The 60,948-nt window shown below is 35.5% G+C and overlaps 4 protein-coding genes and 1 non-coding gene across 5 annotated transcripts in view; 2 read left to right on the forward strand and 3 right to left on the reverse strand.

The window, feature by feature from the left end:
• Positions 1 to 13, forward strand: part of LOC137711777 (small nucleolar RNA R71) — a 107-nt gene extending 94 nt beyond the window's left edge. The window contains exon 1 of the small nucleolar RNA XR_011065123.2: positions 1 to 13. This exon is cut by the window's left edge and continues 94 nt beyond it. This is a non-coding gene — a small nucleolar RNA (small nucleolar RNA R71).
• Positions 14 to 34,842: 34,829 nt separating this feature from the next.
• Positions 34,843 to 35,169, reverse strand: LOC148694259 (auxin-responsive protein SAUR71-like). The gene has a single exon (XM_088699976.1). It carries the CDS (start codon positions 35,167 to 35,169, stop codon positions 34,843 to 34,845), a length of 327 nt encoding a protein of 108 aa, XP_088556102.1.
• Positions 35,170 to 41,655: 6,486 nt separating this feature from the next.
• On the reverse strand, positions 41,656 to 42,214 carry LOC137740552 (auxin-responsive protein SAUR21-like). The gene has a single exon (XM_068480395.2). It carries the CDS (start codon positions 42,195 to 42,197, stop codon positions 41,841 to 41,843), a length of 357 nt encoding a protein of 118 aa, XP_068336496.2. The 5' UTR covers positions 42,198 to 42,214; the 3' UTR covers positions 41,656 to 41,840.
• Positions 42,215 to 44,013: 1,799 nt separating this feature from the next.
• Positions 44,014 to 44,370, reverse strand: LOC137740553 (auxin-responsive protein SAUR71-like). Its single transcript, XM_068480396.2, has one exon. It carries the CDS (start codon positions 44,368 to 44,370, stop codon positions 44,014 to 44,016), a length of 357 nt encoding a protein of 118 aa, XP_068336497.2.
• Positions 44,371 to 56,041: 11,671 nt separating this feature from the next.
• On the forward strand, positions 56,042 to 56,743 carry LOC137740554 (agamous-like MADS-box protein AGL62). Its single transcript, XM_068480397.2, has one exon. The coding sequence runs from the start codon at positions 56,042 to 56,044 to the stop codon at positions 56,741 to 56,743; it is 702 nt and encodes a 233-aa protein (XP_068336498.2).
• The last annotated feature ends 4,205 nt before the right edge of the window (positions 56,744 to 60,948 follow it).

Raw genomic sequence — 60,948 nt, forward strand, 5'->3', positions numbered from 1 at the left:
GATCCCTCAACCTCTGAGTTCTAGATTGAGTGTAAAATTTTTGAATGAACTTACTAGAAAGTTGAGTCCAAGAGGTAATTGATCTCGCTGGCAGAGTCTTGAACCAGGTGCTAGCATCACCCGTGAGAGAGAAAGGGAAAAGCTTTAGGTGAATGAACTCATCAGAGACGCCTTTAATGTTCTGTGTCCCACAAATATCCAGAAAGTTATCTACATGTTCACTAGCATCTTGATTCTCATCACCAGAAAACTTGGGCAACAAGTTAATAACATAATCTTTGATCTCATAAGAAGAAGTAGCGTCAAGTTTAGGATAAATTATGCATGATTGTCGAGAAGAAAATTGCGGCATAGAGAAATCTTGAATGGTTCGAGGTGCACCATCGTTATTGCCGTTCGCAGCCATCTCTTCCTGTTTGCTCTTCTCCTTAGCCTTCTCTTCTCTTTGTTCCCTTTGTTCTTTGTGAATTTGCTTGAGCTTTTGTTCAATTTCTGGTTCGAATTCCACATGCTGACTTTCTGAGGAACGAGTATCAATCATTCACCTGCAAGGAACCAAAGAATAATTTCAGTAATATGCTTGCGAATGCGCTGCAGTAGAACTGATGATGATTAATACAAACAGCGATTAATTTGAATGAACACAAAGAAAAAGCGAACGAGAGAAGTCCAATTCCTAATAACCCACGGATTACACCACAAACAAACTGACTCCAACTAGCTAAAGGAGAATGAAAAGACTTGGCCAAGCTAGTAAGAAACCGATGTTGGTTAATGGTAGAAACAAAATTCCAATTGGAAGACTAGAAGACTCGGAGTGGTATAGGAAAACTAAAAGCCAAAAGAAGAAGGTAGCTACGAAACAATGATAACCGAACACTAATAGTCAAACAAGGAAAAGTCTAATTGACAATTAAAGATTTATGCGATCAGCGAATAATTTTTTTTTAATACGAAAATAAAAACAAGATAAAGAACAGAAACAAAGGTAAAAATAAAATAAAATAAAATCAATTAAGTAAAGTGTAATCAACAAGCTGAGTTGGGATTAAGGGGCAATCCCTGGTAACGGCACCAAAAACATGATGTGTATTTAAACTAATATAAATAATAGATTAATTTAAACCAAATTAAACTCGCAAGCGCATGAATCAATTGTAGAAATATTTGCAAATACGAGGTCGATCCCACATGGATTTCTTTTAACACCAATTCAACCAGTTGATTACGTGAAACTTGACTACGAAATAAATGATTGATTAATTGATTATGAAAAATAATTCAAACTCCAGCTTAAAATTAAACCAAGAATATGAATAACCAAAAACACACAACGAATGTAGTTTAAAAGAAATTAATGTGATGGAAGCCTAAGGTCATCAATCCACCAATAACAATCCTATTCCCTTTTCTTCAAGCTGATTACTATCCAATTACCATGCCAATATTTAAGGTTGTTCTTTCTAATATATGAATTAATCCTTGGTCAGGCATCAACTTGTGTGTCTATATGTGATAACTATACCTATTGGTTAGGCATACAGTTAAACACATAAAAACCCATTAAGCACTGAAGAATAATGTCAACCAAGTAGGACTAGTTTGATATTGGTCATCCTCACTAGTTTGTCCACCCTTCTTATTCTTAGTTCCAATAAACCTAATTGATATTGGTTATCCTCTCAGATTTATCTAAATATCTAGAAACAAGTTCACAATGATGGCCAGTCACAAGAACATTCGAAACTAGAATAGACTAAGCACAAAAATTAAGAACTAAACATGGCATGTAATCGAACAATAATCAACAAAATACTTCGGGAATAATCATGTCATGGCTTCATCATAAACCTTAGAAAAGTAATTTAGTTACACATAGTCATAATAAAAATCACAAAAGAAGTCATAGAAGAAATAAACCCGGAAAAAAATGGTAAGAGCACGCTAAGCTTTTCTCCTTCACTTTCGAATAATCCTCTCTTTTGTGTATTTCCTCCCTTTAGATAGCCTAAGGCCCTCTATTTATTCTAGTGAAACCCTCAAAAGTCTGATAAAAACTATCCTAAAAGAAAACAAACTCCTAAAGAACTAATGACACAAACTAGGAAAGAATCCTTCTTGACTTGGGAAACATGGCATCTGATTTACACGCCAGATTTGGAGTCGATTTCCCTGCTGGAAAATTCTGTAAAAATATAGGAAACGTAGCTTGATCTCTCATCTTTCCAAGCATATATTGCAGAGCACTAGTAAAAATCGCGAAAGCCTCCAAATCTTCATTCTCCCACAGCTGCGCAGTTCTGACGGGAAAGTTACTTCTGCGAGATTGATTTGCAAAACTGGAATGTTTGGCTCCATGAAAAATTATGAAATTTGGACACAAGGATTTTTCTCCTCTTAGCTTCTTCTCCAATTGGCCTCGCATCAAAACTCCTCCGACAAATCAAATTATCACCAAAAACGTCATGTATGCGCAGATTGGCTGAAACAGAGAAAAAGAAAGTAATAAGCCTCTTTTAAGACCAATTTCTTAACACAACTTAGGGGAAGTTAACATGAAAATGTGATAAGTAATGCACGAGGTAACGTTGCATGGTGGAGGGACCCACATCTTTCTCTCTTCTTCTGGTTCTTTCTCTCCCTCACTCGGTCTCACTCCTCTCTTTTCTTGTTTCTCTTTCTCTCCCTTTCTCCCGTGAAAACGTAACACAACCATCACCTCGAACTTTGGCGAGTTAAGCAGCAAACCACCATTACATTCATTTACTCACTACTACTAACTTATTTGTGAGCTTCGTTTCGTCGAAAACGAACCCATAACGTGGAAATAAGATGATCCGACGAGGGCCGAGTTTTTCGTCCAATTTCAGGTCATCTCCGGCCATTTCTTGGACTCCAAACAGGTAGAAGATTGTTCTCCTCTTCTCTAGCTCCATTATGACATAAGGATTGTCGAATTTGGTTGAGATTTGAGCAAGCTATGGCTCATTGAAGTTTACCCAGAAATCCCACAAGTTAGCAGACTATCTTATAAAATATGTTTTCTGCTAAACAGTGCTTTTAAATCATTCCATCGATCTATTTTATGAAATATGATTTGAAATGCGTATTATTTCTTCCTACCATTTCTCAATTTGTTCCTTGTGCACCTGTAAGTGTAGTTGTACCAAAAATTTCAATCGTCCAAAATCCCAAACATATATTACAAATTCAACAGAAAATAAAGTTAGTTTTTGCAACTCACAGAATCATGCGCTCTTCAAACTCATTGCTAATATTCTAAAAAGTCGTCTTCCCTGATTCCAGAAACTCAGATACCTATGTATAGTTCCAATTTATTACATAAAAAAGGACCAAAATTTTTGCAAGTACGTACAATTATTCAATGATTTATTTCATTCATACTGAAATTAAGTAGTAAATATAAATTACCCGCAGTATGAAGCGTTCGATCTTTTCAAGAACGTGTACGATTGCAAGCTCCACCTCCTCAGATCCAGCAACTACTGTCCCAAAATCTTTCTAAATACAATCAAGTTCAGCTTCCTTCTTTTATTATCCGCATCACTGACTGGTACACGAATCTGGCAAATATTGAATTCAATACAATGCGTGTAGCGAAAAACTATTAAGTTTCGTTGTTTCTAACTCTAGGCTAAGAACTAGTTGATTCTTATTAACCAAGTTTATATGTCAATTCGATCTCATATTCAGGTAACTAGGTCGCCAAAGCCCAAAGAGAGATAACTCTAGACAAGAACTAGATGATTGTTGGTAACCAGGTAATGCCATATTTGACCATGTATACGAGTAATTGGGTCATCTTGTTCGTTTTGAGCAATTTGAACGATTTGCAAATCAAATGTTATTATTTTTCATATTGGCGTGTGCACCAAAGAGCTAGCAGGTTGTTAGGATTTTCATTTCATTTATCATTTCTTAATCCAATGATGTATTCAATATCTTCGAATCCTGTTTGATAATCCCCATTGTCCTCTAGTTATCTTAACTGTTCCAAAGTTCAAATGGCCATGTCCAACACATTTACCCTTTGCGTCGTTGCTCAATTGTTGTGCTCAGTTTGCATTGAAACGACGAATACAAAAATTCTCAAAATATCTGCCCATGGATCACGACCAGGCTTTTCGTTGCAAGGGGTGACGATGCATGCTTCATCATCGAACTCATATACAATGATTGTGAGGGGGAGAACAGGTACGTAGCTGGTCTTAAATTAGAATAAGTCTTCCGAAACACAAGAGATAATGATCTTCAAGACATTAACATTATGTACATTTTCACTATATAGTTCTTCATCTAACTATTTTGTAAATATGATGTGATTATAATGCACAATCTTATTTCTTCATTCATCAAATGATGATAGTTCTTGGAAGACTAATTCTTCGTTGACCAAGTGGTCAGCGATTTTGTAAAGAAATGCGTTAAACACATCACTCTAATTTGTAAAAAATGATCATGGACACATACTCTTATCAGAAATTCATGGGACAGATTGATCTTTGTAACCAGTAGATATGTGAAAGCTACAAATGTACGCTAAAATAGCTACTGTCAGAGCATGTCTATTACAATAACAGGATAACTGGTTTATACATGAGCACATAAATATGTTGCAAACAATTCAAAATAGAAAATCTTAACATTGCCTTTTTAACATGTAACTTTGCTACATCAGTGGAGACAGATTTCTACAAATGAAACTAGCAGAATGGAAATAGGTGGTCATCTACTACAATCTTGGAAGGCCAACAAATTTGTGTCCTCGTTAGTTTGTCACCATTTAAGGTTTTAACAGTGCTGAAATGATCAACTGGATATCGGGCAACAATATATATGCTACGTGCAGCTTCACCTTAACCAGTTTAGCTGCTTATCCAAACAAATTTGTGACACTAGTAGAACTTTGAGGGAAAAAACATACAAACTGTAAGGTTTAGTTCAATGTTCTTGTTTCAGAACAATCATACTTCTAAGTTGAAAGTCAAATTTTAACTAGTTCCTATACATGAGATTTTCAAATTTTATGAGTAACTGTTGATTGAGTTCAATACTTTTAAATTGTGCGACAAATATACCCATATATACCACATTGTCTGAATGAGGATCCATGACATTCCTTAAAACATGTTACCAATTTGCGGGTTCCTTGTTTCATCCACCTAATGGTGTGTGTTTTGGATGTGTGTATTTTTCTTATCAGAAATGGAAGGACATTGGCAACGGAGGAGGCATTGAACATAGTGGATTTTCCTAACCCTTAATTGTGCTTCACTAATACTTGCTTAAATATTTTGTATGATCAAGCTACGAAGCATTGAAATTATGTGGTAGAAGATAAACATCATAAGATATGTTCTGGTCTACTATGACCTTAAGTTTGCAACTGCAAGTATATGAAAAGTTGGTAATCAATGTAGTGACATGGAAACTTTGTTTCTTCAATATATTCTTGCTATCCCTTAATTTAACTTTGGACACCCATTTGTTCATTTTTGTTTTAAATTTCTTAAATAAATAAAAAGCATTCGACAACTGTATCTTTTTTACAAAACGAAGAACCCGGTTCAAAGGCGAAACAAATTTCTAGCTTCACCCTTCAATCTGGAGCTGTTGTGTTGTTGAAAACCATATATAGAAATTTTGAGTTATAAAACAAGTTGTCACAAAGACATTAAACCAACAATGAATAAACAAAATTACAACAAATATTGCCTAAAATTGCCAAATGCCATCACAATAAATAGGGAATTTCTCAAATCCATGACATCATCACCTCTTCCAAATCATATCTGATCTCCCACAGTCTTCATTATCTAACTAATCTCTATAGAGACCAAGTTGAACCATTTAAAATTTGTTCTGAAGAAATGGCCATGTCCAAGACGTTTACACTTTGCATCGTTGCTGTCTTGGTGTGCTCAGTTTGCATCGAAACAGTGAGTACAAAGTCCATTGGTTATCCAGCCGTAAGGCAGGATAAGCCTATTCATTGTAGGGAGTCACATTGCCTGCCGCCACCATCTAGTCCTTATAGCAGAGGTTGTGAGACAGAGGAGAAGTGCCGACATGTTCGTAAATTGAAATAAATCTTCACAACAACAAGAGATTGATGAAGCTTCAAGTGAGTACCAAAAATCTACCCTTTTCAGCTGAAGATGCCGGGTGTCCTTTATTTTATATATATATATATATATATATATATATATATACACACACACTATATATATATATATATATATATATATATATATATATATATATATATATATTGTTCTTTATCTAATCTCATTGTGAGATTAGTATGATGTAATCGCGAAAAAGCCTCTTATTCATAACTATTCAATTCATAATTGTTTCTAAATACAATGAAGTTCAGCTTTCTTTCTTTATTATCCACATCAATGACTATTACACGAAATTGGCAAATATTGAATTCAATACAGCGCATGTAGCAAAAAAGTATTGAGTTTCGTTGTTTCTGAACTGGCGACATATTTGGAAAAGCAATGACTCTAGACAAAGAACTAGTTGATTCTTATTAACCAAGTTTATATGTCAACTCGATCTAGTATTCAGGTAACTAGGTCGCCAAAAGAGAGATAACTCTAGACCAAAACGTGGTTATTGTTGGTAACCAAGTAATGCCACATTTGACCATGTATACGACTAATTGGGTCATCTTGTTCGTTTTGAGCAATTTGAACAATTTGCGAATCAAATGTTATTATTTTTCAGATTGGTGTGTGTACCAAAGAGCTGGCAGGTTGCTAGGATTTTCATTTCTTTTATCATTTCTTAATTCGATGATATGTATTCCATCTCATCGAATCCTGTTTGGTAATCCCCATTGTCCTCTAGTTATCTTATTTGTTCCAAAGATCAAATGGCCACGTCCAACACATTAACCCGTGCGTCGTTGCTCAATTGTTGCGCTCTGTTTGCGTTGAAACAACGAATACAAAAAGTCTCAAAATATTTGCCCATGGATCACGACCAGGCTTTTCGCTGCAAAGGGTGACGATGAATGCTTCATCACCGAACTCATATACAATAATTGTGAAGGGGAGAACAAGTGCGTAGCTAGTCATAAATTAGAATAAGTCTTCTGAAACACAAGAGATAATGATCTTTAAGACATTACCATTATGTACATATTTACTATATAGTTCTTCATCTAACTATTTTGTAAATATGATGTGATTATAACGCACAATCTTATTTCTTCATTCATCAAATGACGATAGTTCTTTGAAGACAAATTCTTTGTTGACCAAGTAGTCAGCGATTTTGTAAAGAAATGCGGTAAACACATCACTCTAATTTGTAAAAACTGATCATGGACACATACTCTTATCAGAAATTCATGGGACGGATTGATCTTTGTATCCAGTAGATATGTGAAAGCTACAAATGTACGCTAAAATAGCTACCATCAGAACTTGTCTATTACAATAACAAGCTTACTGGTTTATACATGAGCACAAAAATAGCTTGCAAACAGTTCAAAACAGAAAATCTTAACATTGCTTTTTTAACATGTAACTTTGCTACATCATGTTGTGCGGAAGCTTCAAATATGAAACCAAAGCTAATACGGCAAAATATGACAAGACAAATAATCCACAAAAAAACACAAGGATTTATACTGGTTCGGCGTAAGCCTACATCCAGTTCCGAGACGGCGAGGAAATTCCACTAATGTCAAAAGGAGATTACAAATAGAGTTTTAACTCTCAAACCCAATAGCCCACATACACCCAATAGCTCTCACTCTCACAAAGAACAAATGGAGAAGATGGAAACATATACCAAATTCCTTCTCTCCCAAAAGCCACAAAATGTAGCACAAATATCTTGGATTGAGTGATCACTAACAAAAGGGGATTACAAACAAATGGGAAGGAGCAGCACTGTTTCAAATGGGAGAGCCGAATGCTCTCCCTGGTTTCTCTCATCTGCCGCTCCCCCTTGCTCTCTGTATTCCACTCAAAACATAAAATGAGCTCCCTTTATTCTGCTCTCTCTCTCCTTTCTTTCGGCCGAACACATCAACACAAGGCCACTCACCTTTTCTTCCCCAACATCATAATTGCTGCCATAATCATAAAAGCAACCACCAAAACATAAAGGACCAAAACCCACGGGTGTAGAAGAGAAAGAAAACCTTTTCCCTTTTTTTCTCCCCAAAACAAGGAAAGGTGTTTCCACCTTTGGTTTGTTTAATCACCTAAAGTTATATTGTCTTGTTGTCCACTTGGTCACAAATCCAACACATCAGTGGAGAGAGATCTCTCCATATGAAACTAGCAAAATGGAAATATGTGGTCATCTGCACGATCTTGGAAAAACAGCAAATTTGTGTCCTCATTAGTTTGTCGCCATTTAAGGTTTTAACAGTGCTGAAATGATCAATCGGACATCGGGCAACAATATATATGCTACATACAGCTTAACCTTAACCGGTTTAGCTGCTTATCCAAACAACTTTGTGACGCTAGTAGAACTTTGAGGGAAAAAAACACACAAACTTGTAAGGTTTAGTTCAATGTTCTTCTTTCAGAACAATCACACTTCTAAACTGAAAGTCAAAATTTAACTGGTTCCCCTACTTGAGATTTTCAAATTTTACGAGTAACTGTTGATAAAGTTCACTACTTCTAAACAGTGCGAAAAATATACCTATACATACCACATTGTCCGAATGAGGATCCATGACATTTCTTAAAACATGTTATCCATTTGCGTGTTCCTTGTTTCATCCACCTAATGGTGTGTATTTTGATGTGTGTATTTTTCTTATCAGAATGCAAGGACAGTGGCAACGGCGGAACCATTGAATATAGTGGATTTTCCTAACCCTTAATTGTGCTTCACTAATACTTGCTTAAATATTTTGTATGATCGAGCTACGAAGTAATGAAATTATGTGGTAGAAGATAAACACCATAAGATATGTTTTGGTCTACTACGACCTTAAGTTTGCAGCTGAAAAGATATGGAAAGTTGGTGATTAATGTAGTGATATGGAAACATTCTTTCTTCAATATCTTCTTACTATCCCTTAATTTCACTTTGGATACCCATTTGTTCATTTTTGTTTTAAATTTTGTTAAATTAAAAAAAAATAAAAAAAAAAACATTTCGACAACTTTATCTTTTTTACAAAACTAAGAACCGAGTTCAAAGGCGAAAAGAATTTCTAGCTTCACCCTTCAATCCAGAGCTGTCGTGTTGTTGAAAACCATATATAGAAATCTTGAGTTATAAAACAAGATGTCACAAAGACATTAAACCAACAATGAATAAACAAAATTACAACAAATATTGCCTAAAATTGCCAGATGCCATCACATTAAATAGGGAATTTCTCAAATCCATGACATCATCACCTCTTCCAAATCCCATCTGATCTCCCGTAGTCCTTATTATCTAACAAGTCTCTATAGAGACCAAGTTGAACCATTTAAAATTTGTTCTGAACAAATGGCCATGTCCAAGACGTTTACACTTTGCATCGTTGTTGTCTTGGTGTGCTCGGTTTGCATCGAAACAGTGAGTACAAAGTCCATTGGTTATCCAGTCGTAAGGCAGGATGAGCCAATTCATTGTAGGGAGTCACGTTGCCTGTCGCTGCCATCTAGTCCTTATAGCAGAGGTTGTGAGACGGAGGAGAAGTGCCGAGGTGTTCGTAAATTGAAATAAATCTTCACAACAACAAGAGATTGATGAAGCTTCAAGTGAGTACCAAAAATCTACCCTTTTCAGCTGAAGATGCCGGGTGTCCATTATTTTATATATATATATACACACACACACTATATATATATATATATATTGTTCTTTATCTAATCTCATTGTGAGATTACTATGATGTAATCGCGAAAAAGCCTCTTATTCATAACTATTCAATTCATAATTGTTTCTAAATACAATGAAGTTCAGCTTTCTTTTTTTATTATCCGCAGCAATGACTATTACACGAATCTAGCAAATATTGAATTCAATACAGTGCGTGTAGCAAAAAAGTATTGAGTTTCGTTGTTTCTGAACTGGCGACATATTTGGTAAAGCAATGACTCCAGACAAAGAACTAGTTGATTTTTATTAACCAAGTTTACACTTTGCATCGTTGCTGTCTTTGTGTGCTCGGTTTACATCGAAACAGTGAGTACAAAGTCCATTGGTTATCCAGTCGTAAGGCAGGATGAGCCGATTCATTGTAGGGAGTCACGTTGCCTATCGCCGCCATCTAGTCCTTATAGCAGAGGTTGTGAGATGGAGGAGAAGTGCCGAGGTGTTCGTAAATTGAAATAAATCTTCACAACAACAAGAGATTGATGAAATTTCAAGCGCTTACCAAAAACAAGAAGAGATTGAAGAGGCCAGGTGTCCATTCTTATATATATATATATATATATAGACACACACACACACACACATACTATGTATATATTGTTCTTTATCTAATCTCATTGTGAGATTAGTATGATGTAATCGTGAAAATCCTCTTATTCATAACTATTCAATTCATAATTGTTTCTAAATACAATCAAGTTTAGCTTTCTATTTTTATTATCCGCATCAATGACTATTACACGAATCTGGCAAATATTGAATTCAATACAATGCATGTAGCAAAAAAAAATATTGAGTTTCATTGTTTCTGAACTGGCGACTTATTTGGAAGAGCAATGACTCCAGACTAAGAACTAGTTGATTCTTATTAACCAAGTTTATATGTCAACTCGATCTAGTATTCAGGTAACTAGGTCGCCAGAAGAGAGATAACTCTAGACAAGAACTAGGTTATTGTTGGTAACCAAGTAATGCCGTATTTGACCATGTATACGACTAATTGGGTCATCTTGTTCGTTTTGAGCAATTTGAACAATTTGCGAATCAAATGTTATTATTTTTCATATTGGTGTGTGTACCAAAGAGCTAGCAGGTTGTTAGGATTTTCATTTCTTTTATCTTTTCTTAATTCGACGATATGTATTCGATCTTTTCGAATCCTGTTTGATAATCCCCATTGTCCTCTAGTTATCTTAATTGTTCCAAAGATCAAATGGCCACGTACAACACATTTACTCGTTGAATCGTTGCTTAGTTGTTGTGCTCTGTTTGCATTGAAATGACGAATACAAAAATTCTCAAAATATCTCCCCATGGATCACGACCAGGCTTTTCATTGCAACGGGTGACGATGCATGCTTCATCATCGAACTCATATACAATGATTGTGAGGGGGAGAACAGGTGCGTAGCTGGTCTTAAATTAGAATAAGTCTTTTGAAACACAAGAGATAATGATCTTCGAGACATTACCGTTATGTACATATTTACTATATAGTTCTTCATCTAACTATTTTGCGAATATGATGTGATTATAATGCACAATCTTATTTCTTCGTTCATCAAATGACGATTGTTCTTTCAAGTCTAATTCTTCGTTGACCAAGTGGTCAGTGATATTGTAAACAAATGTGGTAAACACATCACTCTAATTTGTAAAAAAAAAGATCTTGGACACATACTCTTATCAGACATTCATGGGACGGATTAATCTTTGTAACCACTAGATATGTGAAAGCCACACATATACACTAAAATAGCTACGATCAGAACTTGTCTATTACAATAACAAGCTTACTGGTTTATACATGAGCACAGAAATAGGTTGCAAAACGTTCAAAATAGAAAATCTTAACATTGCCTTTTTAACTGTAACTTTGCTACGTCAGTGGAAACAGATCTCTCCATATGAAACTAGCAGAATGGAAATATGTGGTCATCTGCTACGATCTTGGAAAAACAGCAAATCTGTGTCCTCGTTAGTTTGTCGCCATTTAAGGTTTTAATAGTGCTGAAATGATCAACTGGATATCGGGCAACAATATATATGCTACATGCAGCTTAACCCTAACCAGTTTAGCTGCTTATCCAAACAACTTTGTGACACTAGTAGAACTTTGAGGGAAAAAACACACAAACTTGTAAGGTTTAGTTCAATGTTCTTCTTTCAGAACAATCACACTTCTAAACTGAAAGTCAAAATTTAACCGGTTCCCCAACTTGAGATTTTCAAATTTTATGAGTAACTGTTGATTGAGTTCACTACTTCTAAACTGTGCGACAAATATACCCATACATACCACATTGTCTGAATAAAGATCCATGACACTTCTTAAAACATGTTACCAATTTACGGGTTCCTTGTTTCATCCACCTAATGGTGTGTGTATTTTTCTTATCAGGAATGGAAGGACGGTGGCAACGGAGGAGGCATCGAACATAATGCATTTTCCTAACCCTTAATTGTGCTTCACTAATACTTGCTTAAATATTTTGTACGATCAAGCTACGAAGTACTGAAATTATGTGGTAGAATATAAACTTCATAAGATATGTTCTGGTCTACTACGACCTTAAGTTTGCAGCTGCAAAGATATGGAAAGTTGGTAATTAATGTAGTGACATGGAAACATTCTTTCTTCAATATCTTCTTGCTATCCCTTAATTTCACTTTGGATACCCATTTGTTCATTTTTGTTTTTAATTTCTTAAATTAAAAACAAAAAAAAAAAAAAAAAAAAAAAAAAAAGAAAAACATTTCGACAACTGTATATTTTTCTCAAAACTAAGAACCCGGTTCAAAGGCGAAACGAATTTCTAGCTTCACCCTTCAATCCAGAGCTGTCGTGTTGTTCAAAACCATATATAGAAATTTTGAGTTATAAAACAAGTTGTCACAAAGACATTAAACCAACAATGAATAAACAAAATTACAACAAATATTGCCTAAAATTGCCATATGCCATCACCTTAAATAGGGAATTTCTCAAATCCATGACATCATCACCTCTTCCAAATCCCATCTGATCTCCCACAGTCCTCATTATCTAACAAGTCTCTATAGAGACCAAGTTGAACCATTTAAAATTTGTTCTGAACAAATGGCCATGTCCAAGACGTTTACACTTTGCATCGTTGCTATCTTGGTGTGCTCGGTTTGCGTCGAAACAGTGGGTGCAAAGTCCATTGGTTATCCAGTCGTAAGGCATGATCAGCCAATTCATTGTAGGGAGTCACGTTGCCTGTCGCCGCCATCTGGTTCTTATAGCAGAGGTTGTGAGACGGAGGAGAAGTGTCGAGGTGTTCGTAAATTGAAATAAATCTTCACAACAACAAGACACTGATGAAGCTTCAAGTGATTACCAAAAAAACTACCCTTTTCAGCTGAAGAGGCCGGGTGTCCATTCTTTTATATATATACTATATATATTGTTCTTTATCTAATCTCATTGTGAGATTAGTATGATGTAATTGCGAAAATGCCTCCTATTCATAACTATTCAATTCATAATTGTTTCTAAATACAATGAAGTTCAGCTTTCTTTCTTTATTATCCACATCAATGACTATTACACGAATCTAGCAAATATTGAATTCAATACAGCGCATATAGCGAAAAACTATTGAGTTTCGTTGTTTCTGAACTGGCGACATATTTGGAAAAGCAATGACACCAGACAAAGAACTAGTTGATTTTTATTAACCAAGTTTATATGTCAACTCGATCTAGTAACCAAGTTTCCAAAGATCAAATGGCCATGTCCAACACATTTACCCTTGCGTCGTTGCTCAATTATCGTGCTCTGCTTGTATTGAAATGACGAATTCAAAAATTCTCAAAATATCTGCCTATTGATCGCGACCAGGCTTTTCGTTGCAAGGGGTGATAATGCATGCTTCATCATCAAACTCATATACAATGATTGTGAAGGGGAGAACAGGTGCGTACCTGGTCTTAAATTAGAATAAGTCTTCCGAAACACAAGAGATAATGATCTTCAAGACATTACCATTATGTTCATATTTACTATATAGTTATTCATCTAACTGTTTTGTAAATATGATGTGATTATAACGCACAATCTTATTTCTTCATTCATCAAATGACGATAGTTCTTTGAAGACTAATTCTTCGTTGACCAAGTGGGCTGCCATTTTGTAAACAAATGCGGTAAACACATCACTCTAATTGGTAAAAAATGATCATGAACACATAGACTTCTCAAAAATTCAAGGGACAGATTGATTTTTGTAACCGGTTGATATGTGAAAGCTACAAATATACGCTAACATAGCAACCATCAGACTTGTCTATTACAATAACAGGCTAACTGGTTTATACATAAGCACGGAAATAGGTTACAAACAGTTCAAAATAGAAAATTTGTGTCCTCGTTAATTTGTCGCCATTTAAGGTTTTAACAATGCTGAAATGATTACCTAGATTTCAGCTAACAATATATATATATGTTACAGGCTGCTTTAACCTTAACCAATTTTGATGCTTATCCAAACAACTCTATGACACTAGTAGAACTTTGAGGGAAAAAACACACAAACTTGTAAGGTTTAGTTCAATGTTCTTGTTTTAGAACAATTACACTTCTAAGCTGAACGTCAAAATTAATTTAACTGGTTCCCGCGCTTGAGATTTTCAAATTTTACAAGTAACTATTGATTAAGCTCACTACTTCTAAACAGTGCAACAAATAAACCCATACATACCACATTGTTTGAATGAGGATCCATGACATTTCTTAAAACATGGTACCAATTTGCGGTTTCTTGTTTCATCCACCTGATGATGTGTGTTCTTTTCAAAAATGGAAGGATAGTGGCAACGGAGGAAGCATTGAAGATAATGGATTTTCCTAACCCTTAATTGTGCTTCCCTAATACTAGCTTAAATATTTTGTATGATCAAGCTACGAAGGAATGAAATTCTGTGGTAGAAGATAAACTTCATAAGATATGTTCTGGTGTACTATGACCTTAAGTTTGCAGCTGCAAAGATATGGAAAGTTGGTAATTAATGTGGTGACATGGAAACGTTGTTTCTTTAATATCTTCTTGCTATCCCTTTATTTCACTTTGGTTGCCCATTTGTTCATTTTTGTTTTTAATTTCTTAAATTTAAGGAATAAAAAGCATTTCGACAACTGTATATTTTTTGCAAAACGAAGACCCCGATTCAATGGCGAAACAAATTTCTAGCTTCACCCTTCAATACAAAGCTATCGTGTTGTTGAAAACCATATATAGAAATTTTGAGTTATAAAACAAGATGTCACAAAGACATTAAACCAACAATGAATAAACAAAATTACAACAAATATTGCCTAAAATTCCCAAATGCCATCACATTAAATAGGGAATTTCTCAAATCCATGACATCATCACGTCCTCCAAATCCCATCAAATCTCCCACATTCCTCATTATCCGACTAGTCTCTATAGAGACCAAGTTGAAACATTGAAAATTTGTTCTGAAGAAATGGCTATGTCCTAGACGTTTACACTTTGCATCGTTGCTATCTTGATGTGCTCGGTTAGTATCGAAACAGCGAGTGCAAAATCCATTGGTTATCCATTTATCAGGCACGACCAGCTGATTCATTGTAGGGAGTCACGTTGCCTGTTGCCGCCATCTAGTCTTTATAGCATAGGTTGTGAGACTGAGGAGAAGTGCCAAGTAAACCTGGCATTCGTGTCGTTTTTTCCGTGTTCGTGTCGTTTTCGTGTCATACCCGATATCTTAACAGGTCGTGTTGTGTAACATCTGTTAAAATAAAAGGGTAAAATGACCCGACTCGAAATTGACTCGATAATATTAGCAGGTAATATGATCCAACATGTTACCTATTAAGGAATATATTTTAAACCAATAAATAATCAAATGAAAAACATAATACTAAATAAGTATATACATACTATATTGTCACATCCAAAACATAAAAACGCATTTTTCTTTTGAGTATATATTCACATACCCAAAATAAGAGTATAATAAAAAAACACATTAGAACATTACAAAATATTAAATATTCCAAAGGGATTAGGGCTTTTGTTTTGATCAAATGGTAAAATTGGAAAATATTGGAATAGAGAAGGGGTTTTTTCATCCAAAAAAGTTCTAATAATATAAGTGAAATAGAATCCAACGGTACAGATTTACTCTCATTTATCTTATGGTTGTTATTTAAGTAAAGTCTTTAATAGTTTTTTAATTAATGTAGAAGTGTAAAAAATATATAAACGTTCGTGATGACAAGCTTTAACCGTTAATTGTTGTTTACATTTACGCTTAACTTAGAAATTCGCCACTATAATCATAAATTAGAATAATTCTTCCGAAACACAAGAGATAATGATCTTCAAGACATTACCATTATGTACAAATTTATTATATAGTTCTTCATCTAACTATTTTGTAAATATGATGTGATTATAACACACAATTTTGTTTCTTCATTCATCAAATGACGATAGTTCTTTGAAAAATAATTCTTCGTTGACCAAGTAGTCAGCGATTTTGTACACAAATGCGGTAAACACATCACTCTAATTCATTAGAAAATGATCATGAACACATACTCATATCAGAAATTCAAGATACGGATTGATCTTTGTAACCGGTAGATATGTGAAAGCTACAAATATCGCTAGCATAGCTACCAATAACGGGGCTAACTAGTTTATACATAAGCACATAAATTGGTTGCAAACAGTTCAAATAGAAAATCTTAACATTGCCTTTTCAACATGTAACTTTGCTACATCAGTGGAGACAAACCTCTCCATTTGAAACTAGCAGAATTGAAATATGTGGTCATCTGCTACAATCTTGGAAAACCCGCAAAATAGTGTCCTTGTTCGTTTGTCGCCATTTAAGGTTTTAACAGTGCTAAAATGATCAACTGGATATCGGCCAACATTATATATGCTACAGGCAGCTTAACCTTAATAAACAGTTTACTTGTAGAACTTTGAGAGAAAAAACACACAAAATTGTAAGGTTTAGTTCAATGTTCTTGTTTTAGAACAATTACACTTCTAAGCCGAAAATCAAAATTTAACTGGTTCCCGTGCTTGAGATATTTTCAAATTTTACAAGTAATTGTTGAATGAGCTCACTACTTCTAAACAGTGCAACAAATATACCCATACATACCACATTATCTGAATGAGGATCCATGACATTTCTTTAAACATGTTACCAATTTGTGGGTTTCTTGTGTCATCCACCTGATGATGTGTGTATATTTCTTTTCATAATTAATCTTGAAATGTGTAGCCTTGAAGTAGCCCACCTTGTCAAAAGAACCATCTTGACAATACAAAGGTGGAGGATATTTGTCACTTTTGCGATCGAAGGAAGACATCTCAAAGTCTCTACAAAAAGCACGAAGAAAAATATTCAGAGGGCAGCTCGCGAGAAGAGAATTCAAAATAATAATAATAATAATAATAATAATAATAACAATAATAATATGTGTGTGTGTGAGTGTAAAGAGAACCACACGGCCCAATGGCCCCAGGTCCTTACCCACGCGGCCCAGCGAAAATGAAGGCCCGTCCTTCCTCCCTTTCCTTTTCTTCACTCGCCAGGCGCTCTAAACAGGCCCCAAGGCCTACGGCCCAATTCAACATAGAGGGGGCCGAGTGTCCCGCGCCTCTCTCCCTCTCCGCTACAACCCAGCGGGGCCTCTCGGCCCAACCTCTCTCACTCCATCTCGCCTGCTACAGCAGACCCAAGTTTGCTCCACTAAGCTTGGCTTGTGCTGAGCTCACTTAAGAAGGGCTAAAGCCCTACAACTCACCCAGCCGAGCACCCCCGTGCTCCATCTAACCAGTGCCACGCCACCAAGCAGCCCCGTGGCTCCTTGTCGTGTGTCACTTACACCCACGGCCCTTGTCAAGCTAATTTTTTCAAGTCCCAAGACTTCCAAAAAATTCAAGAAAAAGAAAATTCAATTTTTTTCTTACCTTGGTGCAACATGAAGAAGAAGAACTACAATGAGAGACAACTCTTTGCAAGGGCAAGAAAAGAAGAACGCTAGGGGAGGGGGAATAAAAATTTCCTCTAGCTTCTCTTCCTTGTTGGAATAAAGATTGCTCTCCAAACTTATTTAATCCTCTGCTTAAGGCAGAATTAAATAAGTATTAAGGGTAATTATTTTCTTTTCCTAGAAGAAGTCTATCTTCAAACCAAAGATCAAGTTCAAATTGGGAAACAACTTCACAAGCCTAAGCAACTTGGGATTCCTACACCTACAATCATTTTCCTACACAGTAGGTGTAGGGGCATTTGTGGAGCCTAAAATAATCCCAAAAATTCTAGAGGCGACACATGGACTTTTATTCAAGAAAGACAAGATTGCCCTCAATAAATGGGTAGGCATCTCAGATGCTCCCACGCGAAGCTCACATCCCTGGCACTACTACAAAATTATGTATAACTGGCAGCCAAAAAACCGACAAAAAATGTATATTACTATCAAATTTTAAACAAAATCCGACATAAAATGGATGCAGTGGCGGATATAATAAGCGACAAAATTACCAACGTAAGGAAATGAATTTTTCGACAGAAAATACTCTAAAATCGACAGAAATTGTGTCGGATATACCGGCAGATAATATATTAATAATGAATAAATAAGAGCATTTTTGTCGTCTAAAACCGACAGAAGTTCTGTTGGATATAATTGACAAAGAATTTATTAATAAAAATAAATAAAAGCATTCTTGTTGGATAAAACCGACAGAAAATATATTAATAATTAAAAATATATATAAACAACCACTTTCTGCATTTTCCATATCCCCTCCATTCACTGCATTTTCCATATTCATAGTAAGATCAGACATTCACATTCTATTAGAATCACTCAATCACATCATCGTTTGTTTCTACCTGCACACATTGACATTCCATTAGAATCACTCAATCACAGCAAGCATTGCTCATTCAATTGAATATCTCCCTGAAATCGAATGAAAATCGAAATACTTACAGTGTTGATGAGATCTATGATAATGGAGAGCTCCTGGTGTGCTAGCTGCAAGTTCTCCACCATGCTCTGCCATTGTTGTGAAATCAAATAGTTAAACCCTAAAAAGCACCACTGCAAATAGCATAAGAAAATCGAAATTAACCCTAAAGAAATTGGGAGAGAAGATATGAAAAGGGAATACCTTTCGGCCCTTTGAGTTATTGGTAAAAAAACCCAACAAAGCAAAAGCCTCCAACTCCAAAGACTGTTGTGGGATTTTGAAGAGAGCGAGAGAAAGAGAGAAAATATCAGAAGAAATGAAGCAAGAGTCACCACAATACATCAAAAGCCTCCAACTCCAAAGACTGTCGGTTAAACCCACGAATTCAAGCTTACATTAGCCCAACAATACATTAAAAGTCTAAATCGAGCTAAATCCCAAGAAGACAGTCACCACCTAGCTTCGAACTTAACAACATTCGCCAGAATTCATTTTTGTGATGACATGCATGCATAGATTCAAAACAGAGATTAAACCCCAGAGATTTTCGACATAATACTCATCACATATGGATTAGAACCCACACAACCAAGAGGGGAAAATAATTCATACCTGAGATGGAGTTCGAGAAAGCTAAAGCTCTCAGCGTTAATGGCAGAGCACATGGTGATGCACCGATGATGCATGCAACGCTGTAGGTTGATTCCCCATGTCCCAAGGGTTCGAGGTTCAGATTTTTTAAGGTTGATTTGGTCAGAATTGAGTGGAATGGTGGGGGTTCCTTCTCGGAGCTTAGAGAGATAGAGAGTGTCGAGATTTAGAGTTGGGTTTCAGAAAAATGAAAGAGATGAGTAGGGGCTAGATATGGGTATAACCCCACCCCATAAAACTTTCATTATTGTCGGTTAAAACCGACAAAAACATTTTTTAAAATATAAACCGACAGAAAATTTTCATTTAACTGACAGAAAAACAAAATGGCGGAAAAATTCCCTCCAAAATTTTGTTACGATTTTAAAAAATAAAATAATAATTGTTTGGTTTAATAAACAAATAAATAATATGTATTTAAATAGAATACATTTTTAAAAATTAAATAAATAATTGTTTTTTTTTTGTCGAAAATAAATAATTGTTTGGTTTAATAGATAATAATCCATGTAAAATATGCAATAAAGAAACAAAAAGATAATTGTACAATGAAAATGTCATCACACAAACTAAATATTGTCTAATCAATACTTGAAAAACATAAATAAAAATTTAGCACAAATTACTTTACACACTTCAAAATTTAGGCAAATTTAACGGAGATATACATTCTACGAAACTAGTTTCAATGATCTAACCGTCAAACTTGTTTGTAGATACTACAAGATCGCATACGTAAAAAAAGAGAAACATTCAGAGATTAAGTAACGGAACAAAAGTTTTCAACGGTTATAAAAGAAAAATCACAATTTAATGGTTATTTTAGCTCTGGTTTTGATGATTTTTTTACAGCTACACTCCTCGACCCTATAAGAATGCAATGAACGAATTCGATCTTCAATTTAAAATATTTACACTAGTGGATACCACAAAATCTTATTTTATACTTAATGGAAGTATAATATTAACTCTAAGTGTTTGTTTAATCTACCGTTTTGACACGATATGCATTCTATGAAACTTTTTTCAACGATCCAACCGTCAAACTTATTTGTACACACTCCGAGATTGCATACATAAAAAATCGTAAAAAACAAACATTCAGAGATTATGTAACAGAACAAAAGTTTTCGATAGTTATAAACGAAAAATCACAATTTAACGGTTATTTTAGCTCCGGTTTTGATGATTTTTTTACAGCTACACTTCTCAACCCTATAAGAATGCAATGAATGAATTTGATCTTCAATTTAAAATATTTACACTAGTGGATACCACAAAATCTTATTTTATACTTAATGGAAGTATAATATTAACTCTAAGTTTTTGTTAATCTACCGTTTTGACGCGAAACGCATTCTACAAAACTTTTTTCAACGATCCAACCATCAAACTTATTTGTACACACTCCGAGATTGCATACGTAAAAAATCGTAAAAAACAAACATTCAGATATTACATAACGAAACAAAAAATTTCAACGGTTATAAACGAAAAATCACAATTTAACGGTTATTTTAGCTCCGATTTTAATGATTTTTTACAGCTACACTCATCGACCCTATAAGAATGCAATGAATAAATTTGATCTTCAATTTAAAATATTTACACTAGTGGATACCACAAAATCTTATTTTATACTTAATGGAAGTATAACATTAACTCTTAAGTGTTTATTTAATCTACCGCTTTGATGCGGTACACATTCTACGAAACTTTTTTCAATGATCTAACCGTCAAACTTGTTTGTACACACTCCAAGATCACATATGTAAAAAATCACAAAAAACAAACGTTCAGAGATTAGGTAACAAAACAAAAGTTTTCAACGGTTATAAACGAAAAATGTAATGAACGAATTCGATCTTCAATTTAAAATATTTACACTAGTGGATACCATAAAATCTTATTTTATACTTAATGGAAGTATATTAACTCTAAGTGTTGGTTTAATATAAATTTTTGATATGATACGCATTCTACAGAACGTTTTTCAACAATCAACCTTCAAACTTGTTTGTACACACTCCAAGATCGCATATGTAAAAAATTGTAAAAACCAAACATTCAAAGATTAGTTAACGGAACAAAAGTTTTCGATGGTTATAAACGAAAAATCACAATTTAACGGTTATTTTAGCACCGATTTTGATGATTTTTTGTAGCTACACTCCTCGATCCTATAAGAATGCAATGAATGAATTCGATCTTCAATTTAAAATATTTACACTAGTGGATAAATCTTATTTTATACTTAATGGAAGTATAACATTAACTCTTAAGTGTTTGTTAAATCTATCAATTTGATAGGATATGCATTCTACGAAACTAGTTTCAACGATCCAACCGTCAAATATGTTTGTATATACTTCGAGATAGCATGTGTAAAAAATTGCAAAAAAAAAAATTAAGAGATTATTTTGGCGGCCGTCCAAAATTTTGCTTTGTTAGTGTCGATTATATCTGACAGGGCCATGAGTGAAAAAAAAAAATTTAAAACATGTGTTTATTTATTTATTTTTAATCATTATAACATTTTAAAATAATAAAATCAGACATGATAGAGTACACTAGATATTCATGTGTGTTTATGTGCCAAACAATGTGCTTTGTGACGCATTGAAAAAAATTGTTGGAATTTCTTTGTATCTTGTTGCTTGCCTGTGAGAAAGCATAATCTTTATTACAAAAATGATAGAGCTTCAGATTGTAGTTTGTTGTTATTATTCTCTTATAAAATTTATGACTCGTGGGAATTGGGTTCATTAGACTTTAGGGTCATGAGCGAAAAAAAAAATATTTAAAAATATATGTTTATTTATTTATTTTTAATCAATATAACATTTTAAAATAATAAAATTTACATTTTTGTCGGTTATAACCACCAGAATACTAAAATAATAACCACCAGAAAGTAAAATAATAAAATAATCAATTTCTGTCGGTTATAACCGTCACCATTAACTTAAAAACTGCCAGAATCTGTCAAAAATATTATAAAAAAAAATTCAAAAATAATGTATGTTATAACCGACAAGATTTTTTTGATATCCGCCAGGAATTTATGTCGGATATAACCGGCATGATTTTTCTTATACCCGCCACTAATTAAATGAAGTGTCGGATATAATTTATCCGACAGGATTTTTCTAATATCCGCCACCATCATCCGCCAACTAAAGCTAATATTGTAGTCGTGTGGAGATCTCAGCAGCTGAATACGACTGGCCACAGCTCACCTGCATTTGGCAAGGAATTAAAGATAAGGATTAATTACCCAAAACCTTATCTTTAATACATTCCTAATTGAAGATTAACTCCAATCAAGTAAGTAATCCTAATTTAAATCAATTAGGGATAATTACCCCCATTATCTCAAGATATTATCTCCTATTAAATATCTTGGGAATATTTAGAGAATATCTCTCCATTAAACACTATATGGCCAGCCATATCCCTATAAATACCCCATATTCTACCAAATTTTCAGAGCTTTGGCAACCCTAAAAAAGCCCTAAACACTTTACTCTCTCAGAGAAACTAACTTAGGCATCAGAGATTCGTTGACCTAACCCCCCCTACCTCGTGGGCGCGTGAGGCTTAGGTCTCTAATTAGAGGTGTTGATTGTTTTGCAGGTGCATTTTCGTCAAAACTGAATAAGGCAGAAATTTGCATCGACACATAGGTTGTTGATCCAAGGATCGCGATGACTTGATCTGGGACGAACGATTGAACGATTGCTTCAAGTTTTGAGCTTGAAACAATGCTTGGATGGTCTTCACCTCAGAGTTACAGCAAAGATGGTGTAAATGTGAGATTTCGTTGATTCAAGGGTCTTGACGACTTGATCTTGAATCGGACGTCGTTACAAGTTTTTAGCTTGCAACAAAGTCTTGAAGGAATCGGCACAAGTGCTTGTTGATTCTTCAAGGGAATACCTCAGCTTTGGTCGAAAGAAAACTTTGGCTTTATTGTACGTTCTTTGAAGAGAGCTTTGGCAGCGTATTAGTCTTCAAAGATTTGTCAAAGGTTCTTCTGAAGGTAGAATTTCCGACCCCTTTGTGTGTCTTGGGTCCTTATATTTATAGACTTCCAAAGCCATGCCTTTGGATGGATTTGGCCTTGATTTATGTCTTGATTCATCCATGGGAGAATTTAGGCATGTTTTGTGTCTTAATTTCAGCCACCTTTCTCACATTAGCTGAAATTTATAGGCCTTGTTGCCTATTTTGTAAGCAACCTTCAATTTTTGCTTGTTTTGCGAAGATGCTTTGGCTTTCTTTCCGGTTTTGAGAGATTTTGGACCCCTTTCCGATTTTAAAGGATTTCTTCCCCCTTTTGCCGAGTTTTATGCCACATATCATTGATGACATGTCCATTTGTGATGAGTCATATGCCACGTGGAGCTTTGTGATTCATCATTTGTATGCAATGAAATTTACATGTTTATAGAAACACATCACAAAGATCTTCGAAGCTAGCGAGGCGGGTTCAACCCGATGACATGATCTGTGAATGGATCTTTGCTTTTAAATATTGGGAAACGTTATTAGCACTCCAAAAATCTCATTCTACACTCCTCACAAGTGTATTTTTCTGTCTAATTATAGAAAGTTTGGAGTGCAAAATGAGATTTTTGGAGTGCCAATAACAATTCCCTAAATATTATATAATATTTAGTTTCCATTTATACATTTGAAAAAAACAATTCATACGTATGCCTAAATTAGACTAATGCTTATAAGAATTAGCAAAATAACGGAAAATTACGAAATTATCATAAATCCTAGGGGATATATAGGTATGTGTACTTTTATAAGATTTTAATTTCAGACATGATTAATATTTTATTTATTAGTATTATGTCAATGTGAATTATCGAATCACTATGGCATGACTACATTTATGTTATCTGCTCATCATTTGCTGCACCGGTGTTAATACTTGCCCAGGCCAGGGCCAATCTTTCACGTGTATGTGCACATCGCACCGTACGCCCACTTTGGATCCATTGTAGGTGCCAGTCTTGTCCTAGATTGCTATCGGCAATTAGGACTTGTATGTGCTGCGCAAGGCGCCAATCTTCACGTGATTGTAGTACTAGAGCGTAAATTATTATTACACCCAGTCTTGTTCATATCAGAATATCTTTGCATGAACTTGTGTATTAGCATGTGTCGATGAGCACTCGATATGATATGTTTGCTTATGCGAGATTATGTGATTATGGACGTCATGTACTTACTTACGAAATATTGTGCCGTATTGAATTCTTGAGATATTGCAGACTACGGTAACTATTTTCTTACTATACGTAGTATGTATATTTTGGAAACTATACTTGTTTTACGGTGTGGGGTTATTACATTTTCGAAAAGGGTTCATTCCCACTCACATGCGCACTCTTGTATTTAGGCACTTTTAGGTTTAAATTTATTCACATTTTCCACATCATGGCTTCGTCACCCTCCGGGTGTCGGCCAGCACAACTTGATTCAGAATCCAGGTGGACATTTTGGGTCGCGGTGTGTCATTCCAGATTTTATGTTTTTTCAATTTTTTTTTTTTTTTTACTATTAGTTAAAATCCACATAAGCATCCATGTCATTAAATGAATAGATAAGAACCCTTGGATGTTACAAAATTTAATGGTTACAAAGAAGTGTAAAAATATTTATCCCTTGATCCTATCTCATATGTATATATATATATACATATACATACATACATATATATATATATATATATATATATATATATATATATGAGCAAAAAGGCATATTGAATGGCTCATTAAAAAAAGAAACAACAATACTTTGATAGCACGACGGATTGAGGGACCAATCTATAATTTTAAGGGTTGTTCTTGTCACCCTAATTAGACCGATAACCGAAATCTCTATTATTCTTCACCAATCAAGCTTTGAGGTGCATTTTCATTACCATCCAAATCTTTTGTCATTTTCCAGTAGAGGGAAGCATCAAATCGACTTCACCCAGTTCTACACCCTCCTTGCCATGTAGCAGGATCATCACCAAACAAAGTTACTTCTCAGGAAGGGAGCTCAAGAGAGTCGAGACCATGTATTCCGCACGCACTCTAGATTTAACAGTCCTGAAAGCACCTTAGTAGTAAAAAAAACCCCTTGCGCGACGAAACACACATCGTCGTGCATAGTTACTTTGCGCGATGAAACAAACATCATCGCTCAAAGTTACTTTGCGCGACGAAATTTTAAACTTTGTCACGCAAAGTCTTTACAAAAATAAAAAATTATTTTTTAAAAACCTTTGCACGACGAAATTCAAATATTGCATCGCCTAAACCCATTTATTTTCTTTTTTTATTTAATTTTATATTATAAATTTTAAAATATAGTTATTTTCATAAGTTTTTATTATTTTTTAAAAACGACGAATATCAATATTTCGTCACCTAAACCCTATTTACTTGTTTTTATTTAATTTTATATTTTATATTGTTAAACTAAATTATTATTTTTTTGCCCAATGAATCAACATTTGGTTGCCTAACCCCTATTTATTTTAATTTATTTATATTTTAAATTATAAAATAAAATCATTTTCTTTTTTATTATTTACAAAAAATTTAAAAAAATAATTTTTCGCAATGAACATATATTTTGTCACTCAAAATCCTTAAATTTGGGTGGGCGCCAAAAATGGGATGTGTTGCGCAACGAATGAGCAACCAACACTTCGTCGCCCAAAATCCTAAAAATTTGGGCAGATGCCAAAAATGGGACGCAAGAAGTTTTATTTTAAAATTTTTTTTAAGACTTTGCGCAACCAATATTTCGTCTTGCAAACTCGTATCCTTCGTCGCACAAAGTGATACAGTTTTTAAAACCAAAATAACTTCCTCCACAATTTTCTCAATGTCTTTCTCAATTCTCTCACCTCTCCTCTCTCACATTCACTCCTCTCACTTAATCTCTCTTCTCTATCTCACTCTCACTCACTTTCTCATCTCTCTATCACTATCTCCTCTAACTCTCTCACACTCACTCCTCTCTCTCATTCTCACTCACTCTCAATCTTGCCAAAAGGTATTTTCTCCCCAAATTTTAATTTTTTTTTTCATTACTATGTGTTTTTGGAGTTAATTAATTGGGTTTGGTGTGGGGTGCAGTTTGGGGTAGGATTTAGGGTATGCCAATTTTAGGGGAGATTATGTCAATTTTTTGGTATTAATTTATGTTGTTTTTTTGGTTATTTGACCATGCATGTTTGTTTTGTTCGTAGGGAATCGTTGAGACTTTGACGACGAAAGTTGAGGATTAGAACGCTACAAGACCATGTCCCCCGCCACTACCACCACATTAGACTTGTATTAGGATTTTCTTATTGTACTTTGTTAATTTATGTGTACATTTTTAATATAATATATATTATGGATAATTTGATCACTACTTTTCATATGTAATTTTATTTTGAATATGTCAACTTAAATTAAAGTAATTAAAAAAAATAAAGGTACAATTAAATTAAATTAAAATTTTGAAAATTTGAAAAATCTTGCGCTACCAAATATTTCATCTCGCATACAATTAATTTCGTTGCTCAAAATATTAAATTAATTTAATTAAATAAATAAATTGTGACATCCTATATCGCCCAGGGGAGTGGATCATGTAAGCTTTATATGTATATTCACATCTCTACCTAGAACGAGGCCTTTTGGGAGCTCACTGGCTTCGGGTTCTATCGGAACTCCGAAGTTAAGCAAATTCGCGCGAGAGCAATTCCAGGATGGGTGACCCACTGGGAGGTTCTCGTGTGAGTTCCTAGAAACAAAACCGTGAGGGCATGGTCGAGGCCCAAAGCAGACAATATTGTGCCACGGTGGAGTCAAGCCCGGATGTGGTGGGCTCCCGGGCTAGGATATGACAATTTGGTATCAGAGCCAATCCCTGGCCGAGTGTGCCGATGAGGACATCGAGCCCTTAAGGGAGGTGGATTGTGACATCCCATATCGCCTAGGGGAGTGGATCATGTAAGCCTTATATGTATATTCTCATCTCTACCTAGCACGAGGCCTTTTGGGAGCTCACTGTCTTCGGGTTCCATCGGAACTCCGAAGTTAAGCGAGTTCGCGCGAGAGCAATCCTAGGATGGGTGATCCACTGGGAGGTTCTCGTGTGAGTTCCGAGAAATAAAACCGTGAGGCCGTGGTCGGGGGCCCAAAGCGAACAATATCGTGTTACGATGGAGTCGAGCCTGGGATGTGGTGGGGGTCCGGATCGGGATGTGACATAAATAATAAAAAACCAAAAAATTTGTGTGACGAAATATTTCGTCTCGCAAAGGCACTTTGCGGGACAAATATTTATTTTCATCGCGCAAACCCTATCATAACGAGCTTTGCACGACCAATCATGCTTGACAAAAATTTTGTCTCGCAAGGTTTTGAGCGACAAAATCATACTTTGCGCAACAAATCTTATTTCGTCGGGCAAAGTGTTTTTTGTAGTAGTGCTATTAAACTTAAATTAAGATGTCACTAGGATATCCCCTTACCCTCACTTGCCACGTTCTTCCAATCAATTTTTTCGACTTGATACATGTTGACATACTTTAAGCATATCACAAACTTGACCAAAACTCTAATTTGTAACGCAGGTTATATTGCCCTCATGTCGTCGAGCTTTCCTAAAGAAACGGTTTATATGACACCTGTTTGCTCCCTAAATTCACCATGGGCCTCGCAAGCAAGCCGGGAATTTACTCAAACATGAAATTGGAGGGTGCGAGCATGCCACTACTAGATGCCGCTAGTAGATGGGTTTTGAATGATTGAGGTTGCGCCTGAGTTCAACTTCTGACCAAGAGATTGTGCCATTGAGTGGGAGTGGCTCAAATCAAAATTCTTTCTTTGCCTTAAAGATAAGGACTTTACTTATATGGAGAAATGTAAGTACAACTAAATGACAAGGTTGCTGTAAATGACAGAGGAAAGTAAATGACTGAAAATGAGTTGTACATAAACTACAAAGGAGATCAATACTACTGGATGAGTAACAGAGCTAATAAACTAGACAAAAGATAGCTTTTCTAAGGAATCTATTGCTAAAAGAACTGGGATTTGGGCTGATTACAGCTTTTGAATGCAAATCTGGCTTGAGAGCAGAGTTTGTATGTTTGTTTGTTTGATTAGTTGAGTATCCTTGTCTCTAGGGCCTCTTCTTCCTTTTATAGGCAAATTAGCCCGATTGCTGTAACTTTGTTCTTGCCCGAAAGCACTTGGAGGGTAGTGAGTCATCAATTTTTTACTTGTAATGCCACTAAAAAGTGTTCTTTGGCTGGTAGTAGGTTAGTCTCCATCAGTTGTCACTTCAATGGCAAGCATGTGGCTTGCATTTTTTATTAGAAGGCTTCAATTTGCTTCTGGGCTTAGTGCTGGGCTTCGGGCAAATCTCCTTTAATTAGGTATTCTTGGGCTTTTCTTCATCTAAGTCCAATGTTCAAATATTAACCCAAACAATACCAATTAACATTATGGAGTTTATCTACACTAAATTTCCTAGCCTAGACTCGAAATCCAAAAGCTCAAAAAGAATAGAAAGGAACACCAAATTTTCGTGTTACAATACACCAAATACACCCAAAACTCACAACTCACAAACACCATTTCTAAAACTTGATGACTCTCCAAAAGCATTCTAATACTTCTTTCAAGTTTGGTGACTCCAAATTGTTGGATGCTGACTATACTTCTAGAATTCTATTTAGCTAGGGTCTTTTCAACCTCTAAAAATTGTATAATAGGAACAATGAAGGTTACCAAAACTTTCCTCTTTCCCCTCTCTCTTAATTGGAAATGGATCCTCTCCGAATCCTTTTCCCTCTTAAGTAGCTGCATCTTTAAAAGGATGGAGGGAGGAGAAATTAATTGGAAACTTGAACTTCAAATTTGGCATATAAGAGCATCTCCAAAAGAGATGTCAAATTTTGAATATAAAATTTAACTTTGACAGTCAATGTAGCATTTTGACATTTTTTAAAGTTTTATTTCCACCCGATATGTCAAATTAAATTATTATTTTATTATATTATAATATAATTAATAATTTAATAAAGGGCATTTAATAATTATTAAATCTGGACTGTTCACTTCTTTTTTTTCAACAAAAGAGGACCGTTCACTTACCTCAATTGAACAAAAGAGAATGGGTCAACAACAACAACACTAATTGCAATAATGATTAAATCAATAAAAAAAACTAATAGAAAGTATTAATAATTAATTTTGAAGCTGCTGTCAAATTTAACAGCAACCCTCTTACTGCCAATCTATGTCATCGTCACATAGGATCTGACATTTCAGTTGAAGAACATTAGTGTGGCTTTTTTTTTACCATTATAACTTATGTGAACATTTTAACATCTCCTTTAAATATATTCTAATTAGGGATACTTTGGATGCGGTCCCTAATCCTTAACATTCTTTGATTAAAACCTTAATAGTATTCAAAGTTTGATCAAGGTCCCTTGACTTTGTACACCTCATTATATTACTATTAATATTTATATTTTTATAGTTTTGACATTAATTGTTTGATATTTTATGAGATTTATAATCCTATAAATTTAAAATCCTTCATTATAATACTATTAGAAACGGTTACAATAAAAAAATTCAAACATTTTGATTGAATAAATGGATAAAAACTATGTTGATAGGAGCATATTTATGCTACTTAGTTATATTATTTCCTTGCATTTAGTGAGCTAATTACTACTTATTATAGTGTTTTAAGCTATTTTCGTTTGTTTGTAGATCCTAATGACAAAGTTGGCAAGAAAAGACAATTTTGAGCCTTTTAGAGCAGTTTTGGGCTTATTATGGATAGCTTGTATATGGAGCAAGGTGGATGGACGAATTTAGAGTCAAAAGAGGCTAGGAACATGCTACAAATCAGAAAAGGAAAGTTCAAGACAAAGAAGATAAGGAAAGAGCAAGAAATATGGAAACTTATCCTAACAACCTTATCTTATCCAAACCTTATCCTATCTTATCCTAACCTAATCTTGTTCCACCTTAATCCTAGCTGCAAGTGGACCTAAAAACCTAATTTCTAGAAGCCTTATCTAACCCTAAAAGGGTGCCGCACCATTCCCCCTTTCATTTCTTCTAGAACACCCAAAATCAGCCACAAAACACTTAGTTTCTAGAAGGCCCAATTTTGGACGAATTTCCTAAACCTTTTTCTGATTGGATTCTAATTTAATTTGACCCTTTTCCTCTTGGATTTGGATTGTATAAGTCCATATCTGAAATTAATTGGGCTAGGACTTAATTTCCAAACCTTGGCCGCAACCTAGGGGCCCTAATCACTTATTTCTGCTAGGTTTAACCCTAATTTCTGACTGCTAGGGTTTTGGCCGAGCACTATATATAGGGACCTTAATTTGCCGCACCCCCTTACACACCCTAGGCAGCCATTCATCATTCAATTCATTCATTCATTCACTCCACACACCATCCATTTAGAAATACAACTTTGTGCCGAAGAAGGAGTTCCGTGGCCTCCATAGGAGAAGGATACTCTTGTGCCGCAAGGAATCTGCAACCATTCAAGACTTTGAGAGTTCTTTCTTCCCTCGTTTCGTTTCCATGTTTATTTTAATTTGCTTTTCAATTATTATGAACATGTGTGACTAAGTTTTTCTTAGTTAGAGGTGAATTCAAAGCCATGGACATATGTTTTATATGAATTGATTTCCTCCAGATTTTGTTTCTTGAATTGTGAATGTGATTTACTTAATTGATTTATTGAGAACTTGTTCTTGTGTGTTGATTAAGGATGCATACTTAGTTTTCATACATGAATTTGATGCTAGGATATAAGGGAATTTCACCTAATCGTTATGAACTTATATTCACAAGTAGTAAAAATCACTAGTCATGATTGTATTAAGTAAATTCTAGGCAAGAGTATCATGCAATTCATAGTTACGAATGTCTAGTCAATGCTTAGAGTTTTCAAAAAGCTTAATGATCTTTGATTTTATCTCTATTATGCAGTTCATGTAGGGAATTTGATAAGAATAATTTGATTGTCGATACGTATTCCATCCAATTCAATGAAACTAGGAAAATCTGAAAGTTAATTTGTGCTTTTCACAACTAATTTGGGGCATTGTCATTCATGGTTTAAGGGATAAAATCTGGAAATCAATTTGTGTTACATATGTGCATGTGTGGAGAATGACCCTCTAACTAGCCTTTTTCCCATTCAATTCACCTAATTTAGTGCCTAATCTGTTTAGTTTACAATCTGTCCAATTTAATTAATTTCATCCAAATCAATTCCCCCTTTTATTAAGTGTGTTAGATTAGTTAGAAAAGTGTTTGAATTTGTCCAAATTAGTGTTTTGAGTCTAAGTTAGTTAAATTTCATCCAAATCATCCTTTAGAGTCTAGTTTGAGTCTATCTGATTGTTTTGTGCTGTTTTGAGTCTTTTTAATTTGTTTTGAGTCATATAGGTCTAGTTAAGTGTTTTTAAGTTTAGTTTAGTGTTTAAGAGTCTTATTTGAGTTGATTAGCATCCCTAGTTAATCCCCGGTTAGAACGATCCCTACTTGCATATATACTACAATTGTCACAAATAGGGTTTAATTTGTGTGCCAAGATAATTTTCACATCATATGTAAAAATAAGAAATAATAAATGGCAAAAGAATGTATCCATAGTGTTAAAAAAAGTGTACATTTTACAAAAAAATTGGTATATTTCACATATAACAAAGTGGTACATTAATAAAAAAGAATGGGTACATTATAAATAAATTAGGGTACAGATAAAAGATTAAAAATTATGAGTACAAATGAATTTTTAAAAATATAGGCGCTAAAAGAAATTAATACATGGGTACAAAATAAAACTAAAAAGAAAATACTACAAATTAAAAAAAAAATGTTGCAAATTAAAAATGGGTACAAACTAAAAATATAAATATATGATACAAAGTTCAGGCATAAAACATAAATATAACATATGTAATTTTTCTATCATTGATTAAATATACAATGTCACATGACGGTATACACATGGGTACAAACACAAATAAAACTTTAAAATATATGGGCACAAAAAGAAACTAATATATGGGTACAAATTAAAAATGAAATGAAAATTGGTACAAATTAAAAAATATTTGCAAATTAAAAATAGGTAGAAACTAAAAATAAAAATATATGATAAAAAAATTTAGCCATAAATATAAATATACTAATTGTAACATTTTTAACACTAAAGGAATATATTTAAAAATAAAAATATTTTATTATTCATGATGTTATTAATACCCAAGGACCTTGATTAAAAATTCAAAATGAATATGATTTTAATCAATGGAACAAAAAGAAGAATGTGAACCTAATTTTCTAAAAATCATCAAATAAAAGTTTGACTCATCAATGGCTCCAAGCCCTGGTAGCCAATGTATGTCGGGATACCAACAAACGTTTTGCCAATGCCACGTACCGATACCATGATCGATTTGCAAATTGGTAGAAAATTGAGCACAAATTTTGTTTAAATCAAGAAAGATAACTTACTTTATTTTATTTTTTTCAAAACATTTATTGAGAGTTGAAGCAACCTATGGGATAGTACGTGTTCATCAAGAACAAGTTGGAATATAAGAACAAAAATGAAGGGCTAATCAGCCCTTTTATTCAGAGAAATTAGTCAAATAAATTAAAATTAAAGATGGGTATATTAGAAGAAATGGTTTTCTGGCCCACGGCATTCCGGGCAAAACAAAAGCCGGGTCCATGACTGGCAACAACCGGTACAAGTTGCGACAAGGTTAGGATGCGACATCAAATGCTTGTGCGGACGAGGTTGGAGAACATAAAATTTTGCTCACGTAGATGCCAACTGTTTCTTCTGCATTTTCGAGCTTGATTTTTCATGTGTTTCTTTCTGCTGTCATGAAATTAGGAATGTGATATCCATACATATTTTTTATTTTTCATAAATTTTTTATTAATTTATGTCATTTGATTTTATTCAATTTATTTGATATGATGATCGGAAATTAAGAGAGTGTGTGAGAAGTAAAAAAAGGTATGTGGATAGCATACCGATATCCACACACCTCATTTTACTTCTCACACACCCTTTTATTAATTTCTATTCTTTTGTTTTTGTTCGATTCATTCGATCCGACAGTCTAAAATTAAGAGGATGCGTGAGAAGTAAAAAATGGTGTGTGGATAGCACAACCCTAAAATTATAACAAATATTAAAAGATCCAATTCCAACTGCCATATACATGTAGTTCTAGAGTAACGCTCAAGTTCTCCGTTTGTCCTCATTCCTACTACCATGCCCACTAATTGGTAAATATTGTGTGAAGCTTGACCATCAATTTGGGTTGGCTATATTTTTATACATTGACATATAAATCGAAACGTGATAATATTTCGTAAATTCTTGCTAACGACCATTCTTCACACGCTAACCACGTGAACAGTTGTAAGAGAGAAATGTAGCATGCGCTCGTAATATGCAAGAATTTTTCTGTAATGCGAATTGCTGAGCTACCGCATATAACTTTATCATACATTATCAAAATCTGATTATTATCCTTTTGTTATATATTTGTGAATTTTGAGTTGGTGATGATCATTTTGGGCTCTGAATTATATCTTTTTCATTTTAAAATAAAATAGGCAATTGGTTTTTACTCACTAAAGTAAGGGTAGTGTTATTCGCACACTTCTTTTTATTTCTCACGTACCCTCTCAATTTGTAGCTGTCAAATCAAATGAATTGAAAAAGATCCACAACAAAAAATTAGTAGGAGTGTGAGAGGTAAAAATGGGGATGTAAATATCACTATCCCTAAACTAATGGCTCAAAGAACAAGCACAGTTTGCTCTCCACTCCTTGAAGACTGTAGATTAAATATGCAGAGTCTGCATGGTTTTTGTGCAGAACCTGCAGAGTATTGAGCAGACCTGCAGGCCATCTATCAAGATGCAGAACATCCCAGCTCATGAAAATTATTAGCTAGAAAAATAAGCCGGCCTCCAACCGCTTGATTAATAAGTTTATGAACACGTAAAAAATACAAGTTCAAGTAATTAATCCTTACACAAATAAAAAGAATGAACATAATTTTCATTTCACAAGCCAGAACTCAGAAGAGAACAGCTCAATTTGACACCAGCATGTTAATCCCCAGCTAACATGAATGAACAATGAAAATATGTAACTGATATATAAAAGCATTTTTAAAATACATCAAATAGTGTACTGAAAAACTCATGCTAACTAATTAAACTGGTTCAATCTTGTAAATTTTGGGTTTGGACCGTTTGATCATCCAGTACTCTTCAAAATCCTTGGCCTCGTATGGAATCCTCAAAACTCCATCATTAGGAAAACCATATTCTTCAGCTGACCTATGCAGCAGCTCAGAGAAGTCCGCATGATGAAGCAACGTCATATGAACCATGAAACGCTTCGTATCACCATATACTCCAACACAAACAGGAACATAACCTTTTGGCGTCACTGAATTATGGCTTTTTAGTCTTTTTAATCTTTGTACTCTTGGAGCTCCGATCAATTGGCTCAAAACCTTGCTGCTCCTCACCCCCATTAGCAAATAGCAAAGTACTCTCTTCATCTGGAGTTCTGGGTCACTACTTCAGTTTCTTTTAGTAGTGATTAGTGCTTCAATTAATTTTAAAATATATAGGTACACTCCACTAGTACAAATTTAAGGCCGTGCGTACTTTGCGTCCTTTCTTGCATTCCGATGAATTAGACGTTGATCAATGATATTTTTTTATTGGTCATTAACTTGATGATTTGTGATTTGTGACATGCATCTGGTCAATATCAAATAAATTGGTAAATCTTGATGTACATATTGTCTTAAGTGGAGGCAACATGCCGTGACTATACAATTGAAAATAGCTTTGAAAATTTAAGAAAATAATGTTTACACTCTTTTTTTATCCTTTCGTATACATCTCTTTATTTTATTTATTTATTTATTCACATTTATTCAATTTAACAGCTAGTGTATACAAAATCACACATATAACAAAAATAATTGTGTAAAAGTCATTTTCCTAATTTTATTTCTGTGCCTACTATTTTACTCTCTAGTTGACACATATTAATCTTGAATCAACTACATTATAATATTTTATGTCTTCGCCGTCTACGTGCAAACCTGCGAATAAATCAATGGGACGAGCATATAATTCAACCTTGCCGACCGTCGGTCCATATATTTCGAAATCTGAGGTTAATCATGCAGATAACTAATACAAAACTGTAAGGGTGCATATAAGACAATTGAGTCTGTTTCCTTTAATTTGTTCACATATTCACCAAGCACAAGAAAGAACCATATTTGTACTGAATGAAAATTTGTTTAGGACAAACCTTCTTCTTCCTTTCCTTTCTTTTTTGGGAGTTCGGGACAAATCTTAAGTTCTTAAGTATTAAATATTGGATTTTTCAAAGAAAAAAAAAAGTATTAAATATCCTAGCTAGCTACTTGAGGGATGAGGTGATAAGAATAGGGTTGTAATCAAAGTTCTAAAGGACGTTAGATGCTAGTTGAGCGGCAGAAACATAGGTAGATTTACATAAACAAATTTATTATATATTATATAAATTAGTTAAATTTACTATATTTAATATACAAACAAATATTTAATAGGGTAAATATCGGTTTACTACCCTCAAGTTTCGTGGTTTTTAACATTTGGTACATGAAGTTTTTTTCGTCCCAGAGTCATATCTAAAGGGTTAATTTTGGGACAGTCTCATAAATCCGTTAGCCTGGCTGCTAAATCAGCCGTTAACTGATGACATGGCGTCCATGTGAACAATGACTGGGCGCCACGTGCCAATATGGGGTCCACGTGAATAATTAAAAATAAAAAATTAAAATTTTAAAAATATAAAAAATTGAAAAAAAAAAATTATGGGCATTCGTTCACTCCTCCCGACCCCCTCCATCCTTCTCTCTCCCTTCTCTTCCCTGCACCCAACCTCCTCGCACATCCACCCATTCCCCTCCTACACCCACCCATTCCCCTCCTTCTCCCTCCCTTCTCTCATTTGCACTCCACCTCCACATTCCTAAACAGCGAGTTCCCGGTCACCACTGACATCGTTGTCGCGAAAACCACCATTGCCAGCCGACTCGATAGGATCTCGAAATCCTGGCTCTTCTTCAAGCTTTCGATTTCTCCGATAGTGTGGCGAAGAACGGCGACGTCGTTTTGTCCTTCGTTTTCATCACCCTGGCAGTGGGTGGCACGCCCTCCTCGTCCATCTCGAGGCGTGTCTTCTTCAGCGCTACCAATTGGCCGGTGGCTTTGTCCTTCACCTTGTAGACCTTGTTGTACGTACCTTCGCCGACCTTCTCGAGCTTATCGTACTTCTCCATTTCTGAGAGATTGGGAAATCAGAAACCCTAGAAATTTGAATTTCTATTTCTCCCTCTTGTTTTTCTGGATCGAAATCGGTGGGTGTGCGAGGTGGGTGGGTGTGTGGGAAGGGTGAGTGCATAGGAGAGAAGGGAGGGAGAAGGAGGGGAATGGGTGCGTGTGTGGGGAGGTTGGGGTGCAGGGAAGAAAAGGGAGGTCAGAAGGGTGAACGAACGCCCATAAATTTTTTTTTTTTTTTTTTTAATATTTTATATTTTTAAATTTTAAATTTTTTAATATTCACGTGGGCCCCATATTGACAATGACGCCCAGTCATTATCCACATATGCACCACGTCATCAGTTAAGGCCGATTTAACAACCAGACTAACGGATGTATGAGACTGTCCCAAAATTAACACTTTAGGTATGACTCTAGGACGAAAAAGACTTCATGTACCAAATGTTGAAAACCACAAAACTTGAGGATAGTAAACTGATATTTACCCTATTTAATAACATATTGTTCTAAAGGATTCTTACATATTATAAAATATAATTTTTTTTTTATCAGAAAATAAATTTTTTATTAAAGAGAGAAAATTACACAAACATAAAAAATCCAAGCCAAAAGAGATCAGCAACTGAATAGATCATGAGAGGCTCACTCAAGCAAGGGCCCAGTAACAAGCAAGAAAGCAAAACACAAAAAAAAAATATCTAATTGCCAACAACAAACGGAAACAAACATTTGTAGCTGCACCAGTGGAGACAACGCCAAGTTGTGTCCCGCAAAAGTAGTGCAGCACCACGCAAACCCGTATCCAAAAACACACCCAAACCATAAGTCAGATCTTGAAATGCCGAAACAAATTGAACCACCAGTATCCAACCCTTTTTTTTTTGGTAAAAAGTATCCAACCCTTTGATAGCGGCATTTGCAATGAGATCCAAGAAAAGGGAAAAACAAATGAATGGGGGGAGGGCAAAGGGGGCATGTAAAACACACTTGTTACGAAGCGAATCGCACCACAATTCACCCAATTTTTTCAACAAATTGATATAGCAAGGGGCTTGAGGTGTAGATCTAGAGACTCAAGCAGGTCAAGCACTTCAAGGTCTAATTTATGGCTAGGTGAGGAGATGGATATTGGAATGCATGAGAGGGGAAAATGCGTTTGCAGGGGAGGGTACTCAAACTTAAGATTAGGGTTGTAAGAGAGGAAGAAAATAAGAAAGGAAAGAGAGAACTAGAAAATTGATGATAAACACCAATGAAATGACGATTTACGTCGGGAAAACGTGCCACCGACTCTCAAAAAGGTAGTTAGAATCAAAGACGGTAGGAGGCAGAGCAAGGGGGTGGGATTTCTAGAAAGAGGAGAGTTTTTTCTCTCTCTAAAACCCCAAAACGCATATAAAATACAAGTGTTATGTGTAGCATTTTAAAGCATTTATTATTAATCTTGTGACATGTGGGCTCGTGGGCTTAACAAACAAAATCCAAAAATAATGCCCCACTTGTATGTAAAAACATAAACACAAGCATTTGCCTGCAAATAAATCCTACACTCGCCTCTTTGCCTCAATAGTATACAGAGCAACCATCTCCATTTTCATTCCTCTAAACCCTAACGTCGCCGTCTCCATTTTCTTCTCCTTCAGTCTCACTCTCTCTCTCTTTCTTCTCACTCTCTCTTCTGTCTTCTACGCACAGATAATGAAATGCAGAAATTTCGCTGATATGGTATGAGATTGGAACTTGCAGATCTAGCAAAAGAGTCGCAGTAAGTTGGGTGAGTTGTAGCAAAATAATATGCCTAGACTACCACACAGCGCCCCCTAAATCCTCTCCGCCTTAGTTAAACATTTTGGCCCAATTGTCTTAGTGGAGTTTTACAAATGGATTGTCTTAATGGATCCTGTATGTACAAACAAAACCCAAAAACAATACCCCACATATATATAAAAACATAAATACATGTATTTGCCTGCAAATAAACCCTACACTCACCTCTCTGCCTTAAAAGCATATGGAGCAGCCATCTCCATTTTCATCCTTCTAAACCCTAATGAAGTCGTTTCCATTTTCTCCTCTTCCACTATTTATCTCTCTCTTCTCACTCTCTTTTCGCTCTTCTATGCACAAACAATGAAATGCAGAAATTTCACCAATACGATATGAGATTGGGACTTCCAAATCCAGTAAAAAAGTTGTAGTGAGTTAAGAGAGTTATAGCAAAATAATCCCCCTAAATTGCCGCATAGCGCCGCTTAAAGCGCCTAGACAGCCGCCTAATCCTCTCCGCCTTAGTTGAACATTTTGGCCCAATTATCTTAATGTAGTTTTACTAATGGATCCCTATATCTACTTAGGTGCAATTGTTATTAGTGACCATGTTCCTCTTAATTTGGGTAACTCTTCGTAGACAAAGTATCTATGAGTGGGTTTTTTCTTTCAAAAGTAGTATTATATATAGTTTCCATATTTTTGTTTGTGTTTATTTGTGTGACATATGCCATATAACTTGGAAAATAATAAATGCCTACGGTTACTACCTTATTTATTATATTGCAAGTATAAACTATGGCATGTACGCATTTGTGATTTTTCTGCTCATTATTAAAAGTATCCATGGTGTCACCTTTAGTTGTATTGTCCAGGCCAATGATAAGCTTCATTCGTATGTTCACATGCACCGTTTATGCTCACTTTTAATACAGAGTAGGTGTCAGCATGTCCCTAGTTTTGCATTAGGTAACTAGGACCTGTATGTGAGCGCATAATGCTAGCTTCATGTAGTACTAGAATGTAAATTACACACTCAGCCTATTCATGTAGTGACTTTACATGACTTGTGTGCTTATATGATCTGATGAGCAATGACTACTTCCTATAAACATTGATTTTACTATTCTATACCCGTATCTTTTTATTACTACATTTATTGGGTACTATACAATATACTTACGAATAGTATGTTATTTTGGAAAACCATGCTTGTTTTACAGTGAGGGGTTACAACTTTCCGAGAACAACAATTTTTACAAAATTTTACTTTTCGGTCCATTCACCTTTGTTTTTCGTCCCTCCAAGACTTAGTAGCAGTGTTCTTGTGCCGATGAAGATTACTGGTAAATTCTGACCTACACTTCTGTTAATGTAGGTTCCTTTAGTTGTTTAATGTGTCTATTATTTAGGGATGAGAACATTCTTCACTTTATTACACTCTTATCAATACTCTGACACATCTACTTTGTAATAAGCGCCTAACCAGCATATTGCACATTCTTGCTTTGTTTACTTAAGTTTTTAATTTATTCACACACCATCACTTTATGGCTTCTTTACCTTCCAGGTGTCACCTAGCACAACTCGACTTAGGTGTCCACATGGACATTCAGGGTCAAGATGTGTCACCTAAGTTGGGATCAGAATTTTTTATGGTTTAAGGAAGTTATTCCATTGTAGACTATTACTTTAGAGAAATTTTACTGTATCCAACTATTACCATTTTGTAAATATGTTTTAGTTAATGTGGTGGAAGATATATTTTGCTTTGATGATAAGGATGTTGATGACTTGGGACTTTGAATACTAAGGAAAATACTAAGGAGATCATATTTTTAGACCATATGTTGTAAACCATATGATGTGGTTGTGGAGCAAAAAATAATCCAAAAAATCTTGGAGCTGACACGTGGACCTTTTCCCGAAGAAGTCAAGTATGACCTTATTAAGTTGCCGATGCCCACATTTAATCCACACATACTTCAACATTCCTAAAAAACCTGGTAGCTGACTACAATCTCATCAATCTCTCCTATCCCTGGCAAAGAGAAGTCAAAAGTATTAGAGATAAGACTAAATCCTATCTTTAAACTCCCCTAATTAAAGATCAACTCAATCAACGAAGGAATCACAATCATATCCAATACAGGATCTTTCAAAGATAATCCCATGATATTATTTATTAAATATTATCTCTGGGATATTTCTTTCCCGGTCCATCCTACAGATAACTCATTTTGGCCAATCGGATGGCTACACATGGCAGGCCAAACCCTACACATGTGGCCAACCTCGCTCCTATAAACACCCCATTTCCATCAATGTCTAGTAAACTTTTGTTATGCACTTAAGCCCTAAACTTCCTCTCTTTTGAGAGAAACTGACTTACGCATCTGAGATCCATTGGTTAAATTCTCCACCACCCTGCCTCCCGCCCCCCCCCAGGCGACGGCTACTTCTTGGGTGCATGAGGCTTTGGCCTTGAGTAAATGTGTTTATTTGTTTTATAGGTACAATTTCGTCAAGATAGAAGATGGCAAATTTTTGCTACCACAGTAGCGATTAATGATTGGATTCCTTTTTTAATGATTAAAGACACATCATGTTATTTAAAATACATGGTTTAAAAATGTGATCTCTTTAGCGTCACCCTAAAATTACTATGCAATTGTTTGTTACTCACTAAAGTAATGTCTCAAAGACCAAGCACGATTAAGTTTCTTTCTCCACACCTTCATGAAGTCTGTAGATTAATGTGCAAAGTCTGCAAGGCTTTTGTGTAGAGCCTACAGAGATTATCCAGCAGAGTATATCCAGCAGAGTATCATGATACAAAATATCCCAGGGGGAAATCCTAAACCCTCTTTAACATTAACAGCTAATGACTTTTTTGAAGCACAAATCAAATGCAGATATTTAATCCTTACACAAATGAAAAAGAATGTACATAATTTTCATTTCACAAGCCAAAAGAGTATAGTGCAATTTGACACTGGCATATTAAAATCCCCAGCCAACATGAACTTAGCAATGAACATATGTAACTAATATATACGAGCAATTTTTCTAAACAATTTCATCAAACAATCTAACAGAGTAATTGAACTGGTTCAACCTTATAAATCTTGGGTTTGGACCTTTTGATCATCCAATGATTCTCAAAATCCTTGGCCTCGTATGGAATCCTCAAAACCCCATCGTTGCAGAAACCATATTCCTCAGCTGACTTATACAGTAACTCCGAGAAGTCTGCATGGTGAAACAATGTGGTATGAATCATGAAACGCTTCGTATCCCCATCCACGCCAACACAAACAGGAACATAACCTTTTGGTGTCATTGAAGGAGTGTTTTTCAGTCTTTTCACTACTGGAGCTCCGATCAACTGGCTCAACAACTTGCTGCTTCTCACCCCTGTTAGCAAATAGGAAAGTACTCTCTTCATCTTGAATTCTAAATTAGTGCTGCAGTATTTGTTTGAGTAGTGATTAGTACTTCAACTATATATATAATGGAACACTCCCTAGCAGTACAAATTTAAGGCCACCCGTACTCTGAGCTCTTGCTTACATCCCAATTAGACGTTGATTAACGATATTTTGTAGGGTCATTAACTTGATGATGGTGATTTGTGGTATGCATCTTAATTAATACTCTATAAATTGTAGATGTTGATGTGCATTGTCTTAAGTGTAGTTAGACATGCCGTGACTACAATTTGAAAATGGCTTTTATAATTTTATTTCTGGAACTAATATTATTTTACTTTGTAATTGCCCACATCTTGAATCTACAAAATTATAATATTGTGTTTTTGCCATTTGGGTTATCTATATGATTAAATCAATGAGATTAATTAATTCAACCTTGCCGACCTTCAATCTATAAATTTCGAAAGCTAGGCTAATAATCTTCCAAGGTGTCTAATCATGCATATATAACGATAAGGTGCATACGAAACACTTGAGCCTATTTCACGTATTCACCAAGACCACGTACAAGAAGGATCGTCCTTATTTGTACTCGATGAAAACTGATTAGAGACAAATATTAAGTGACAACTGACAAGTATTAAATATTAAGGAAACGATATGATTTCATTAATGAAAGATAAAAGGTATAGAAGCCAAACTACAAGAGGTTAGATTCCTCCACCGATAGGTGGACAATCAGAGTGGAGGATCCAAACTAATCTGTTGTTAGCTATTGTTAGTTAAGCTTAAGTATTAGTTGTCTAGTACAGTTGCACAAAAGGCCTTGTAATGTGTTTATTAAGAAAATAAAGGATCCACTAAAAAATCAACTAACAATATGAGGAGTGGCTTAACTTATAAATACATGTGAGTTAAAGGGTTGGAGGTGTTTTTGTTTGGGGGGAGGGGAATAAATCCACTATCCCCTAGGGGATTAGAGAAGGGTGGAAATGGTCTAACACATGGACAACACAAACAAGGTAACATGAAGCATGTGTGGCTGTTGGGCTTCACACGCATGACAACCTGCTCTAATATCATGAACAAAGCAGAGGTTCCATCATAAAACAAATTGGCAATATGGGGAGTAACCCAACTTACTTTTAAATATATGCAAGGTTTCTCTTCTTATCAATGTGAGATTTATTCTCAACAGATTCTTATGAATGAAATGAAAAATCAGTTTTTCACTCTAATATCTTTGTCTTTCTCTTTGTTGCTTTAATTATCTGTAAAAACAATGGTTGCTTGGAGATTTTTATTAACAATACGTTTGAAGATTATCTCTTCAAAAAATCATTTGAATTAGATATCGTTTATGCATCCACACGTATGGAACAACTCGACGATTTGAGTAAATGTTCTCTAATTTGAATGTTTTTTATTCTTTTCTAGGGATGAACTTCAAATAGCTAGTAAGAAATTGAACAATTCTGATTATGAAACTTATACGATAAAAATTGTTATTCGCAAGTGGTGAAATATGACATTACATTGTGGGGATGCATGTATTACTATGTATATTCTAATTTATACATCTCCACAATAAAGATATTCAGAAAAAATAGGCTTCCATCATCTTCACATTAAGAACTATTAATTTATAGACACAAAGAAGAAATAAAAAAAAATTCTTAAAGAAATAAGAATGAACGAACATAATTTTCATTTCACAAGTTAGAAGAGTATAGTTGACACCATCATATTAATCCCCAGCTAACATGAACTAGCAATGAACATATATAACTAATATGTAAAAGCATTTTTCTAATGGTTTCATCAAGCAATCTAACAGCAGACTAGTTGAACCGGTTCAACCTTATAAATCTTGGGTTTGGACGTTTTGGTCATCCAATACTCCTCAAAATCCTTGGCTTCACATGGAATCCTCAAGACCCCATCGTTGCATAAGTCATATTCCTCCGCTGACTTATACAACAACTCCAAGAACTCTGTATGGCGGAGTAATGTAGTAGGAACTATAAAACGCTTCGTGTAACCATCTACATCAACACAAACAGGCACATAACCTTTTAGTGTCATTGAAGGACTCTTCAGTCTTTTCACTCCTGGAGCTCCGATCAACTGGCTCAACAACTTGCTGCTTCTCACCCCGATTAGCAAATAGCGGAGTACTCTCTTCATCTTGAATTCCGATTACTAGCTACTACAATTTTTTTTGGTAGTGATCAATAGTTCAATTAATTTCAAATATATAAAGGTACATTCGACCATCAGTACAAATTTACGGCCGTGCGTGTTATGCGTCCTTGCTAAAATATCTAGTACTATATATTAATTTACATCAGTTAGATGTTGATTTTTTTTTTTTTTTTTTATCTCAAAGATAATTTTTATTAAAATAAAAATTAATACAAGGCCCAAAATGGACCGGGTAAACAACTACAGGGAAAGTAAAAGGTCCAAACAAAATGAAAGCAGCAACTCAAGATACAACAGGAAGCCCACACAAGTTTAGGCATGAAGGCAACATAAAATAGACAATAAAAAACCCTAATCTCCAATAGCAAAGACCACATCGCCGCCACTGTCACATCCTCTGAGGAAGCCAAACTTCGAACCAAGAAAGTAAACACCAGATCCAAGTCCCTTCACGAACCCCTGTAAATATATACAAACAAAGTAACATATGGGAAGAGGGAAAAGCTAAGAGGTATGTAAAATACCCAACACTTGGCCTCGATGGAGGTCCGGCATGGCGATTAGGGGAGGGGAAGTGAGGGAGGGAAGTAGATCTAATATCCAATTTCTGATCAGAGCCCGCCGAACCAAGCACATGGTGGGATGAGGATGAAGTATCACAACTAGGGAGGAGGGAGGAAAGGAAATAAAAGATAGAAAAGCAATAAAAGCAGGCAAAAAAGAGCCGGATAAGAGGCAAGAAGCCTTGGATAGTTGGGGCATGGCTAAAGGAAAACTGAGATTAAACTCAGGGGAGAACCGAGAATTAAAAACGAAGGGAGAAAACTGGAAAAGATGAAGGAAAGGAAGAAGGGAAATAGGGAAGGGCAAGGAGCAGAGGAGAAGAGGGAGGAAGGAAAAATAGGCAAAGTGCAAAGGAAGGAAAACCTAAGAAAACTCAGGAAGAGAAGGAGAAAAATGAGGAAAAGAAGAAAGGAAGGAAGGAATGGAGGAAGGGAGGATGTCTCCGGCACCCAAGCCAAGGGCTAGGGCCAGCAACGAAGTTGCTGGGAGGTTTTCATAGAGAGAAAATGAGAGACTTTTGAGAGAAAGATCTCAAGAGGTGCTGGTTCCTAACTTACGAACAAAATTAGTTAGATGTTGATTAATCGTATTTTTCTTTGAAGTCAGTAACTTGATGACTTTGGGGTCAATAACTTGATGATTGTGACATACATCTTAATTAATATTAAAAAATTGGTAACTGTTTAGGTATATTATCTTACGAAAGATAATGACTTACATGGAACGAGTCACCATCACGCAGTATTGTTTATCCAATAAGACATTGTCAATTGCAAATTTTTCTCCATATGACAATGTCTTATTAAATTAAGACATTACGTAGCAATGAACCTATTTCATGTAAATTATTCTCCTTAGGCTACATGCTCTGACTACAAAGTTAAAAGTAGCTTTAATAATTTCATTTCCTATGCAACTAATATTTTACTGTGTAATTGCCCCATACGTGTGACAACCCGTCCCACGTTTTTATGAATTTTAGAAGCATGAATTTATGAAAATACCCTAGAGGTAAGGACTTTAACTTCTGTTGATCATCGGTTAGAGTGACGTATGACTTATTCTTTTAGCATATCCTTATAGTACTTGCCACTACGAACGCATAGGCGAAAGCCGTTTGCGAGTCCAAATTATAACGGTATAATTACGGACATTTGAAGTTGGTTATTTAAAGGTAGTTAAATTATTTGAACTCCCACCTTGTGGGAAGACTAACTAATCAGCCCTAAGTAAAGAGAAAAAGGGACCAATCAAATTAAAAGGGATGGAGGACCAATGAGAAATCAGAAAAGAAGAAGAAGAAGAAGAGAAAAAAAAGATGGGGGAGTAGCCTTCCCGTTGACCCACACCCACCGCGAGCTCCCATTTTCCAAGGCCGATTCCGGCCAACTCCGGTGGAGATTTTCGACGCCACCACCACCATCTTGAAGCTCTCATTCCCCTCTACAAAACCCACCCATGAAACACCTTGATTAACCACGGTATGTGGCGGTTTGAGGCCATGAAAGTCGAAGAAAATCAATTTTTCAAACAACCTTGACCCCCTTGGACCACCGTAGACGACGAATCGATGTCGGGAAGTTTTAGGCACCCGCCGGCTTTGTGGGAAAAATTGACCCCCTTCCGTCCACTTTTGGACTTTGTGGCAGGTATGAAAGTTGTTTCTCTCTTTGAAATCTTCATTCCTGTAAATTTTGGTAATTTTTGGAAATAGTTGGATTTTCCGATGAGTCGGGGCAGCCAACCGCCACCCACGGCGGCGCGTGGCCAGTGGGCCGCCAATGCTATTTTTTTTGCTATGTTAAATGTCTTGAATTTAGTCTTGATATTTGAATGACTTAGGTTGATCGTTGGAACCTAAATTCTTTACGATACATTAATAGGTATTTAGTGAATCGACGATCCAACCGTTAGATCGTCACCAAACTTTGTTACATTGTAGTACATAATATTTGAAGAATGTAGGAACTTACGGATTTGGAATCCAACGCACAAATCTTTCCGAATTGGATTTGTAAGTTCATAAAATAAAACGTTAACCACTAATCAGTTTTGGGAATTGGCGAGGATCCAACCGTTGGATCGTAATAAAATTTTAGTATGTTATTCTAGAAGTATAATGTGTATTTTTGGAAGTTACAGATTGGAAATCTGATATGCGGATCTTCCGAATCAAGTTATACAGGGTTGTTGACCCTATCGTCGATCAAAGATCGACAGTTGACTTTTGTTCAATGGGTCTCAAATTATTTTTGAAGGTCCTTAAGGATATGTTTTATGTAAATTATGTATTCTATCGGTAAGAACTTTGAGACGTGATTTGATAATTGGTCACAGGTGATGATAGATCATGATGTCTCAATGTGCGTACAAGATAATCATAGCGTAGACTTCAGGTGAGTGGGTCTTTTTCTTTCATAGGCATATAATTGATAGTTCTACAAGCACTTCTAAAGTGATATATGCTTGTTACCTACCATTAATCATTGCGAACTACAAATGGCTTGATCCTTGTTTAGGGTACGTAGGCAGTCTAATAAGACGTTAGAAGCAGCCATATAATAAATGAGATTAAATAATTGAGACAATAGCCTTGTTTAGTGAATTGAGCAATGTGAGGGACATTGGTGGGAAGTGTGAGATTTAGCTTTATGATTTGGTGATTAAATGTTGATCATAAATCAATGCGTGAAGAATCAAGAAATTGAAGTAAGGAAAGGTAAAGTAATGATAGTTAATTTAACTAGTGTCTAATTGGGCTTATCACTGATGATTACTCTCAAAAGTAAATAGTTTGGGAGTAGGGTGTTATTGATTGTACATGTTACGCCATATTATATATTTTGGGAATATCATAAAATGTTTGGGTTTAGATTGCATCATGGCATATTCATATGGATATTACCTGAACCTAACTATTGTGAATGCTTTGAAGTGCTAAATGACGCCGCGGACGCCTAGGTAAGCTTCAGGTGAGTACATGTTAATGATAGTGATGGTAGTGAGTATGATTGTGTTAAGATATATTATAGCTCATAAACCTGCACCCCGGTGTTAGTGCTCCCACCCATGGCCCATGGCCAGGGCACAATCCTTCATGTGATGTTCACCTCCCGCACCTTACGCTCACCTTGGATCCAAGGTAGGTGCACAGTCCAGTCGTACAGACCACTTTAGGTGGTTCCGACTAGTAGGTGACCCGCGATTATTCACACAGTCTTCACGTGATCGTAGCACTTGAGCGTATTTATTTACACCCAGTCTTGTCGTACAGACCAATTTAGGTGGTTCCGACTCGTGTGCAGGTATACTTATTGAGCTATTGGCTAGCATGATTGATGAGATATGTGATGAGATATGGATAAGTCATACATGTCATTATAGGTGACTCCGACTTATATGTTAGCTATGATTAATGAGATATGGATAAGCCATACAGGTCACAAGAGGTGACTCCGACTTATATGCTAGCCATGATTGATGAGATATGGATAAGTCGTACAGGTCATTATAGGTGACTCCAACTTATATGCTAGCCATGATTGATAAGATATGGATAAGTCGTACAGGTCACAAGAGGTGACTCCGACTTATGTGCTATCATTGATTGATGAGATATGGGTGCAGTCGTACAGGTCACATTAGATGACTCCTACTGATATATCATTTTGTATTGATTAAGTTCAATTGGTCTATTTATTAATGCATGGTGGAGTTGATGGACATGGCAAACTGTGGTTTTGGCCATTTTTTTAGTATGGTTTAGATATATGTATATATGTTGTATTGTCTTATGGAAAACTATACGGGTTTTACATTGAGGGGCATTACTTTTAGAGATGTAATAACTTTGGGAAGCTTGGTTTTATTGCTCACTCACACTCTCTGTTTGGTGCCATCCAGGTTTTAGCTGCTGAGTTTGTATCGACAAGAATCTGTGGCGAATCTTAGTATTGATGGATACTCCTGAGGGTATGATTCTTACCCACACTTCTATACCTTACTTATGCTCTGACGTCGTGTGTGAAATGGGTTCGCTCCAGCTCACAACGCACTCTGGTATTTAAAAATTTTAGGTTCAAATTATTCACATTTTTCTACACTTTATCACATCTTATAGCTTCGTCACCTTTCAGGTGTCGGCCAGCACAGCTCGATTCAAAGTCCAAGTAGACTTTCTAGGTCGAGGTGTGTCACTACGTATATTCCTCTCGCATCTACCAGATTTTATATTATTTCATGTCTTGGCCATTTTGGGTTTAACCTTTGACCATATATGTCAATGAATTGACAAATTAATTTAACGTTGCCGACCCTCTCTCTATAAATTTCGAAAGCTAGGTTAATAACCTTCCAAGGTGTCTAATCATGTATATATAATATGAATCTTGTTTCTCTTTATGAGAATTCTGGGGATCTGTGAATCATATTCGTTCATCGTACATAGTGCAGTCAGAAATCATTTTAATATTTTTATTTAAAATTAAATACAAACTGTACTTGATAAAAATTGACCGCACGATGTACAGTGAACGAACATGATTTACGGATTTTGAACATCCTCATCAAAAGAATTCGAAGATGATCATGTTGGATATAACATATGGGTGCATATAAAACAATTGAGTCTGTTTATTTTAATTTGTTCAGATATCCACCAATGCCCAGCACAAAAGGGAACTTTCTTTGTACCGAATGAAATTTGCCTTGAGACAAAACTTAAGTTTTAAAGTATTACATATTGGGGCTATCAAGCTATAAATTATCAATAACCACCATATGGGACAATAAGAAGGCTATATGCTAATGAATGCTATGGAGTAACGATATCTGTTCAACTAGTTACGGCGTATAAGTACTTACTAAAGAACATGGAACGCCAAGGTGTAAAGACCGGATACACCACTTTTGAGTTTTGATATATGTCTCATGTAAGAAGGAATGACTTTTTGCATATAAAAAGTGAAACAACATCCTTTAAATCTTATTAGTTTCAGTTCAAATTAGCTCTGCCACCCTTTCTAAGTGGTGAGTGTTACCACCATGGTTCACAGATTCAGTTTTTATATTAAAAAAAATGAACAAATATGAAATTTATTATTAATTATGAGAGAAAGTAAATTAAGAATTAAATAATAAAGGTAAATAAAATGAGGTTCATGAATCGATATTTTGGAAAATGTAGGAGATAAGAATTTTTTCAGTGTACGTAAAATACGACATACAATATTATTGTTCTACTTAAATTATAACACGTAAAATTTAAGGTAATTTAGCTAAAGATCAATAAAAACTTTACTATTAAGTCATATATCAATGAAATATTTTTATTTTAGACTTAATCAATGATATATTTTTATTAATTAGGCATAAGTCAATGATGAACGCCACATAATTAACTATTTAATTAATAAAAATATAAAAAAACCGAACCAAATTCCTATCCTCCATCCACCACCAAACACGCCAAATTCCTATTTCCACCGCCTATCTTCCTCTAGGATCAAAACCCAGTTCTTGTTTCCACCACCAAATTTGTCCCAGTTTCTTGTTTCCTTTGGGATCCACCACCATGGGTTGAGTCCGCACAAATTCAGTGAAGAAATTTTCCCGCCGGGTGATCGACCACTACTACTGGCGCATGGCCCTTGACTTCACACCAACTACAAGATCCTCAAGAAAGTCACCATCATTCCCTCCAAGCATGTCACGCCCCAGACCCAGGGTAGGTGGAAAATTCGATCCCGAGTTCAAAACGTGAGCTAAAAACTAAATAAATAAAATAAAACTAAAATAACGGAGTGCGAATTTCATATAAAAAAAATCGAGAATTCTTTACAATACTAAAATAAATAAGGCTAAATTACACTTTCATACCTCAAGTTTGGGGTCTATTTCAATTCCTTACAGCATCTTTAAAACAGTTCACTTTCATACCTTAAGTACTATTTATTTCAAAATAATACCTCCGTTACATTTTCCATCCATTGATCTGTTAAATGCTGACGTAGCTGCCATATATATGCCACGTGGCTGCCAAATGTCTGCCACGTGGCAAATAAAATATTTTTTTAATTTTTTTTTAAAAACCTGAATTTTCTCAAAAAAATAGAAACCCAGAAATCCCCTTCCCCCTTCATCTTCCCCACCCTACAGACCCTCTCTCTAATCACTCTCTTCCTCATCTCCCTCTACCTCACCTCCCGCCACCACTCCCGACCCTAGAAGGCCAAGCCCAAGCCCGCTGCCGCCGCCATCCAGCCAGGTCGCCATGGCCTGCAGCAATCTATCCCTTCTCACCTTCATTCTTCACCTTCTCACACGAACGATTTGCCCAGCAAGTTCACCATTCCACCGTCCGATAGCTTCAACCCAAAATTCAGAAATCAAATTTTCGCAATTTCCAGAAACCCAAAATTCAAATTTTGATTATTCGGATTGCAAAAAAAGCCAAAAATGCTTACTGTGTAGGAATCGCGAGGGTCGAGCTACAAGGAAGAGCCACCGACGGACAAGCCCTTTTGGGCATCGATAAAGGAGTGAGCTTTATCTAAGTTGATCTAATCCTGCCATTTGGGGATGATGGATTGATCGAATTTTAGTTCAACTTGATTTGTATTTGGTGATTTGAATTTTTGTGGCTATTCATCTTCCTATCAAATCCAATGGCGATGGAAGTTCTTCATCCTTCCCGTCGCTGAGAAGGTGAAGAACGAAGGTGAGAAGGGAGATTGATGCAAGCCATGGCAACCCGGCTAGATGACGACGTCGGGCTTAGGATGGGCCGTCTGTGGGGCGGGGAAGACAAAGGGGGAAAGGGATTTATGGGTTTCTTTTTTTTTTTTTTTTAATTAATTAATTAATTATTATTTTAATATTTTATTAAGTGTTCAGCCACGTGGCATAAACGTGATAGTCACGTCAGCATAAATGGGAACCTCATATTTGCCATGTCATCAATTAACGGTTAACTTAACAGATTTTCTAACGGAGGTATGAAATTGAAATAAAATATTAAGTAAATGTATGAAATTGAAATGTTTTAAAGATGTTGTAAGGAATTGAAATTGACCTCAAACCTAAGAGGGTAAAATGTAATTTACCCAATAAATAAATACAAAATTATATCCTCACACTTAATCTGATCTCATCCTGTTTACCCTTTTTTACTGTTTAGTTCATAAACCTGCATAACAATAGACGGGTGAGCTTTTCCAAAGCTCAATAGGGACATAACTTTATCACAGTAAATTGACAGTATTAATTTAAGTGTCATAAAATCATGTAATCAAGTACCAAATCATTATCATCAACTATGCATGAGTGCGATACAATACTCTTCATCTCTACCCGTTAATTCATATAATAAAACACGCAGACCTGCACAGTCCCATACCGCACATTTTACCTCTGCAGTGGTGGTTCGAATGTTCTAATATACAAATTAACCCCCTGTAACTCAATCATCCCAATTTCCCTGTTAGTCATCTTGCCAAAACCCTTCGTCGCCAGTCCCGAATTACCCTTAAAGAATATGTGCACTGTGGGCTTACTTGAGACCTGGTACCTGCTAAGAGTTTGGCTCAACTACACAAAAGATCCTTTCCAACTACCTTCACTTCCAATTCTTTCTCAACACTGAAACTCCAACCACATAACACATCATGAATGATGCACAATTAACCTCATTTCATATTCAACATATATCACCAATGAAACACCATTCCAACAACAGTTCACAATTACAACTCTATGAACATTCGAATCAAGCAATGATACACATATAACCAATTATCATCCAATCCCAATCAGTCAATCAATATTAACAATAATATAACACTTCACGAAATTTAATAAGATCAATCTTTGTAAAGGTCTGCCGTATTTCCCCTACCTGGATTCCAAAGCATTGCGCCGAGATAATAACACAAGAAACCACAACTGTGATAAGCTTCTATTCACAAGTATAAGAAAATCACTATATGCAAGACAAGAACTTTAATCCCAGTCAAAGCACTTGAGATTACTAACTTAACAACACCCATTTCAAATGCCCTTTTGGTTGATCTAAAATAATAACTTGGTCATAACAGAACGTTTGAATGAGTACAACTTGCAGAACAAGGGACATGTGAAATACAAATATAAATATGCATGCTGTCTTCTTGGTGTATAAGCTGGGAACATAACTTTAGCCAATAATTAAATAAAGTCTTTCATATGATTAATGAATAAGTATATTAAACCACATATATAAGCAAATTACCAAATGCATGACATGAACTCTAATCCTAATTAATGCATTTAAGTTTATCGGTTCCGCAATACTGATTCACAAGTTACTATCTGTTGATTAACTCCAAACACATGCTTTACTTGATACAGTTGAAACTATACCTATGAACATATGCAGATAGTTCCATGCCGAGAAAACTAGCTTGGTTTACTCAGGCTTGTGCAAAGTTATATGCATGAATACCAGCATATACATATATAGTTTCTCTCAAACCAATAAGAAAGATATATGTTCGAATTAATATTCCCAAGCCCTCTTTTGTATAACAACCTCTAATAAATGTAAGAGATCATATTTAGCATGTGATAATTATGTATAGGTTCAGTCCTATCACTTTTGTGTAGGTAAGATGATCTCCAATTGTAAAGTCTGATAGCCAAACGTCTATGCAGATATACATACATATATAATACAAACCAACAGAGTTGAAACACGACAGAGTTCTACATTATATAGAGCTATGGAAAGACTAAAGAAAATATGAGAATCATTACCCATATTTATCCTGCTACAGATTTGACACCGCCGATTAAGAAGCACCTCAGCTTCTGGTTTCTTACTCCCTTCTCTCTCTCTCTCTCTCTCTCTCTCTCTCTCTCTCTCTCTCTCTCTAACCAAAGACCACAAAGCACCAACTTTCTCTCAGTTTTCATGCTTCGAAAGAGGAAGCAGAGCTGCAGAGATACCTAGCTATTTATAGCAAGAAGAGGCGGCAACTCACTCAACATCCCAATCCTAACCGTGTAACATTACACCGACTAAAAGAAGATACTTAATAATATAAGAAAGAAGAATTTGGAGCAGACCTCTCGGTGAAGGCCGATAACTAAAGTAAAGAAACTGGGCTATGTTCACATAATATATAGTCCATGTCCTAATATAAATAATAATTAAAAAGTGCAGAATAGGCTGGAAACTAGACTGATTGATCCAAAAAGCCATTCATAAAATCATGTAAAATAATTAATCAACTAAAATAGTTTGATAAATTATAATCCAAAGCTGATGAAATTAATCATAATATTTAACACATAATTATCATCTAATTTTTTTTTTTTTTAAATACAAGTCTTCACAAAGCACCTCCACAACATTTCTTTGAAGCGGATCCAAAGGGGCACTGATGAGATCTTCGTCAACAAAAGAGACCCTCGCGTGCCATGTCCCCTAAACATGAAATAGACACTGCAACTTGTTGGCGAAGATTGAGACTCCAACTTGTTGGCAAAGATTGAGACGCCGACAATGTAAAAGCACAAAACATGAAATAGACACTACAACAAAGTGTCTAAATTCACAGAACAAGAAATAGACACTGCAACGCAGTGTCTAAATCCACAAACCTATTTGAATCTCAATGCACAATCACACAACAAGGAATAGACACTGCAACGAAGTGTTTGAATCCACATAACCGAAACAGACACTGCCTTGCTGTGTCTGAATCCACAAACCTCTTTAAATCCGAATGCACAATCACAGAACATGAAATAGACACTGCAATGAAGTGTCTGAATCCACAAACCTATTTGAATCCGAATGCACACTCACAGAACATGAAATAGACACTGCGTTGCAATGTCCAAAAAATGGAGGTTGAAGGTGGTGGGAGGCATAGGATGTTGATGTAATGGAGGTTGAAGGTGGTGGGAGGCGGGGAGGTTAAAGTCTGAGGTGGTGGGAGGCGCAATGAAGGAGATGGAAAGGTTTTTTGTTTTAAATGGTAATGGTATCATTTGTAATTTTAATTTGATTGAGGTGTTTTAATGTATCTTAAAGTCTCATTGACCTATTTATAATTCCAATAAATTTGATTGACCCATTATTAATATCATAACTTCTAATTGATTTTATACAAAATCACCCACAAATTTATTATATAACATATAAGTGAGTTATATCATTCATGTTATTTACCCTTTTTTTTTAAATAGTATGTCACATGATTTTATTCCTGATACCCATAAAAGTTTTTCCACAAGGTGTTTACCCACAAAAAGTCTAGTTGCGAATTCGGTGCTAATTTGCTATCCATACTCTAGGATTTGGATCCCATCCGGATCCAAATTGTGGGGATCCTAGGGCTAGGATCCCCACATCTTAGTCGTTCATCGTACATTGTGTGGTCAAAAATTATTTTTTATTTAAAATTAAACATAAATAATACCTAACGAAAATTGACCGCACAATATACGATGAACGATTAAGAAGTGAAAATTTCCAGGATCTTCATCCCATACTCTGTATGCCGGGGGGACTTGAGGTGAACAATGCAAGGCCGACACCTATTTATAGGAAAAGTGTTATGGACTTATCATTAGGGATGGGCTAGAAACTTGAGTGGTACTGGCAGGAAAAGGATTAGGATTTGAGTAATGGGCTAGAATCACATAGAAAATAAATAGGTAATTATCGCATATATAAAAAGGTAAGTGCGTTCGACGAGAAATTAAAAAAAAAAAAAAAAGGTAAGTGCGTATTTTTTGGGTGAGATTAAGTAATCTGGTTAAGTGTAAGACAGGATTAAGAGATGAAATATCTTTGTATCCATATTTTTAGCCTAAACTTAAGAGATCACCGACCCAATATCCCATCCTAATCTTATGCTTCACGACCAAGTCACCGGTTCTTACCATTATATGTATCAGTTACCTTCTTCAGAGCAAAGACATACCAAAATCTTGAGAGCTTTCCATAATCTCTCCAAAATTTCTTAACAATATTCTAGGGTTTGCCATTCGTTCTCATTCCATCTAGGGTTTTCCATTGATATCACAAGTACTATTACTAACAATGGCTAAGAGTCCTGATAATAAGATCACAGACATAGGTACTACTAATGGGAAAAAGGAGAGCAAAGGTCGAAGAAGGGTTGAAATCAAGAGAGTTGAAGACAAGAACAAGCGTCACGTGACATTCTCCAAGCGCAAAAGGGGTCTCTTCAACAAAGCAGCGGAGCTCAGCGTTTTGACTGGTGCAGAGACGGCTGCGATAGTCGTGTCAAGCAATGGCAAGGTTTTCTGCTTCGGAAGCCCCTCACCTGACACCGTCATCGAGCGCTACCTTAGTGACAATACCTTCTTACTACGTGCAGGTCAATCAGATAATCATCTCCAAAACAACAACACTCACCATTCTAGTAATAAGAAACAAATAGAGGATTATGTGGAAGCTTCGAGACGCTTGAAGGAAGCGAAAGTATTGAAGGGTGGGAAGAAAAATAATAGTAACAATAATGGAGGAGATGGAGGTTGTTCTTATGGGTGGTGGGAGAGGCCGATTGGGATGATGACTAGTTTGGAAGAGTTGGAAGAGTACAGGGATGCTTTGTACAAGTTGAAACACAACGTGGAGGTTCGAACCAATCAAATGATCCGGGAAACTAGTCCTTCCACTCACTTTTCCCCGCTTTTGTTTATGGATGATATCTGGAATTCTCCTGAATTAAGCCATGGTAAAGGGTTCATGGCACCAGAATTTAATTTCTTCATATGATATCGATGTAAATAAGTATGATTGGAATGGAGTTACTTATCTTTTGTAATCGTCATGGCTTTTGATGAAGGGTTTTAGCTGGATAGGGTTGATGACTGAACAGGTTATATATATGGTTATCATCAAGAAGTTTTTTTTTTTTTTTCGTCAAAAGATAGAATTTATTTATATATGGCTGCCATCAACTAGTTTTATGATATCAACGTATATATAGTTGGTTTATTGGTTCTTTAGTCATATGCATGCTACTTGGTATGAGGTTTGGGATGTTCTATGCATGTTATACTTCTTTTATCTGGAATTTATCTGAAAATTGAACATATATAAATGGATCTACTTGCTTTTTGTATTTTCTTTTCTTTTGTCCGTTTTATATGATTGTTGATTCTTGCATACAACGGATATTTGTTGCTTATTTCTTAGACTGATAATTAGTTTTTAATTTCGGTTTAGTTTTAAAATTTTAGGTATGAGAGAAAAAAATTTGGATTGCACTTCAACTCATTGAAAGCAAATCTCGTGGGCTTTTTATGGTAAGATTCATGTACAATCATTTAGGAGATCATACACTGGGGACGTGAGATCAAATCATTTAGCTATTATAGGAATATAAGACCTGGTGACTTTAGGAAAAGATTGCAGAACCCTAGAGTTTAATATTGCATTTGAGAGCAAAAGTGAGTTTCATTGTGTTAGGTTTTGAGAGCAAACTTTGTGAGGCTTCAGAAACCTAGTTATCATACTTTAGATCTGTGTGGGGACGGCGTGCTACAAGAACAAAAGTACAAGAGAACATAGTTGAGTCTTGTAAAGTCCTTATTTCTGGATTCTTTTATGGACTGTGCCCCCATGGATTTTCTTTGGATTTTCCTCGTTGTGAGTGGGGTTTTACCACATAAAACAAATCCTTATATTTATTGTTCTTATATGTATTTATCTCCGTTTTTTCATTGTTATGCAGCTGGAAGGAATGGGTTTTGATCCTACTAACGGCACCTAGGATTGATATAGGTTTTGATCACCTAAATTACATTATCGTATACTAGAATCTTATATGGTTATAGAGGTCTAAGGTTTGATATAAGTTTCCCTAAATAAATGATTAGGGAAACTCATTCCAATTACTTCTTACTATTCGCTTTGAGTAGCTAGGTGTTCTGAATTAGACAAGGGTGGGAATATAGTTTGATAGCTATAATATGTGTATGTGTGTGAGGTAGTTAAGTTGGTTAGGATTCTATGTGTTGAGATTGTGACAAGTGTCAACATCTTGTGAGCTTTGTATTAGCTTAATAGCTAAGCAATGTAACTAGATATATACACATTGTATAAGTGTAATTTGTAAGCTTCTCAATTCATTAATACAAGATACACTTTCTCTCTCTACAACTATACTTTCTTTCTCTGCAAGAATATTGCTACTTCTTCTGTTTACATGGTATCTTTAGCCTGAAAAGCTTTGGCTTGACAGTTTCTTGATCTTGGTTCTTCTACTTTCACTCACTACTTCGATCAACGATCGGTCTCTCTTTTCTTAGGATCTTGATTCCTCTCTGCTTCTCCGACTGGGTGCATCTTCTTCTTTGCACACCAAATGTTTGTTCTAATTTCTCAGAGAAATTTTTCATCTGGGTTTCTTCTCTCGATCTTCTACAATGGCGACTTCTGCTCAACTACAGATTCTTCAATCACCTACAACGTCTCTCATAGCAACAGTCTCATCCTATGTGGCTGTCAAACTTGATGATTCCAACTATCTTACTTGGAATTTTCAGATTGAATTGCTTCTTGAAGATCATGGTCTTATGGGTTTTGTGGACGGGTCTCATTCCTATCCTGCTCGATTTAATGTGCCTACTTCTAGGGATTCAACTGTTTCTTCAACTGATGTATTATCTCCAATTGAAAGTGATCAGTTCAAATTTTGGAAAATGCAAGATCAGGCATTGATGCAATTGCTCACAGCCACTTAATCTCCTTCAGTTGTCTCTTGTGCAATTGGTAGTACCAGTGCTCGTGATTTGTGGGTGCGTCTCAAAGAACAATTTTCGATTGTTACTCGAGCTACGATCTTTCAGATGAAATCTGAGTTACAAAACATCAAGATATGTACTGATTCGATTTCACTATATTTGCAACGCATTTAAGAAGCTTGTGACTATCTGTTTGATGATGGAGTTCAATTCAACAATGATGATATTGTCATTTTGACCCTGAATCGTCTTTCCTCTGAATACAATACTCTTTGATCTATTATTCGAGGCCGTGAGATTCCATGAAAGATCTCATATCTCAGTTAATTGCTGAGGAAACAATGGTTGAAAATGTTCTCATTGCTCTTGTCTTGTTTGCAATAGTTGCTTGAAACAATGGCAGTGACTCCAAGTCTTATGGTGATTCTTCCAAAGCTGAGGATCCTTCAAATGGTAATTCTTACAGGGGTTCTTCTCAGTCTCATTTCTATTCTTCTGGTAATTCTGGGTTCAAGTCAAGCTACAGTAAGAACAAAAACAAGGGTAAATTTCAATACAATTCTCAATCTCGTTTTGGAAATTCCAAGAACAATTATGGAAATTATACTGTGAATCCAGCTCCTGGCATTCTTGGTACTTCTCCACCATGACAACTGGGATTCTCTAGTACATCTTGTCAAATTTGTGGCAAGTTTGGACACTTGGCTCCTACCTGCAGATTCAGGAATTTTGATAGTGTAGTTTCTAAAGGTTGTCAAATTTATAGGAAAAAGAATCACAGTGCTAAATACTATCATTTCAGGAACTCAAACATTTCAACTCAAGCTCCAATAGCTATGCCCATCCATCACAACCTCATGAATCAAGTGCTCATCCTCAGCAACTTTGGCTCATTGATTCAAGAGCATCTTCACATATGACTACTGATTTTAGTAATCTGTCATTGGCATCCCTATATCCTACTAATGAAACAATTCAGACTCCGAGTGGTGTAGGTTTATCAATATCTCATATTGGTTCATCCACTCTTCGTACTCCATTAAAACCATTGCTACTTAATTCAGTTCTTTGTGTTCCTAGGCTATCTCAGAACCTTTTATTTGTGCATAAACTATGCTTGGATAATAATTGTTGGCTGATATATGATGCTTTCTATTTCTGGATCCAGGACAAAGCCACATAGAGGATTCTCTTTCAAGGACAATGCAGTAATGGATTGTACCTAATACCATTTCCAACTAGGAGTAATGTTGTCACTTCCAAGGCTCAGGCTGCTTATCTTGGACATCAAGTATCTTCTAGTCTCTGGCATAGTAAATTAGGTCACCCATCAAACTTTGTGGTTTCTCTCATGTCGAAGAAGTGTAATTTGTATGTGTTACCTGATTCATTATTTGTGATGTGTTATACATGTATGGAAGGCAAATTTTATAAATTGCCCTTTGTCAATAATGTGTCTAAGTCCCGACATCCCTTACAAGTCATTCATAGTGATGTATGGGGTCCATCTCCTTGTAATTCTATAGACGGTTTAGCTACTATATGACATTCATTGATGAATGCACTAAACATTGTTGGTTATTTCCCATTATCAATAAAAGTGATGTTTTCTCTACTTTTGTGGAATTTTATAATTTTGTCTCCAATCATTTTGCCACTTCCATCAAAACATTACAGAGTGATGGTGGAGGTGAATACCTTAGTAAACCATTTCAAACGTTTCTGTTGGACAAAGGAATAAAACATCAACTGTCATGCCCTTACACACCCAAGCAAAATGGTTTAGCAGAAATAAAGCATAGGCATATCATTGAAATAGCTATAACCCTATTACAAACAGCTTGTTTACCCCCAGTTTTCTGGTCTTTTGCATGTCAAACTGCTATATACCTTATTAATAGAATGCCCTCATCTACACTTCACAATAAATCTCCTTTTGAACTGCTGTTTAATGATGTCCCAGATATCAAACATCTTAGAATTTTTGGTTGCTCAATGTTTCCATTATTAAAACCCTATAACAGTACCAAGTTACAACCCAAGACAACCAAGTGTATTTGCCTAGGCTATGCTTCCAAATACAAGGGTTTCATTTGTTATGACATTATTCATACCAAGTTTTATATTTCCAAACATGCAGTGTTTGATGAGTCTGAATTTCCATATCGCACCTTATTTGTTAAATGTCTTGTCTCCCTCAATCTCACTCCTATATATATGGTCTCTCCAGCA

This window comes from Pyrus communis, chromosome 9 (genome assembly GCF_041283825.1).
Source record: "Pyrus communis isolate YQ-2024b chromosome 9, ASM4128382v1, whole genome shotgun sequence".
NCBI lineage: Eukaryota > Viridiplantae > Streptophyta > Magnoliopsida > Rosales > Rosaceae > Pyrus > Pyrus communis.

Bases quoted from the DNA above. Each gene is read 5' to 3' on its own strand.
- LOC148694259 (XM_088699976.1), bottom strand. From the start codon at position 35,169: ATGGGGGTGAGGAGCAGCAAGGTTTTGAGCCAATTGATCGGAGCTCCA.
- LOC137740552 (XM_068480395.2), bottom strand. From the start codon at position 42,197: ATGAAGAGAGTACTTTCCTATTTGCTAACAGGGGTGAGAAGCAGCAAG.
- LOC137740553 (XM_068480396.2), bottom strand. From the start codon at position 44,370: ATGAAGAGAGTACTCCGCTATTTGCTAATCGGGGTGAGAAGCAGCAAG.
- LOC137740554 (XM_068480397.2), top strand. From the start codon at position 56,042: ATGGCTAAGAGTCCTGATAATAAGATCACAGACATAGGTACTACTAAT.